We start from the raw sequence: 57,027 nt of genomic DNA on the forward strand, positions 1-57,027 counted from the left end.
AACATCACAAACAAATAAAATAATATTATTTCCCTAAAATCACTCTATCCATTCCACACAGCTTTTTTTACAATTGATTTCAACCCCCCACAAATAATCCGCCGTAACAGCAGCCGTTTTCCATCAATCTCCGCTGGAACACGCTGGTGATGCGTTGACCTGGATTATGCGTCCCTCGCACAAAACCCGTTTTCTATTTGCATTCTCGTTCCGCGCATGAAAAATACGATTCGCATCAAAACCGGTCACCTGCAGCTGGCAGATGGGCCGGAAAACATGCAAAACGGATACACAAAATACTTCTGGACAGACACCGAAACAAAGCAGAAGCAAAAAAACAACGTATCCCGTCACGGTGACTAATTGATGCTGTGGAAAGGGGGCATGTGCATGTGCGAAAGTAAACATTTAATTTGCAACGTTTCGATAGGCAGTTGGCGCAGGGTTTGAGGGATAAAAAGTGAGATAGCCAGGCAATGGCACACACAATCAAAACTAAAACTCAACATGGCAATATGCGTTCCTCAGCTTATGGCAATGGCGTCGTATTTACATCACCTATTAGCAGCGGCAAGCGGCTTGACGCGTCGTGCACTAAACCCCCCTCTTAGTCGGCTTGCTTGTTCTCCCATCTCTTTGTTCTCTGTTTGTGGCTCACATTAGGGCCACCCAAAACATGAACTCCAGTTAAGCTCCCGTGTTAGTGCCGACGACACAAAACCCGAACCCGAAAACGGTACCTATCTAGCAGCTGGCTCCGGAAGTGTTCGGTTGAATTACACTCACTATCATGTATGCTGCCGGGCACCGAGAACACCGATGTAATGGGGGGGGGAGGGGAGGTTTGCTTCAAAGTTTCCAAAATAGTTCCTTTCCCTCCGTCTATCCCTGCTTTTTTTGTGTGCTGTGTCCTTTGTTTCCTGAGGGCTGGCCATGCTGTGGGCGACAGTCACTCTATCTGTGTGAGGAGACTGAAAGCCGAGCTTGTTTCATAGGCGACATGCCGATGAATCTCGAGCATGGTTGCCGGATCAATGTGAATCAACAGTGTTTGTGTGTGTGTGTGTGTGTGTGTGTGTGTGTGTGTGTGTGTGTGTGTGTGCGGCCCCCTTGGATGGTCCAACATTTTCTTTCAACCCGTACAAATTTTGTTGCCGAATGGTGCGAGACGTTCGGTGCCAAATTAAGGTAGAATCGTTCATGAGCGTACAGCACGCACCTAAACTAATCCCCCACAAAACCCCTTTTCCGCAGGAAATTCGCACTAGAAGCCAACGTTCCACGGGAGAACAATTGGTTCCTGCTGGCCGGTCACCGGACATGAGCGTGTGAAAATGATTCCACCGGATGCATTTCACCGACCGGAGCTGCAACCATCGGCCAGTTTCGATGAAGGCAAAAATCAAGCTCAACCCTTGCCGACCCAACATGCTGTTTCCACCTGTTCCGGTAGCCTTTATCACCTTCCTCCCTCTGGCACATAATGACCACGGTGGGTTGCCCTGCTGCAAACAACGTTTAATGATTATAGCCCCATCGTTTAAAGCTGGTCGCACGAAATGAACAGGGGATTGAGTAGTTTATAATGCACATATCGTAAAGTCATGACTTTGTTTTTCCGTGCTACCTATTATCAGAACGTGGGCACTGTAGCGTGGACAATATTTGGTGAAATAGTCTCTCCATCCACCGGGGAAAAAATCGGGTGATGGCTTTCATGCTGGCATGTTAATCCTGCTTCTATAATCCCTAACAAGTTGCTGTTGTACCGGATTTTGGGGGGCATTAAAAAGCACGGCTGTCAGCTTGGGGTAAATTTGATTCAATTGACAAAACGATTTATTTTTCTATGCGTTTTTTTTTTTTCGTTCAACAGTCACGTACTTGGAATCGTTTAAAAACAATACGAGAGTATTATGAACATCGTCACGCAGGAAATTAATCAATCCGAACGTGGTAACTGTTTGAGTTGAGTTTCTTCCAATTACGTTCATTAAATTGCCATTAATTATATATCAATTATTATTTTTGATTATTATAATTGATAAATTGTATTGAATTCACGCCTAGATTTTCAAAGAACAACTGTCGGGCGTGGACCGGGACTGGTTCACGATTCATTCCTAGATTGGGTTTAAATTGGGGTGTAATTTCAGGACCGAGATAAGTTCAAGGACAAATCCAAGAATTGTGTAATGTACGATATCAGTGCCAGGAGCGATAGGTCAGCATAAGTTCCAGAATCAATATGGTTTGTAGAATTTTTTCCAGGATCGGTATGCGTTCAAGATTAGCCCCAGAGTAGCTTTGGGTACAGGTTATCTGTCCCACTGGTAGGAGATTTGAATCAGTTCAACAATCGACAAAGGTCCAAAACCAGTATTAGGGTCGGTATGAGTTCTGTATAAGTTCCAGGAACGGTGTAGGTCCAGGACCAGCTTTAGGTTAGTTATTAAATTAGTATCTCTTACAGAACCGATAAGGGTGCAGGAATAATTTCAATACCGGTATGGATACATGGCCAGTTCCAGGGCCGGTATGGGTATAGGTCCATGAAACAAAGATTCATGAATCTTCAACGACTAATGAATCTTCAACGATTCATGAATCTCAAAACATACCTGAATATCAAACAAATAATATTTTCCTATTATCGTACCACGCAGTCGGATAGCCAGTCCTAACTAGTATTAAGTGAATCTGATTCAGATTCATGAATCTTAATTGATGATTCAATGAAACTGAATCACAGTTGAAAAGATTCATGAATCTAAAAGATTCGTGAATCTCAAAAGATTCAAGAATAACATAGGATTGATGAATCTCTTATGATTCTTGAATCTTAACTGATTCATGAATATTGAAAGTTTTCTGAAAAATGAAAGAATCTTGAAAGAATCATGAATATTAATATTCAGATTCAAAATTCTGCTCGTGATACGAATGAATCTTCATGAAAAATGAATCACAACGCTAGTTCAGGATCAAATCAAGAACCGGTATGGTTTGGAGATGAGTTCTAGGAATGGTAGGAAACCAGGATCAATTCAAGAACTAATATGGGTTCAGGATCAAATGTATGACTGGTATAGGTTTGGGAACAGCTACGCGATCGGTTATTACCCTGGATTTAATGTATATTCCCATTTTTTGCGTTTCCCCTTAAATTCACTAGTAATAACAAAAGCCACCGTTAAGGCCGGGCTACATTGACCGTACTCGCAGGTGTAATTTTGATTTTCACTAGCGCATCTGGCGGCAGCTGGTGGAAGCTTTTTTTCATCTTCAAGGGAATGGTCGTGCCGGATCTCAAAATTAAGTAGTTTTTCCATCGGTTTTTGATGCAAAAACGGCTTAAATACTTGCACAACATATTCATCTATCAATTACAAAGCTTTTCCAGTCCAGTTAAGGTAAAAAACATGGAAAAATAACATATTTTCTGAAGCGGCTCCAAATTGTTTGGAAAAATGCTTCGGTCAGCCGCCGCCAGATGCGCTAGTGAAAATCAAAATTACACCAGAGAGTACGATCAATGTAGCCCGGCCTTAAGGCCGGGCTACATTGATCGTACTCGCACGCGTAATTTTGATTTTCACTAGCGCATCTGGCGGCGGCTGACCGAAGCATTTTTCCAAACAATTTGGAGCCGCTCCAGAAAATACGTTAATTTTCCATGATTTTTACTTAAATCGGAGGAGAAAAGTTTTGTAAAACGTAGATACACATGTCTTGCACGCATTGCATCCATTTTTGCAATGGAAAACGATGGAAAAACAACTTAAATTTAATATCCGGCACGACCATTCCCTCGACGACCAAAAAAAGCTTCCACCAGCCGCCGCCAGATGCGCTAGTGAAAATCGAAATTACACTTGGGAGTACGATCAATGTAGCCCGGCCTTTAATTTTTATATTCACTAGCGCATCTGGTGGCGGCTAGTGGAAGCTTTTTTTGGTCGTCGGGGGAATGGTCGTGCCGGATCTCAAATTTAAGTTGTTTTTTCACCGTTTTTTGATAAGAAAACGGCTGAAATACTTGCACAACATATTCATCTATCAATTACAAAGCTTTTCCAGTCCAGTTAAGGTAAAAAACATGGAAAAATAACAAATTTTCTGGAGCGGCTCCAAATTGTTTGGCAAAATGCTTCGTTCAGCCGCCGCCAGGTGCGCTAGTGAAAATCAAAATTACACTACGGAGTACGATCAATGTAGCCCGGCCTTTAAATGTTAAGGCCGGGCTACATTGATCGTACTCTCTGGTGTAATTTTAATTTTCACTAGCGCACCTGGCGGCGGCTGACCGAAGCATTTTTCCAAACAATTTGGAGCCGCTTTAGAAAATATGTAATTTTTCCATGTTTTTAACCTAATTTGGACAAGAAAAGTTTTGTAAAGGCCGGGCTACATTGATCGTACTCGCAAGCGTAATTTTGATTTTCACTAGCGCATCTGGCGGCGGCTGACCGAAGCATTTTGCCAAACAATTTGGAGCCGCTTCAGAAAATACGTTAATTTTCCATGTTTTTTACTTAAATCGGAGGAGAAAAGTTTTGTAAAACGTAGATACACATGTCTTGCACGCATTGCATCCATTTTTGCAATGGAAAACGATGGAAAAACTACTTAATTTTGAGATCCAGCAGGTCCATTCCCTCGATGACAAAAAAAAGCTTCGACCAGTCGCCGCCAGATGCGCTAGTGAAAATCAAAATTACGCTTGCGAGTACGATCAATGTAGCCCGGCCTTAAAAAGTAGATGCACATGTCCTATAAGCATTGCATCCATTTTCATGGCAAAAAACGATGGAAAAACAACTTAAATTTGAGATCCGGCACGACCATTCCCTCGACGACCATAAAAAGCTTCCACCAGCCGCCGCCAGATGCGCTAGTGAAAATCGAAATTAAGGCCGGGCTACATTGATCGTACTCGCAAGCGTAATTTTGATTTTCACTAGCGCATCTGGCGGCGGCTGACCGAAGCATTTTGCCAAACAATTTGGGGATGCTCCAGAAAATACGTTATTTTTTCATGTTTTTCACTTTAACTGGACTGGGAAAGCTTTGTAATTGATACATAAATATGTTGTGCAAGTATTTCAGCCGTTTTCGCATCGAAAAACGGTGAAAAAACTAATTAATTTTGAGATCCGGCACGACCATTCCCCCGACGACCAAAAAAAGCTTCCACCAGCCGCCACTAGATGCGCTAGTGAAAATCGAAATTAAAGGCCGGGCTACATTGATCGTACTCGCAAGCGTAATTTTGATTTTCACTAGCGCATCTGGCGGCGGCTGGTGGAAGCTTTTTTTTGTCATCGAGGGAATGGACCTGCCGGATCTCAAAATTTAGTAGTTTTTCCATCGTTTTCCATTGCAAAAATGGATGCAATGCGTGCAAGACATGTGGTTCTACGTTTTACAAAACTTTTCTCCTCTGATTTAAGTAAAAAACATGGAAAATTAACGTATTTTCTGGAGCGGCTCCAAATTGTTTGGCAAATGCTTCGGTCAGCCGCCAGATGCGCTAGTGAAAATCAAAATTACGCGTGCGAGTACGATCAATGTAGCCCGGCCTTAAGGCCGGGCTACATTGATCGTACTCCGTAGTGTAATTTCGATATTCACTAGCGCATCTGGCGACGGCTGGTGGAAGCTTTTTTTGGTCTCCAAGGGAATGGTCGTGCCGGATCTCAAATTTAAGTTGTTTTGTCACCGTTTTTTGATGCGAAAATGGCTGAAATACTTGCACAACATATTCATCTATCAATTCCAAAGCTTTTCCATTCCAGCTAAGGTAAAAAACATGGAAAAATAACATATTTTCTGAAGCGGCTCCAAATTGTTTGGAAAAATGCTTCGGTCAGCCGCCGCCAGTTGCGCTAGTAAAAATCAAAATTACACCAAAGAGTACGATCAATGTAGCCCGGCCTTTACACTTGCGAGTACGGCCAATGTAGCCCGGCCTTTAAATGTCAACCTTCACACCAAGCACGCTTGCGCCAGCATTCGGATCCGTAACCATGGTAACTTACCAATAAACCAAACAAACCAGTTCGTCTGCTCCTGGTCATTACGGTAACGTATACCATAACGCAAACATGGTAAGAACCAAAATGCTCTCAAATATTTCATTCCCTTGAATAGCATCTCAAAATCCGTACCCTTTCAGATACTTTCCCGCACAAAGTCCGAGTCGGCCAAGGGTAACCGCAATTCTGCCGGCTCCGGAACCGTGCGCACCGTCACCATCCCTTCGTTCGAGGAGTTCCTGCTGAAGCGAGACTACATCGGTGCGAAAACTGTCCTGCAGGTACGAAAAGCTCGAGGTTAAAATTGACTTCGTCTAGCTAAACCCCGTTCCCTCTCTTGTAGTGCTCCAAAGATTACGATGAAGTGCCGGAGCAGCTGAAGCACATGTGGACGGGATTTTGTGACTTTCACGTCGGCGAGTACAAGCGAGCGCTGCAGCTGTACGAGAAGATCTACGCAGCGGACGGGTCGCTCAAGGACGTTGCGCTCAACATCTGCGTGTGCATGTTCTATCTCGGCATGTACGACGAGGCCCAGAAGCTGGTGGAAGAGCTGCCGCAAAGTCCGCTCAAGATACGGTTACTCTTCCACCTGGCGCACAAGCTAAGCGACGAGGACCGGCTGATGGAGCTGCACGGTTCGCTGCGGGACGTGGTGGAAGACCAGCTCAGCCTAGCCGGGATGCACTACCTGCGCTCGCACTACCAGGAAGCGATCGACATCTACAAGCGCGTCCTGCTCGACAACAAGGATCTGCTCGCGCTGAACGTGTACGTCGCGATCTGCTACTACAAGCTGGACTACTACGACATCTCCCAGGAGGTGCTCGATCTCTACCTGAACCAGTTCCCCGACAGCACGATCGCGATCAACCTGAAGGCGTGCAATCGCTTCCGGCTGTTCAATGGTCGCGCGGCCGAGCAGGAGATAAAGCATCTCGTCGAGAGCGGCACGTTCGGGGCGGACCTGATCCGCCACAATCTGGTCGTGTTTCGCAACGGGGAAGGGGCGCTGCAGGTCCTGCCGCAGCTGATCGACATCGTGCCGGAGGCGCGCCTCAACCTGGCCATCCACCATCTGCGGCGGGGCGAAATCCAGGAAGCGCACCATCTGATGAAGGAGGTGCAGCCGACCGTACCGCAGGAGTACATCCTGAAGGGTGTGGTGCACGCGGCGCTCGGCCAGGAGACGGGCTCGAAGGAGCACCTGAAGAATGCGCAACAGTGTCTGCATCTGGTCGGCGGTTCGGCGTCCGAGTGCGATACGATCCCGGGCCGGCAGAGCATGGCGTCCGCCTTCTTCCTGTACGGCCAGTTCGAGGAGGTGCTCGTCTACCTCAACTCGATCCGCAGCTACTTCGTGAACGACGACACGTTCAACTACAACTACGCCCAGGCGAAGGCGGCCACCGGGTACTACAAGGAGGCGGAGGAGCTGCTGCTGCAGATCCACGACATTACGATCAAAACGGACAGCACGTTCTCGATGGTGCTGGCCAAGTGTCACATCCATGCCGGCCATGCGGACCAGGCGTGGAACATCTTCCTGACGAAGGACTCCACGCCGGACGCGTTCGCGCTGCTGCAGCTGATTGCGAACGATAGCTACCGGGTGGGCGAGTTTTGGATAGCGGCCAAAGCGTTCGACACGCTGGAAAAGCTGGACCCCAATCCGGAGTACTGGGAGGGCAAGCGGGGCGCGTGTGCGGGCGCAGTGCAGGCCATTCTGGCGAAGCGTGGCAGTGGCGCACCGCCGGGCGGCGTGTCGGAGATTATTTCGCTGCTGCGGGACTCCACCAATGCGCAGGCGGAGGGGATGCTGCGCGTTGTTCGACGGTTCGCCAGCAGCATCAAGTAGGAAGGGGCGTTTTTTCGTGTTGATTTTACCTTGATATTGGGAGAGCAGCATGCAAATAAAATAATGTTTTCTTTGGTTTAACACACACCATTGCTGTGGAGTCGATCGATTTATATGCAAATAAAATGGCACACTGAACCGGAAGGTGTATATTGTGTGTGCATTTAACTCCCATTCAACAAACCACCGTGTAGCTGTAGCTCTTCCGACTCGAATATGGATTTTAAACTCATCTTTTATCGCTTCGTTCGGTCGAAAACGCGTAAAGCATTACAGCACGTTTTTAACGACCGCTCGGGGCTCAATGAACTGGCTCAAACCTAGCACAGCCGTTGCAGCAACCATTTTTCACCCGGCAGGGATGCAATCGATGCGACCATCCATTCAAAAAAGCCCGTGTCCGTTTGGCCATGCTCAAATTTTATCACATTTTTCGCGGTCGATTTATTGTCAAGCGTATCTACCATCTCCCAAGCGGGTCTGACCACTATGAGCGAAAGGGATTTGTTGCTTCTTATCGTGGTACTTTGCATTTGACGCAACTACAAAAAAAGAAGGAAAAAATTAGCATTTGTTGCGCAAAATTAATTAAAACTTTTACCTAATTAGGTTCGGTTGTAAGGCAAGAGAATATTTTACGATCCCGCTTTCAGGGAAGTTGTGGGCAAAGAATTTATCTGCGACATTTTATCATTTCTACAAACAGTTTTCGGAAAACTCTCCCCTACTTACCTTTTTTTTATGCACTGCTTTGCTGATTCTAAAGCGATACTGCATTAAATTTATTGCTTTTGTCCAGTTTGTGCCATAATTTGTTTAATTACCTGAACTTGAAAACAATTTACTCGATCGCGTTTGTTAATGTCACGACGAAATGAGACGATACCTTAAATGGTGGTGACATTTACTTCCGGCACCGGTTTGCCAGTTGCTTCACAATTCCGCACAAAACGAAAGGAACACTTTTCTCTATACACACACACACACACACACACACACGCACACACACACACATTGGCAGGAAGGAAGCCAAAGCTCACCGAATTTGTAAAGAACCAGTACCAGAAAGCTCTTTAACCAAACGGACGAACAAAAAAGGCAGGAGAAAAAACACTCCCACGACAAAACCCATCTGCCACCGCTAGACGATGAATGGAGAGTAAACTTTTGCCCCACACAACCATATCGGCCAAAGGAAAGGGGAGGTGGACAGAGCATAAAGGAGCTAAGTAAGATGCAACCGGTACGGTACGGTGCATCGAGCTGTGCATAACAAAGAAAGCAAATAAACGACCACCGAAACGACCTGGTGATCAGTGTGAATTGGGAGGCGAACTTTTCGAAAAGCGAACCGGCACGTGGTCGCTGCATGGCATGATTTTGTGAAGGTTTACGAGGCGGAAGAAAACATGCTCGAGAGGAGCACATCGGTGCAGGCCAACTTGTAGATGTAATTTACGGTGTAATGTTTAGCAAAATTCAATACAAACTGGTGGAAACACTCGGGTAAAGGGTACACCAATTTCTTGCACTGAAGCAATAACTGTTCGAATTGTTTCATATAAATCATGCATTTCACAGGTGTTGTGCAGCAATGCAGCAAACTGGCAAAAGCGTAAGTATTTAAAGTATATAAATAAAAAACACTCAGCACTACATTTGGCCACTGCTCGCTGTCATTGGAATTGCTTGACAAACACAATCGCAGACACATTCCATTAAGCAGATCGCGTAACCTAAACCGTTCTCGTTTTTCTTCTAATAGTCTTCCACAGCCCTTCAGAAGGTTAACAAGAAATTAGGACGGCGCCAAACGGTTATAGACACATTTGCTTGCTTTCTTCCACGCCCCGGTCAGGACAATTAGTCCGTTTGGTTAATTACGGTACAAATTGTGCTTTACGACAATCCCGCAAGGGGCAATAGGGGGATGTGTTTCACAGCAGTGGATGGTCGTTTTTCCTCTTCTCTTTCTCTTTTGCGTTTGCCAAAATCAATAAGGTAAAACGACAAATAAACGTAAGATATGTAGGATTGGTTTTTTTGTTTTGTATTTATTTCAAAGAAGGAAGGTTTTGGTTTTTGCATAAATTAGACCGCACCCGTGCATTCGTAAGACGGGGCTGGTATGCGGCGGTTTTTGCTGATAGTTTACGCCCTTTTACGCGTGAAGTATTTCTATGTCTTTGCCACCGTGCGACCGGCTTGTGTTGTTAAAGAGTACCCTTCGTTTTTTTTTTTTTTTTGAGAATTGCTTCTGAATTTCCTACTACAAAAATGAAAACAACAAATTTGCCTATCACTCACCATTTTCATCCTAAAAGCCCCACTTGCGCCACGCGCCTTTCTACAATGAATTATCTAAGCTGCCGGTTGTAGCCGGCATTATCGTCGTGATGAAGAAATGCCGTACCTAAAAACTGGGACGAGGAGAGGAGTCTTTAAGCACAATCTAAGCACGGTCAGGCACGTGCGTGCGTGTGTGTGTGTGTCTGTGTATGTCTTTCGTGCTGAACCAATGCAATCATCGATAAAAAAGGGGGAGAGGGGAGAAACATAGAACAAACTACTGCGTCACTGTAGAAAAACGCCGCCACTGCACGAACACACACACACACGCACCGACGCTCTTCCCACGTGCTGCAGAATTAGAAAAAGGGATGGTGGTCCGCCCGTATGCACACACACACACACGTACATTGCACACGTACATTGCTCAGCTGTCGTGGTCGAAAAACCACGATTTGGCTGCATTTGACTAGTTGTGTAAACTTTGTAATTTATCACAAGACGGTGTGTTGATGCTTTGCGCCTTATGGTAAAGCTCTCGGTCGCCAAAGTTCCGTGCCTTCATTAGCATCGTGTCTTCTGCGATGTGGGAAGCGTACAGGAAGAAAAAGGCATACGTTAATTAACAAACGGAACATTCCAAAACGTGGAAAAAGGCTCTTACTGTAGTTCCGCTCTCGGTAGCAGGAATGCTTTAGATTGTTCAAATATTCCTCCTCCACCGATGCTTCCAGCCGGCCGACCGACCCCTGGTACTCGGAGTGAAAGTTATCCTTCACGTAGTACGGTATCTTCAGCTGGTTCGTTTTGCGTGCGACGGAGAATTTTCTGCACGAGTTCGAAGAAGCAAGAGGAAAAAAACAGGGGTAAACGGACTGCACATGACAAATTTATCAGTTCGAAAGAGTGCCGCTACTTACTGGCTCGGCGTAAGGCTGTAGATGGGATCCGAAATGAAGAACGACGACATCATCGACAATGCGATAAGCAGTATGATTGGCAGCAGGTTAATAAAGGCGGCAATCCCTGACTGGGGCTGAAAAGAGGGAGCAAAACCAGAACCGCAATGAAAAGCGAGCACTTTCCAACGTGTACTTGTGGACAGCCCGCACCGCCGTACCTCCCTGTACTGCTGCTGTTCCGCCCGGTGAAACCGTCTCTGGCGCGTGTACACGTGCTGGGTGTTAATTTCGGCCCCGAAGAACATGTTGAACAGCTCCTCCGCCGTAAATTCCGTCTCGAACCCACGCGAGTACGCGTAGTCGTGGTGGTAGCGCGCTTTGCGCGCCGTCGCCGGCTGATGGTGCTCCTCCGAGCCGTACAGATCGTACGAGCGTCGCTTCTCCGCGTCGGTCAGGATGGCGACCGCATTGCCGATCGCTTTAAATGCTTCCACCGCGCCGGGCGCATGGTTTTTGTCCGGGTGGAGCTGCAGCGCCAGCTTCTTGTACGCTTTCTTGATGTCCGAATCGGTCGCATCCTTCGCTACGCCCAGCACCTCGTAGTAATCTTTGCACCTGCACCAAAGGGGACACACAAAAAAGGGGAACGATCAGCGTGTGCTCTCTTACATGCTCGCCGGTACCACCTACTTCTTAATCCGCTTCACCGCCTCCAGCTGTTCCGGTGTGTATTCCGCCTCGTTGCCACTTTCCGCCTTCGGTGCTGCTCCCTTGGCCGTGGTCCGCTGCCGCACGCCGTCGTCCGACGTGTTGCCGGAGGTGGCACTTTCCGCGTACGCTCCACATTTGATTTTATTTAGCAGCTCTGCAAGAGTACAAATCGGATCAGCACTGCCCCTCCAACGTGTCTGTCTGTGTTTGAGTGTGTGGGTGGGTGGGTAGGTACGGGTCAGGGTTGAACCATGCACGCAAAACCAAAACCCAATACTCACCTTCGGCCCGTTCCGTCCGATGCAGAGTAATCGATTTGTTTAGTAGTTTTTCCGCTTTCTCGATTTTCCCCTCGGCCAGGTACTTCACCGCTCGCTCCACACAGTCCTCGGCTGCTTCCTTGTTCATGGTTTATTTTTATCCACAATCCGGGTGCTATCCCGAACCACCTTTAATTGGGTGATTGGGAGGGGGTGAAGAGGGAAAGAAAAAAGCGCACACACACACCACCACAGTCTGGTTAGTAAAGAATGGCCCTGTCAGCACACGCACTACGCAGCACGCACGGTTCTAATACGCCAACAAATCGGTGGCCCCGAGCACCGACCAACGGGGACCAACCTCGGGGTTTGCTACTTACCCCGCACAGAAAAGATGCCCTGTTACGACGACACGACGGCTGCAGACGGGGAACGGCGAAGGAGGTGTCTACGCAACGAAGCGGCAATACACACGACGGCGACGGCGGTGGCGGAGAAAAAAGGTGGAAATCAGCTCAAATCTAATCGACACAGTTCACAAACCGTGTCATTATCTTGCCACTGTTGTCTTTTTCTTGTTCTTCTTTTTTGGCAGGCAAATTCGTGGGCCTTCCACCGTGTATCCTAGTTGCTGCTGATAATCCATGGATTGCACTACCTTTCTCGTTTGCTCCTATAGGGTTCGGTCGGCTGTGTTTATGTCGTGGCGTCACTGTCTCGCACTGTTCGTTGTTGTTGAAAACGTCAATCGACGTGTTTAGAGCGGCTGGTTGAGTACTCTCCCATTGCGAATGGACACACGCGCGCAAAGATAAACAGCGCCAAAGGGTGCATTTACATTTCGTCTTAAATCTCAACAATTGTACATTTGCTGTAAATGGAAAGCAAAGCGATTCGCTCGAAATAGTTGCGGAATCAACAAGAAACTTGTGTTTTAATCGAACATAATCTTTTGTTATCTTTCATATGCTTCGTTCAGTGTGAAGTGTTCCTGCTTGAAGAATACAAACGCTCCTTGGTAAAAGCCAGAGAACAGCCGCTATGATCGCCATGGTCACTATCCGCTTATGATTGTCTATTATTATGGAAATTAAAATTTTACAACACTAATTTTCTATCCATCTCACTATAAGCACGAAGGGCAAATGCCATTTTCTATAACGATCCCCTTGTTGCAACACGTACTCCACAGCGCACATATCCCATGCGCCGGCACCCGAAACACAGCAGAAAATGATGTCAATGCTCACCCGACGCGGCAACGAAAGGCTAAAGCACCTTAGGGCACCCCCATATGCACAGCCTACACACGTTTCGATACACGCATTACTTCCGGAGGCATCGCGACAGTTCCGTGCTGTCCCGGTCGGTGCAACACGGGAGTGCCCGCTATCGATCAAACACGGACGGACGGACGGACCGGTTCGGTGCCGGTCGCAATGAATGAAGTTGCTCGAACACCCCCTGGCTGATAGTGACCTGAAGCACCCCTTTTCGATGGCGTGCCTGATTTCGGGGCCAGCTTCTGGCACACTTCCCCTTTTTTTTCGAGGTTTTGTGGCCTGTCTTGCGCCTGACGACTGAGCGTGCAACTTCCCCCCGCCCAGAAAAGGCCATTTGTCATACCCGTGTTGCCGGCATCATCAGACGCAAACACACACAAAACGGCATGCCCAAAACTTTGACTCCACGGGGGCTGGGTGGAACTTTTTTATCACCGATTTCGTTCGTCCGATGCGAGCTAAGCCAGCAGACGGGTGTAGCTAACGCCATCAGTACCGTGATACCACTGATCGGATGTTGGTGGGCCGTATTAGAAGTTGGGCTGAATTATTTATGCAAAATTAGAATCTTCAAATAGAATCTTAAGGTTCAAGCAAACAGCAGGACGGCAAGGATATTACCTTTCGTTGATTCTCTTCCAAGCTTTCTGTGCAACCCCGTTAAAGGCCATTCTCTCGTACAGTTTGTAGTATCCCAGTACACTAACCTTAGCGCGAAAGTGAAACACCTAGCAACGTGTACAAATCCTGCGAGTGCTCCGTGCTCAAAGCTCATAAATCATACAATTTTCTTCAAATTATCAGTTAAGCTACCAAGTGCGGGCAATTCGCGGCTTCAGATAATCTCGTGAAGCCGGTCTACTACCCCGGGAGTGCTTTCCTAGTGTCAACTTCCGTTGCGAGCAAGTGTGTGACATTCGACAGTAGTGCGGTGGTGGAACGTGGCATTGATTTATGGAATGATGAGTAACGATTGACGGAAAACGATGTAAACGTCTGTTCCGTGTTACAACTGCGGTCAAATTGGTGTATCCGGCACCCCTGGGAACGCGACTAACAAAACGCAAAAAATCACTATGGTGTCGGTCGTTGTTCCCGCTTCCTGTTCTAACCGTGCCCGGTGTATCGATTGCGTGTAAATCGGCATCGTAAGCTTTTGCGCACAAAAAGAGAAACCCACAAGCCAGCAAGCACTGCCACAGCATGGGTGACTTCGGATCAGGTGAGTAGCGCTTTGGCCACCTTTTTATGACGTCTGCACGCGGTGTGCTTTTACAGCTTTCATCGACTAAACGGAGGTGGGGTGAAGCGTGAGCCATCGTGTCGTATTGCCTTTTTTTAGCCTTTCCTGGATTACACACGCCAGGCAAGATTTTTTGTTTGGTTTTGTCTGTCTACTATTAAAAACGGTCTGCTACCTTTTTCTGTGTGCATGTTAAGTAGCACAAACTGTGCAGCCATTTTTGCCAGCCGAAGAATGATTGATGTTTGCTATGAAGAGCAGGTGTTAAAGTTTCCGGTTTATGCCGCGGCTCGGCACGACTCTGTGTCGCCTTGGCCAAACCCGGCTGTGAGTGAGCTCCAGCAGCAGCACGGCGATACTTCCGACAATCGCGCCCAGCAACAGCACCATCACCGAGGACACCTGATCTAGGTTAACCTCCGGCATTTTAACCTCATTTTCGGCACACCTTGGCTTGTCGGCGTAGCAACGGCTCCGCTCGTACTGCATCACACCGTTTCCGGCGATTCGGTGCACCGTGACGCGAAACAGCTCCCGCAACGGATTATCCTTCGCCAGGGCCAGATGGGTGGATTTTTTGCTGATCAGTACCACTTCCTGTAGTGCGCACCGCTGCTCGTCCGTGAAATGGGCTAGAGAGGGAGAAAAGTCGGTTCACGAGATAATCGACACGTTTTAAAGCTTCTACTCACTCTGCATCATTTGATAAGCATGGTGTGCATCGCACAAAAACGCAACCCTTCCGCGAAGAATGAGTTCAAGTCCTTCCGCCATGTCGTAGTACAGAGTGTCCGCCTGTGTGAGTTGCTTTTGTACCAGCGCTAGCAAATGCTCATCATCCGTGGCCTACTAGATCAGAGAAGGAAAGAGGAGCAGAACACACTTCAATGAGTTGAAATGTGTGGCGCCATCTAGTAGCAAGCGATGCTCCCGAGTACGCTACATTTAAATATTCCACGTTTTTTGGCACGTTTTCCAGCGCTACGGCAAATCCATTTTCTACTAGCTGGTGAAGCGTGTGGATGGTTTTCGGTGGTACGACCAGCAGAAAGCTTACAATGTACGTCAGATAAAATTGATAAACCAGCATGCTAAAGAGTATCATGGCGAAGACCGTGATTCTGCTTGCGTACGAGTGGAACGTTTCGATGAAGCCTGCAAGACATTCGCTCAAATGTGTTTTAAAAAAACGAAGCATTTCTTCTATGCCACTTTCTTAACAAACCTTGTTGGCACAGTATTCCCAACACTAACACCAAAATACCATTTTCTCTATCCTGACCCTCCAGCCGATCGAGGTGTAGTATGCAGCACATTAGTAGTAGAAACGCAAGAAATAGCGCAGTGATTCCCAGCCACGAGAGAACAGTAAAGGGGCGCAAAAACAAATTTCTCGTCCAGTCCACATTAGGATGCAGGAAAAGAAGAATTGTCCTGTGCAAATAAGAGATAGGGAGACATTTTAATATAGCTTGAATGTTAATTCAACCCTTCACAGTGAAACATACTGGGTATCGTGAACAGCAGCAGTATAGTGGAGTTTGGAGATGTCTTGCTGTTTAATTTCGACAGGGTTGATAATTAAGTCAAACGGTTGTTGGTTCCCTTCGTTAACAGGATTCTCAGTGATGCTGTAGGAAAGGTTAGTTTAGGTTTAATACTCGCATTCACTTTTTTCCGCTATAAGTTGAATACCTTAAGTTGTGCATCGTAGACAATACATTCCACAGGCGCAATCCATAAGCTCGACCACTCTGCAGCTCACCAGTCACCGTGCTAGCACCTATTGCTGTTGCCTAAAAAGCGGAGTTAGTACATTCTAACTAATTCTAGCACTTGTCCAAACACTTACCTTCGCTATTCCAGTCAGTTGCATTCCGAGCAAATTTTGTCGCCTCTCGTACACGCTCCGCTTATCCCACATCGTCAAACCGGCTGACGTACTCCAGGCTCCGATCTGAAGAAAGCTTAACTCCCACCGAGTACCCACACGATGTCCACACACGTCAAGAATTGCAAAGTTTGTGTCATTATTGCTAGTCCTCATAGGCAGCGTGAGAAGCACCATAGAGGACGCGGTAATATTGAGCTTCTCCAAAAACATCCTACTCTGCTGCAGTGTCCCCAAACCGCCCAACAACCACCTAAATCGTGCACCATTAAAGAAGCCCCTTACGGATAGCGCCTTCAGTACACCTGCCAGCCCGTCACAGTTTAAATCGGCCATCAAACCAACGCCAACATGCAGCGACTGAAGTGAGGCCTCGAATTTCGACCCGCTGAAGCTGGCCACATTCAGGAAGGACATACTTGCTGGGTGATTTTTCATCGCACTGTGCAGCTGGTGGATGAGCACTGAAATTGCACAAAACACGAAGAGAAAGTTTTCGATTGTATCGCCAGTCGCAACTTTCCGTTCCGTTCCTCACGAACCATCCTGCTGGTGGAAGCAGTGGAAAACGTACACCACCTTCAGCTGTTGCCATTTCATTAAATCGAACAACACAAGTTCTTTTTGTGCCGCGCTTGTAAGCGCAAGGCAAGTGAAGGAAAGGAGCAAGCACCTCATGTCTCAAAGCTTCTTTAACAACTGATCGTATTGCACAGAGTGAGCACAGAGTAGTGCTATCTAAAAGTGCAATCAACAGCAAACTATTCTCCATGCAAGTATGGCACACAATTATCCTGTCCACCCAAGGATAATTAGACTAATCGAGACAAAAGCGAATGGTTGAAGGTTGCGTACGCTCTCTTGCAAATTGTGTTCGTATTCTCCGTTTCTACCTTTGTGCAAAATAATTCGTGTTTGTTTTCTGGTGCTTTCAACGGCCTCTTTCGTCATTGTCATTGACAACAATCATCATTGTTCACGTTTCGATTGATGTACAGTACAATAGAATGATGACTTTTTGTCTGGTAACTGGTCGCTGGTGAAACTTCCGGACACAGTGTGGTATATTACATTTCGGCCTTCTCCACCCTCTGAACCATTTTCCAGGGAACGAAGAACCCAGTAGCGATCAGGCTCGCCTTTGTCCGACAGGGTAGGCATGCCTTCCACTGTGACACGTCTCACGGAAACGCAGACGTGCTGGGTACGGGGTAACAGTAGCAATTGTGTAGAGCACCAACAAAACGCAATTCTATCCTTCCCCTTCGTGCTATTTCTAGAAACGTTTACCGAGAGACAAATTTACGAGCTGCATAATGTCATGCGCAACCCGCACCGCGTCTCCCACCTTGATCAAGGGATGCCCGCTGAAGGACCTGTTCAAGTTGCAGCTACAGATCATGCGAGAAACCGGCATATGTACCGGGGAGCAGAATTTTACCGATAGGGTTTGTCTGAATGGATTGAATCTTGTTACGTGGAGACGGGGTTTGGAAGTAGAAAGTTAAAATGAAATTAAATAGTATTACTTTGTATGTCACCTTTACTGGTTTAATTTCTTGGTTTCCGGTCTCGTGGTACAGTCGTCAAATCGTACGACTTAACAACATGCCCTTCATGGGTTCAAGTCCCAAATGGACCGTCCCGCCATACGTAGGACTGACTATCCTCCTATGGGTGGTATTCCATAAGTCACTGAAAGCTATGCCCACAAGTGGTACAGGCAGGCCTTTACCAACAACAGGCGAAAGAACTCCGTTGGAGCCAATGCCTTTCCAAACTATTCGAACAAACAACTTCACCGACAACGGTTGTTGAGCCAAAGAAGAAAAAGAATTTATTGGTATCTTTTAGCGAGAGATAGGTACACGTAGATCATGATTATATTTGAACTCATGAGCACCATGTTTTCAAACAACTTGTGCCGGGAATTTCGTCGAATGTCGGGTTCTTTGATAGAGATCAATTCCAGGACATGTATGAGATTAGGATCAGTTCCACAAGCGGTGTGGGATCAGCTCTAGGGCTAATATGATTTCGTAATCAGTTCCCTTCAGGATTAATTCTCAGAGGTGTATGGGTGCGGTATCAGTTAGAATACCGGTATGAGATCAGGATAAATTCCATCTGTATGGATTTATTATCTTTTCGATTCTGTTCATCCGTTCCACAACCAATTCTCAGACCTGTATGGGGTTGATATTAGTTCCTGGAGCGGTATGGGTTGTGTAAAAGTTTCAGAGTATGAAATGGGTTTAGGATCAGTTCTAGGATCTGTATGAGTTCTGAATCAGTTTTTGATGACATACCCTTTGGAATTAAGAGTCACCAGGGAATTGGCTTAAAAAAACCTTGAGTGACATACACGCACGCTGGAGTTACTTCTTCTTCTTCTTCTTCTTTGGCTCAACAACCGATGTCGGTCAAGGCCTGCCTGTACCCACTTGTGGGCTTGGTTTTCAGTGACTAATTGATTCCCCCCATAGCAGGATAGTCAGTCCTACGTATGGCGGCGCGGTCTATTTGGGGATTGAACCCATGACGGGCATGTTGTTAAGTCGTACGAGTTGACGACTGTACTATGAGACCGGCTCGCTGGAGTTACTACATAGTATATATTCAAAATTTATTTGCGTAGCTCCGTAACCAGGCAAAATATCCAAAATGAAAAATATGCAAAAAGGCTAATAAATTCACCATATGAGCAGCGTTCTTTTGTAGCCATATGTAAAGTAATTATTACATAACGCTGATAATATCTAAACATTTTCGTTGGAATTAAGTTGATTTAGTATGGTCAGTTAAGTGTTTTAATAGCATATTAGCTCGTTATTACGTAATTTTATTAAATACCCTACTCATCTATAATACCAAGGACACTGCGTGCTATGTACCTCTCACAGTCTTGTAAGATATAAATTGACTTTCATTATCTACATTATCCACTTTAAGTTGGCCTAGAAAAAAGGGCCTAAGTTATAATACTCGTATTATGGTACCATCGTCAAGGATAACCATAGTCCCTGGAAGATAATTATCGCATTATTATGCCTATCGTCGTTTGAACCAAATCAAACAAGCGTTTCATATCCTAAAAATAACCATTTTCTATATTTTCTGTACCAGTAATTGAATTCCTCTTAAGTGAGGTTTATACCCCTTTAATGTGAGTTATTATTGCAATTTGTTAGGTCTTACGCTCACCATACCAAATCACAAGTGTTACCTCTCCTCTGACATGATAATTGTATCAGCAAAGAATTCATCACAGCGAATATTTAAAGTGCTTCAGTCCGAACGTGTGTCTCAGTGACGCTTCAACATGAAGGTGGTTGTTTGTGCCCTGTTCCTGCTAGGACTTTTAACTCCAACTCGATGTTCCTCACGAACTCAACTGATCAAAGAGTTTCTGGAGCAGCGTTCCATTACCAGCTTGCTGTTACTCCACTGTGTCCAGGAGCTGGTTGATCAGGATGTGATCCGCATCGCCTCAGCCCTTCGCCAGTCATTCCATGGCAGCGTGTACTACCTCGACGTGACCGGCGCCCACTTTCGACGGCACTTTCAATGGCACATGTTTTACGAGCGCTACAAAACGGCCATCACTCTCAACCTGGAGTGCTCCGGAATGGAGTCGGTGTTGAGTCACCTGTCCGATAATGCCTACTTCAATGATACCTTTCATTGGCTTATGTTTGGTGGACGCAACTTTGAGCAGGTGACCTGTTTGCTGTCGGCTCAGAACATTAACTACGATGCCTCCATCATGCTTGTGTTCGATCGTGGCGATCGTGCAGATGTTCCCAGGATTTTCGAAGTGTATGATGTACGGGGGACCGTTAAGCGCCGTGGGGGCCGGGTTAGTTTCGATCTGTTGGGAACAGTTTCTTCGTTGAACCAGCTGCCCAAAAGACGGGCTCGCAGCCAGGACCTGGAGGGCATTGAGCTGTGGACAGCGCTGACGGTACTATGGAGTCCTCTTCGATGGAATTGGGTTGGAGGATCTAACTGCTGTTTGTTCCTTTTTTGTAGACCATTTCCAAACACCAGCCACGACCATTAATCGAGTATCTCAACACTGTAAAGAGACAGACATCGTACACCGCAACCATACACAGCTATCAGCTGGTGAAGTTGCTTGAGATGAAGCTGAATTTCAAGTAGCTCACTTCACTTCCTAGAGTTGGAAGAATACATTGTCCTAATAGAATTATCTGTTCATGGTCCATCTCTCTCAAACAGGCTCATAGTGATATTAACCGAAGATTGGCGGTTTGATCTGATCGGCAAAAACTCGTCACGAGGTGTAGTGGGCCAGATACAAACCAAACAGGTCGATTTTGCGACCACTCCCTTCGCAATCACGCCGGAGCGTATCGCGATCTTCGAATACACCATCGAAATAGCGCACGGAACGTACGAGTCTTACGGGGCACTACACTGTGCACTGTTATCTCCATCTCTCACTCTCTCTGTCTTTCCCGCAGCTTCTACACCGTGTTCCGGCATCCGAAAAGTTTGAACAATAGCAACATCTTCATGCTTCCGTTCACAAATATTGTTTGGCTTGCTATTAGCCTGATCTTTGGCGCGGTAGCACTACTGATCGCGCTGCTGATCGTCTGCATTCACCGGACAGGTCGCAGTAGATCAACTCTCGACTGGCTGGTGGAACAGTCGCTGCTCGGTACGCTGGGGATGGTGTGCCAGCAGGGCATCCACCATCGCATCATTAGGTGGAGCTCGAACCGAGTGCTGGTACTGGTCGCGATGTGCTCCTCGATGATCCTGTTCCAGTTTTACTGCTCCTTCATCGTGGGCTATCAGCTGATCACACCGCCAAAGACGATCAACACGCTGGAGAAGCTGGTGGACAGCGAGATACAGATGACGGTCGAGAATCTGAGCTACCAGCATGACTTTTTTCGCGTAACGCCTTGAGGGAGCGGGAGTGTGAAGGGTTGTTATTGTTTATACGACTGTTTGCCTACCTTTTTTTGCAGCGTACCAACAATCCGACCGCCTTGAAGCTGTACGAAACGAAGATTCTGCCCAACAGGTATGGAGGATTCGTGAACCTTTCGTTCGGTATGCAGCTGGTCCGGCAGGGCGGGTATGCGTTTCACTGTGAAACTTCGTACGGCAATGCACTCATCATAGGTGCGTGTCCGGACCTTAGGAGATCCGTCCACCTACAGAGCTTGACTTACCTTATACGGCCCAAAACGCCTTTACAGAAACGTTCACCGAGCGGGAAATCTGTGAGCTGCAGCAGGTCCAGCTCTATCCCCAGCGTCCCGTCCATCTGCCCTTGATCAAGGGCAGCCCGTTGCGGGAACTGTTCAAGGTGAACCTGCAGCTGATCAAGGAAAGCGGCCTGCTGGCGTACCATCACGCTCGATACTACACGCCCCGGCCCAAGTGCAACAAACAGAGCAGTACGCACACCGAGCAGATCCATCTGGCGGATGTGAGGTTCGCGTTTGTACTGCTGGCCGCTGGTATGGCCGCCAGCGCAGCATTACTCGGGTCGGAGCTTGTATTCTTGCACCTACGTACCTGGTGGCACGAGCAGCAGATACGAGCCATTCCGGCGGGGTTCCGTTGGCTTAATTAAACAGGCACAATGACGATGTGCGAAGAGGGTCGACTTCCAGGTACCCCTTCGATATGGGATGTTTGGCTCAACATGCAACTATCCACCCATCTCAAAACGGAAAGAAACTGGCATACATTCCAGCACCATATTTAACAAACTCCTGCGGGTAATCACAACACTATGAACTCGTCAGCACATGTGTTATCCTTAGAAACTACCGCACCACACTTTATCAAAACCACTTAATCGTTGACTACCCCGAACAAGCCCGTTGGAACACGTTGCATGTTAAACGCAAATACACGTGAACTAGTCTTCAAAGCTGCCGCTTATTTCGCACTTTTCCCCGGAGAAAAAAAGGTAAAACTTTCTCAAAATTTATTTCCTACAACACTTGCTGTACTTAGCCCGGCTGCAACGACGGATCGGTGGTAACTGCCACATTCTACCTTTACTGTTTGATGGTAATCGTGCCGAGGGATTGGTTTCGTTTATCGTCACACGGTGTAAAGGCTGGAACGTTTGGAAAACGTTACATCCGTTGCCACGCGGGAAATGTTGCACGAAGGACGACGTACCTTGGAGGAGCTTCACTAACTTGACGCGTCGAGGCTTGGTTGTGTGCATCTGGGCGGTCGCCGCTCGGGCCCCTTCCCAGGAAGGTTCATGCATTTCCACCGTTGCTACTGTACTAGAAATGTGTGATCAGATCCGGATCCGCTCGGATGGCCCGGGTCTATAAAATGAGCGAGTGAAACATGGATCAGTTTTTGAAAGATCCGGTTCACCGCTTTGCTGAGGGAATTTGAGGCAAATAATCGAATGACCAAGTGAGCAAGAATCATTTTTCCCTCTTTCTAATTGCCCAATCAACTTGAATCAACATCAGCCCAACACCATCGACACGTTCCTCAGGACGGCCCCTGCCAAGCCGAGAACGTTTGATGCTACTACTCGGAGCTACTCCAAACCCAGGACAACAGGACCTACAGGTTCTTTACACGGTATCGGGTATCTTGGTTCGGTATCTTTTGGATACCGGTATGAGATCAGGATAAATTCCAGCATCTGTATGGATTTAGGATCTTTTCGATTCTGTTCATCCGTTCCAAAACCAATTCTCAGACCTGTATGAGGTTCATATTAGGTCCTGGAGCGGTATGGTTTGTTTAAAAGTTTCAGAGTATGAAATGAGTTTGAGATCAGTTCCAGGACCTGTTCTAAATCAGTTTCTGTTGATATACTCTTTAGAATTAAAAGCCTCGAAGAAATTGCCTTTAAAAAACCTTGAGTGACACGCACGCTGGAATTATTATGCATCATGATGCGTAGCTCTGTAACCGGGTCAAATAAACGAATTCTATGAAAAGCATGCAAAAAGTATTACAAATTCAACATATTAGCAGTGTTCTGTTATATCCATGTGTAAAGTAAATATTACATAAGGTTAGTTATGCATTAGCATTTTCGTTGGAATTAAGTTCATTTTAACTATTTTAATAGCATATAAGCTCATTTCTACGTAATTCAATTAAATACCCTACTCATCTATAATACCAAGGACACCGCGTGCTATTTACCTCGCACAGTCTTGTAAGATATAAATTGACCTTCATTATCTACATTATCCACTTTAAGTTGACATATAAAAAAGGGCCTCAGTTACAATACGCGAATTGTGGTACCATCGTCAAGGATAACCATAGTCCCTGGAAGATAATTATCGCATTATTATGCCCATCGTCGTTTGAACCAAATTAAACAAGCGTTTCATATCCTAAAAATAACCTTTTGATACAATGTTGCTATCAGTAATTGAATTCCTCTTAAGTGGGGATTATTCCTCTTTAATGTGAATTATTATTGCAATTTGTTAGTTCTTGCGCTCACCATACCAAAGCACATGTGTTACCTCTCCTCTGACATGATAATTGTATCAGCAAAGGATTCATCACAGCGAATATTTAAAGTGCTTCAGTCCGAACGTGTGTCTCAGTGACGCTTCAACATGAAGGTGGTTGTGTGTGCCCTGTTCCTGCTAGGACTTTTAACTCCAACTCGATGTTCGTCCCGAACTCAACTGATCGAAGAGTTTCTGGAGAAGCGTTCCATTACCAGCCTGATGTTACTCCACTGTGTCCAGGAGCCGGTTGATCAGGATGTGATCCGCATCGCATCAGCCCTTCGCCAGTCATTCCATGGCAGCGTGTACTACCTCGACGTGACCGGCGCCCACTTTCGACGGCATTTCCAATGGCACATGTTTTATGAGCGCTACAAAACGGCCATCACTCTCAACCTGGAGTGCTCCGGAATGGAGTCGGTGTTGAGTCACCTGTCCGATAATGCCTACTTCAATGATACCTTTCATTGGCTTATGTTTGGTGGACGCAACTTTGAGCAGGTGACCTGTTTGCTGTCGGCTCAGAACATTAACTACGATGCCTCCATCATGCTAGTGTTCGATCGTGGCGATCGTGCAGATGTTCCCAGGATTTTCGAAGTGTATGATGTACGGGGGACCGTTAAGCGCCGTGGGGGTCGAGTTAGTTTCGAGCTGTTGGGAACAGTTTCTTCGTTGAACCAGCTGCCCAAAAGTCGGGCTCGCAGCCACGACCTGGAGGGCATTGAGCTGTGGACAGCGCTAGCGGTGAGATGGAGTGTTCTTGGTTGGAAATTGTTTGGAGGATCTAAATGCTGCTTCCTCCTCTTTGTAGACCATTGACAAACTACAGTCGCAATCATTCATCGAGTACCTCAACCCTGTAAAGAGACAGACATCGTACACCGCAACCATACACAGCTATCAGCTGGTGAAGTTGCTTGAGATGAAGCTGAATTTCAAGTAGCTCACCTCACTTCCTGAAAGGCATACATTTGTCCTAATAGAAATATTTGTTCATGGTCCATCTCTCTCCAACAGGCTCATAGTGATATTAACCGAAGATTGGCGATTTGATCTGATCGGCAAAAACTCATCACGAGGTGTAGTGGGCCAGCTACAATCCAAACAGGTCGATTTTGTGACCACTCCCTTTGGACTCACGACGGAGCGTATTGCAATCTTCGAAACAACCATCGAAATAGCGCACGGAACGTACGAGTCTTATGGGGACACTACACTGCACACTGTTATCTCCATCTCTCACTCTCTCTTTCTGTCTTTCCCGCAGCTTCTACACCGTGTTCCGGCATCCGAAAAGTTTGAACAATAGCAACATCTTCATGCTTCCGTTCACGAATATTGTTTGGCTTGCTATTAGCCTGATCTTTGGCGCGGTAGCACTACTGATCGCGCTGCTGATCGTCTGCATTCACCGGACAGGTCGCAGTAGATCAACTCTCGACTGGCTGGTGGAACAGTCGCTGCTCGGTACGCTGGGGATGGTGTGCCAGCAGGGCATCCACCATCGCATCATTTGGTGGAGCTCGAACCAAGTGCTGGTACTGGTCGCGATGTGCTCCTCGATGATCCTGTTCCAGTTTTACTGCTCCTTCATCGTGGGCTATCAGCTGATCACACCGCCAAAGACGATCAACACGCTGCAGAAGCTGGTGGACAGCGAGATAAAGATGACGGTCGAGAATCTGAGCTACCACCGTGACTTTTTTCTCGTAACGCTGAGGGGAGCGAGAGTGTGAAGGGTTGTTTTCTTATACGACTGTTTGCCTGCCTTTTTTGCAGCGTACCAACAATCCGGCCGCTTTGAAGCTGTACGAAACGAAGGTTCTGCCCAACAGGTATGGAGGATTCGTGAACCTGTCGTTCGGTATGCAGCTGGTCCGGCAGGGCGGGTATGCGTTTCACTGTGAAACTTCGTACGGCAATGCACTCATCATAGGTGCGTGTCCGGACCTTAGGGGATCCGTCCACCTACAGAGCTTGACTAACCTTATACGGCCCAAAACGCCTTTACAGAAACGTTCACCGAACGGGAAATCTGTGATCTGCAGCAGGTCCAGCTCTATCCCCAGCGTCCCGTCCATCTGCCCCTGATCAAGGGCAGCCCGTTGCGGGAGCTGTTCAAGATTAACCTGCAGCTGATCAAGGAAAGCGGCCTGCTGGCGTACCATCACGCGCGATACTATACGCCCCGGCCCAAGTGCAACAAACAGAGCAGTACGCACACCGAGCAGATCCATCTGGCGGATGTGAGGTTCGCGTTTGTACTGCTGGCCGCTGGTATGGCCGCCAGCGCAGCATTACTCGCATCGGAGCTTTTGTTCTTGCGCCTTCGTACCTGGTGGCACGAGCGGCAGATACGAGCCATTCCGGCGGGGTTCCGTTGGCTTAATTAAACAGGCACAATGACGATGGGCGTAGAGGGGCGGCTTCCAGGTGCCCCTTCGATATGGGATGTTTGGCTCAACATGCAACTATCCACCCATCTCAAAACGGAAAGAAACTGGCATACATTCCAGCACCATATTTAACAAACTCCTGCGGGTAATCACAACACTATGAACTCGTCAGCACATGTGTTATCCTTAGAAACTACCGCACACAGCACTACTTCTTTATCAAAACCACTTAATCGTTGACTACCCCGAACAAGCCCGTTGGGCTACAAACAACACGTTGCATGTTAAACGCAAATACACGAGAACTAGTCTTCAACGCTGCCGTTTATTTCGCTACTTCCTCCGAGAAAAAGAAGGTGAAACTTTCTCAAAATTGATTTCCAACCAACACTTGCTCTACTCAGCCCGGCTGCAGCGACGGATCGGTGGTAACTGCCACATTCTACCTTTACTGTTTGATGGTAATCGTGCCGAGGCATCGGTTCGTTTATCAGCCACACGGTGTAAAGGTGCCGTTTGAAAACCGTTGCATCCGTTGCCACGCGGGAAATTTTGCACGAAGGACGACGTACCTTGGTGGAGCCTCATTAGCTTTGACGCGTCGAGGCTTGGTTGTGTGCATCTGGGCGGTCGCCGCTCGGGCCCCCCCAGAAAGGTTCATGCATTTCCACCGTTACTGCCCGTTCACACCGTGACATCACGCACCCTCGCTCTCTTTCTCCTCTTCGATAGGCGCAATAGAATATTGCACATTATGTTTGATAGACAGGCGAACGCAAACGAGGGGATTCCCGTAACCCATAACGTCCCCAAGTGGGCCTGGTTCACCACACCCAAGCCCACCCAAGTGTGGTTCCAAGCATAGAAACTCGCACGAGACCACGTGGCCAATGTACGCAGCCATTACCACCCCAATGATGGTGGTAATGGTGGTGTGTGCATGCATTATGGGCCTGCCACACTTCACACACACTGAGTGTGGCTGAGTCGCGTTTTGCACCCAACGTATGAGCTCCATCTCCCTGTAATGGCCCCATAAAGGAGGAGTGCGTATGTGCGGGTGTGTGTGTGTGCTGTGCGGCACACCTTTTGCACCAACATCTCCATCATTCCCATCTGTGGGGCTCCACACGGGTTAGAAGAGAAGGTCCTGCCTTCTTCAACTTCACCAAGAAAAATGGGGGCTTTGGCCGTTGGGGGTGGGGGTGTGCGGCTTTGAGATACCCCCGGGCTCGGCAAGACACATACACACACACGGTCGGTCGTCTTTGGTGTGATTTCGATCTGTTGGAGGGCTTCAGTAAGTTGCACCCATTCGATCCCGACGGACCTCCGGTGCAAACATTGGAGAGTGAAGGATCGTCGTCTCGCGAACAGGGGAATAGTTGTTTTTATCGACGTTGTTTTTGGGTGGCTCCACGGACAGGCACACCAGCCCACCCCTCCCAGCATGAATCCGGATGCGTGTGATCCGCTCGCCCATACGAGCATGTATCAGCGGGCGGAAGAAGGTGTTTGCCACTGCGCTAAAATCGAAAAGTTCTAAATGTAGTGTTTTCCCTTCGCTGGCAAACGCTCTAATACGTTTTGTGTTTGTGGTCTGTTTTTCATCCTTTTTCAGACAGTGACGACAGCGACGGTGAGGGAGGACTTGGAAATGTGAGCCGTGTAATCGTTCGACCTCCAGGTAAGTGGTGCAATGCTGTAGTAGTAGTAGTGGTAGCAGCAGCACTCACTCGAAGGAAACGCTTTGCACTCAGGCTGCAGTGAATTACTAATTACTATAACACCTTCATCTCTTTGCACCATCATTTTTCGGATTGGAATTAGCTGACCGTACTTCGGAGAAAAGAAAGTGCCACCGAAATTAACCATCTAGAAAATGTATTTTTCCATTAAGATTTTATTACGAATTACTGTGAAAATAGGGGGGCCTCAATTATATACGGTTGACGAACTGCTAATAATTGTGTGTTATAATTAAGCCATCGATTGCCGGTACTATTTACTGGACACGCATGGTTACGGTTAATTTGCTTCGGAAACGCATCTCGCCATCCCAGGCAACGACAAATCAAAAGCTTGCTTGCTCTGTCAGGTTTAGTGGTCTGTTGGACACAGCAAGAAAGGATGACTGTGCTCCCAGGGATGAAATACCGGGGTTTCCGAGAATGTAGAGTAAAAGTGTTTGTGTTGTAAGATGAAGAGAAATGCAGAATATGTCTAGATAATTGTTGTATTCTTTTTTTTTTTTGCTGTTTGCATTAATATTATCGATAATCGTATGTTATTGTAATTTGCAACATCGAACGTTGACCTATTTATTTTTCCAAATACTTATGAATGTACGGTTCAATCAATCCAATCAATCAATTGGCGACAGACGGAGCCTGTGCGCCACATATACGTGCAATCGCATCACCTACCCATCGCAACTCTTTCGTTTGCTGCCCATTTCAAGCTGATTTGGGAGATCGAATCATGTTGGAAAATATGCAGCGCCAAATCGATCTAACGATCGTTTTTCGTTTTGCTGATTTCATTTTTTTTCATGTTTTATTTTTCAATGTTATGTGTTTTTATCAAAGTTCTGGTTCATCAAAGTTTGTGTTCAATGTTTATCAAAGTTCTGCTTTGCTCTCCTCCTTCTCCCTCTCCTCCATCGCGCATTGTACGCATATGGTAGTTGCATCATTTTGTTTAAAATTATAATATAGTGTTTTAAGAAAATTTTATTACTAATCCAATATGCTTCTTAAGCACGTTCGCCGCGGATGCGGCGTGCCAGCTGAATGTCCTTCGGCATAATGGTGACACGCTTGGCGTGGATCGCGCACAAGTTGGTGTCCTCGAACAGACCGACCAAGTAAGCTTCGCTGGCCTCCTGCGGGTGGTGTGTGTTGTTGTTGGTTGGGAAAAATGAGTATTAAAGAAAGGTATTACACTACGGAGGGAAGAGTTCCCCCCCCCCCCCCCCCGGCTGGCAAAAGAAACGTTTCCTACCTGAAGGGCGCCGATGGCGGCCGACTGGAAGCGCAGATCGGTCTTGAAATCTTGCGCAATCTCACGCACCAGCCGCTGGAACGGCAGCTTGCGGATCAGCAGCTCCGTCGACTTCTGGTACCGACGGATTTCACGCAGCGCGACCGTACCGGGACGGTAGCGATGCGGCTTCTTCACGCCACCGGTGGACGGGGCGCTCTTACGGGCGGCCTTGGTGGCCAGCTGCTTGCGCGGAGCCTTTCCTCCGGTCGACTTACGGGCGGTCTGCTTGGTACGTGCCATCTACACCGTATTATTTACCGGGGGGATTCGATGAAAAGGAAAAAAGAAAAGTTTCATTAGAACAAAACACCAAAATGCAGTAGTAGAAACGGTGTGGTGGTGGATACAACCTAATCGCTCTCCTTTTCTCTCTCAAACACGCGCTGAAATTCTCTCTCCCTCTCTCGCTTGGCATGAAAAAGAAGGTGGAAAACCGGTTTCTGCTTCTTCGAAAGTCAGCCAGCCGCTGCTTGTGAAACGGGGCGACATGCGCACTGACGCTCCCCGCCAAAAAGCTCGAGAAAATCAATAACCCAAGCCAACCAAACACATACTTTTCCTCCTTAAACCACAAGCGGTGGAATTAATTCCAGCCCTATTCTTGCACGGTGAAGAAAACCCCTAAATCCAAGATGTCGGCTGCCCTTTATCCCAGCAGGCCATAACATTCAATCAAAACAAAAACATAATTCCAATAAAACGCGGTGGTGTGCAGAAATTAACAATAGAAAATGGGAAAATGTCCTAAATGATATTAACACGCAAAAGTGCAAAAATCGATGTTTTCAATTCGCTTTTAATCTGATAAACTAAACAAAACAAACATAAAAATTTAATAATGTTGTTTCAAAAAAAATATCAAAACAATGCGAAAAGATAGCAAATTTATTAAACAATCATTCTTTGACAATCAAATTCTGCACGTTGCGTGTGTTGTTTAAATTTCATTTCATCAAACTTCACACGCACACACACACACTCGAACATTCTCTCAAAACAACGATTGCGCACAATACCTTGAACCGTTTTTTTCCGTCAAGCAAATGCAGTTAAAATGACGCAAAATTCAATCACACGAAACACAACATAATTTTGTGCTTCAAATTGTGAGAAAAAACTCAACTCCACTTGGTGGGTTGGGGGGGAGTTCGACAAAGCAGTCCACAGTTGAAACGCATCAGCACCAGCGCCTCCTCAACCCCCTCCCCCTACACAAACTACTTCCAGCTTAGTATCGCTGCTCACACAACAAAATGGCGTCGCTGGCGGTGGAACATCGCGCGCGCGATCGAGGCACATTCAAAAATTGCTGCCCAACATCATGTTCATTCATCGCCCCACCGTGTCAATGTTCAAGCGCGCGAGCCTTCACAACACATTGCGAAGCATATTACCAGCACACACACACACACACCTCGCTAGTGTCCCTTCTGCAGTCACATACACACACACACACACACACACCAATGAAAGGGTGAACAATTGCCAATAGAGTTTTCACTTTTCGCTTCACTCGGGGACACACGAAGCGCGTTCTTTTCTTCCCGGGAATAACGCGCCTTTGGTTGACCCTTGTGGAGCGCTAGCGCTACCGCTCGGAGGGGGCAAGCGGACGGGCCCACCACTACCCATCGAGAGTGAGTGGGATGGGGGGAACACTGCTTACCTCTCTCTTGCTCTAGCTGCTTTGTTTAACGCACAACAATCGTAGTTCACACGGGCAAAAGTAGCTTCCGCTCGTCAAGAAGATCCAAGAAGTAATGACGTCTCTGTGTGTGGTGTGGCTTTTCCCGACCTGCAAGTGCGCACACCAACACACCAACGTGCGGGGTGGGTAGATGGTGCTGTTTCGCTTGCGCGCACGCGGCACTGCCGGCGAGTGGGAGCGCTATCGTGCTCGCTCGCACTCTCCCGCGCTAAAACACGCATGCGTTTAGTAGGTGCTGCTGTGTTCTCAGCCCGTGTGTCTTTGCTTAGTTTTCGGCGTGTTTTTGAAATTCAAAAAAAAAAACAGGAAAATGTTAAAATTTCTATTTCAAACGATGTAAAATATAATGCAACTTCCCTCCTTTTGCCCTCTTTTTCTCTCTTCGCCCCCAAACCAGGACACAGTGGCAAAGCGAAACGGGGCCACCTGTGCTTCGATGCGGCGTTCGAAACGGGCAACCTCGGGCGGGTCGACCTAGTAGGCGAGTTCGAGTACGATCTGTTCCTTCGGCCGGACACGTGCAATCCGCGGTACCGCTTCTGGTTCAACTTCACCGTGGACAACGTGAAGCAGGACCAGCGCGTCATCTTCAACATCGTCAACATGAACAAGAGCCGCAACCTGTTCAAGGACGGCATGACGCCGCTGGTAAAGTCGACCAGCCGGCCCAAGTGGCAGCGGCTGCCCCGGTGTGAGGTATTCTACTACAAGTCGCCCGTGCACCAGAACCACTACGTGCTGAGCTTCGCGTTCGGGTTCGACAAGGAGGACGAGGTGTACCAGTTCGCGCTTACCTTTCCCTACTCCTACTCCAAGATGCAGGCGTACCTGAACGCGGTCGAGCTGAAGTTTCCGGAAGCGTTCGAGCGGTCCTCGCTCGGCATGAGCATCGTAAGTGTGGTTTGGGACTTTGTTTGGGGAACATTTCTACTTAAACAGGGCGTTCGTGTGTTGTTTCTAGCAAAATCGCAAACTCGAGCTGATCACGTTCGACGACGTGAAGAAACCGGACAAGATGGACCCGAAGAACGTGATCCACATGGTCGTCATACTGGCGCGCATACATCCGGGCGAGTCGCCCGCCTCGTACGTGGTGCAGGGGCTGATCGAGTTTCTGGCCGCCGCCAACCAGCCCATCTCGAAGGCGCTGCGCGAGCACGTGGTGTTCAAGATCGTGCCGATGCTCAACCCGGACGGCGTGTTCCTCGGCAACAACCGGTGCAACGTGATCGGGCACGATCTGAACCGCTCGTGGAACCGGCTGTCCCAGTACACGCACCCAACCCTATCGGCTGTGATGAAGATGTTGAAGGAGTACGACAATTCCAGTGTAAGTCCGATGGGGGGGGGGGGGGGGGGGGGAGGTTAGGACGAGGGGGTCGGGCAGACCAGTGGGTTTAATATTGTCGCGTTTCCCCTTTCGGGCAGTGCTATCAGGTGGACTTTGTGATCGATCTGCACGCCCACTCCAGCCTGACCGGGACGTTCATCTACGGCAGCACGTACGACAACGTGTACCGGTACGAGCGGCATCTCGTCTTCCCGAAGCTGTTTGCGACCAAGTGCGAGGACTTCTGCCAGGAGCACATGATGTTCAACGCGGACGACCGGAAGTCGGGCACGGCGCGGCGCTACTTTGTCGAGGCGCTCAGCGACAACGTCAACACGTACACGCTGGAGGTGTCGATGTGCGGCTACTTCCTGAACGGGACCAACATTCTCACCCAGTACACGGAGGATGGGTGTAGGTGTCGCGAGCAACACACTTTTTTCTTTTACTGACGCGCTGATAATCCATTCCGTCTTTTCTGCTTTCAGACATGCGAATCGGAAGAAACCTCGCCCGCACGTTTCTGGAGTATTACCGGTTTACCAACATTCTGCCCATCCCGCCCGTCGACGAGCTGCGGCCGCGCAAGGGCCGTCCACGGACGCACCGCCCGCGGGCACGGTCGAAAACGCGCAGCGAGGTGCGGGTGCGCCCCAAGACGACCCGCGCGTACGCACCGATCAGCTACACGGACCTGTCCATCTGCTACGACAGTGCCACCTCGGAGGATGGGTCGCCGGTGCGGTACATGTACGGCCATCCGGGGCACGGCGGCGGTGGTGGTGGACTGCGGATGCGGCCCCACATCCACCAGGACCAGTTTTCGCTGTCCAACATACAGGCGGCCCGGTTCAGCAATCTCGACTTTTCCAGCGACTTTCGGCTGAAGGTGGGCAGCAGGGGCAAGGGCCAGGCGGGGTCGACCGCGGCAGAATCGAAGATGCCACCGATCGAGATGCTGAGCGTGCCGCCGAAACCGCACCTCACGATCATCGACTTTAACCAGCTGACGCGCGGCGGCCTGGAGGAGGCCACGGCCGGCAAGACGCTCGAGCGGGAGAAGGAAAAGATCCGCCGGCACACGGTCAAATCGTCCTCGCGCAAGGCCTAGACCTCGGTGCTAAAACGTGTAGCAATTTTCTATTTCCAACTTCTCCACGGTAGACTTAATAAAGCTAGTGAACGATTCGGTACCGCAGAGTAGCACCAGCAGCGAAGGTTTGCCATCGGCTAGGGGTCGCTGGAGCAATCGTTCGATTTCCGCCGCTGCTAGCCGCCGGTCGTGGATGGGTTCGTTGTAGCGCAGGCGGGCGGCGAGACAATTGCATCGCTCCACCCCGGCCGCAGCACACGCGCAGGTACGCCGGGACAGGTAGATGGCGTACGCGAAGTTCCAGTAGCCGGCCAGTGAGCGCAGTTCGTCCCGGAGCAGCACACCGGCAAGGTTGCGAAAGCATGCGCAAAGCGTCAGCCGGGTCTCGTCCCCTTCGTCGTCGAGAATCGATCGCAGTGTGCTGTACACCGGCGCTATGGCAACGCCCTGCACGAAAGCGACCACATGGCGGTACCGATTGCGCGTCCACAGGAAATCTCCATACACACCCTTCCACTCGGTGCGCGATCCGGCCGACAGCGTTACGAGGTGGTTCGTCATTTGACCGCCCGGTTCCAGCTTTATCAGCACATCGAATGTGCCGTGCTCCTGGTCGAACGCAATCGGTGTGTAGGGCCGGCTGAGGTACAGGTCGTCTTCACTTTTGTCGTGCTTTTCAAGCGTTTTTTGTTTTGCATGCTCCTCTCCTCCGGGCTGGACGGGATTCGCTTCCCACCAACGTAGCAAGGGGTTATCTTCCGCACTCCTGTCCGGTTTCCGGTCGGGCTGGTGGAGGGCGGATCGAAGCGCTCGCAGCATTAGATGACATCCGGGAGGTACGATCAGCTGCTCGCGCTCGTCACCGATGGCCGGAACGTAGCAAAAGCGAAACCGGAACACATTGTCCGCTGCCGGGGTAACGCACTCGCACCGGAATTGTTTGTACGTTCGATCGAACACGTTGACCACATCGGGTGGGAGCGTGTGTTTGGATGGTTTCACGTCCAGCACACAGTTGGTACAGCCGGAGCCACAGCAGGTCGGATCTTCTTGGCTCATTTCGCACTGTCGGTCCGAAAGGATTGCAAAAAACTTTGTTCCATTTGACAGAAGACGGCTCTGTTTACACGAAAACACACACACTTCAACAATGTGTGTGCTGACGCAACTCGACCACTCTACCAACACCCAAGGAGCTGGAAACGAACAACCTTTCCATTAAATAGAAACAATGATTGACCGGAGTTTTATTAATTAATAACATAGTTTAAGTATGTACGCAGTTGTACGTATCACAAGTATTGCTTCCCGCTGCCCACTACACGCCCACCTTCCCCAGCGCCGAGTCCGTCTTCGGATCGGCGGTCACGTTCTGCACCGCCACGATCGTCTCGTTTATCGTCGTCTGCAGCGAGCGCATGTTCCGTATCTGCAGCAACCGCAGTATCTGGGCGGCCTTTTCCACCTCCCGTTCGGTGGGCGCGGGCGTCGGCGGTTTGCCAGCCGGCGTTCCATTACTGCCGACGGCGGCGGCCCCAACCCCAACGTACGGTTGCCCGGTGATGAGCGGCTCCTTCAGCGCTTCCCGGTTCAGACAGTCGTGAATGACGCGGCCGGCCGCCCGCAGCGACACCAGATGGTCCGGATGGTAGGCTATGCCGAGCCGGTCGGCCAGTTTGCGCGCACCCTCCTCGAACTGGGCGTTGGTGAAGTCGAGACTGTCGAACGGGTTGGTCGACTTCACCTCCGGCGCGGTCGCTTTCTTCTGCTCGGCCTCCGCCTTGCGCGCCCCGCTCAGCGGCCGGTACGTGTCCACGTTGTCCGAGTACTCGAGCCGGACGGCGTGCAGCAGCAGCCAGGTCAGCTGCTCCTGGCGCGTGGCCAGCTCGTACGGCAGACCGACATCGGTCTTGTACTTGTCGTACGCCGCGTCCCACACGTCAACCGAGCCGAGCTGCTTCAGCTGCTCCCGGTTTTCGATCGTGTAGTGGCGTATCTTCTGGTCCTCCAGCCATGAGATCAGCGAGCGAAATTCCTTCGGATCTGCAAAGAAGCAATGGAAGGAAGTTTTCCGGAGGAACGGAGCGGTTAACGGGCATATCGATGTGTGTGTGTGTGGGGTTGTGGAGGCCAAGCAACGCGTTTCACCTACCATCGATATTGACGGGCTGGGTGCCGGTGTACTGCAGGGCAGCTAGATACCGTTCAAACATTTTCATTCGCCACGAACAATTGCGAAACAAATAAAACACCGTTGAAGGGAGTTGCTGAGTGTGTCTTTCTTCGCCGCGGGCCTTGTTTTGTATTGTCTGCGATACGTCAAATGGGTGAATGACAGTTGGGGGTTGCGTTTAGAAGAGGGAGTTCAAGGGCGCACCTTCTTGCCAAGATGAATAGAGAAGAACAATGCCACAGTTGAAAAAGCAAAACAAGAGAAAATTGATCAAAATCAAATCGAATAATCGTTTTTTGATGTGCCAATTCGATAATTGTTTCTAAAAAACGAGTTGGCTTATGATGAGGACAATTTATCATCCTAAAAAGAAACAATAGCGAAGCGGCACTTGACAGAACGTGACTTGTGGCTCGGTGACAACACGAAGGAAAACAAACTCCTGCAGAGCAACATCTTCTAAAACCGGCCGACGACCATCTCGCAGAAGAACTAAAAATGACCGATTCCGTTGTTTCCAACCGACACAAGGACTGTTTACCCTGTCGCCTAGTTAGCGGGTTCGGTGTAATCGGCATGGGCGTCTACATAGCAGTGCAGGCACAGAAAAGAACGAAACCTCTTGGCCGCTTCACAATGCTGGGCATTGCCGCCGGTACGTATACTGAACGCTAACGCGTACGCTTTCCAGCAACGATTATAATAAACGAACTTTTCTTTCCTTTCAGTCGCCGGCAGTATAGGCATTGCACGCCTAGCCGATGTGTACCCTTTTGGCGAAAGAGTGCAAAAATAGCTTTTTCAGTTTAAGTTGAGTTGAGTTTAGTATTAAAATAAAGGATCCTCCTTCCACCCCGAGCCCCGTTGTGTCACAATAAAAAAAAAATAGAGGAAATTGCCTACCACTTACTTCATCCCCACCTTCCCCAGCTTCGTGTCGGTGCGCGGATCGGCCGTCACATTCTGCACCGCCACGATCGTTTCGTTGATCGTTGTCTGCAGCGTGCGAATGTTTTGAATCTGCAGCAGGCGCATTATCCTTGCGCACTGCTCCAGCTCCTCGTCGGCTTCTAGGCCCATCCCGCTGCCCTGCTCGATCGGGAACGGCTGCCCGGTGATGGGACGCTCCTTCAGCGCTTCCCTGTTGTACGCACCGCTGATAACTTTGGCGGCCGCACGCAGCGACACGAGATGATCCGGATGGTAGGCGATTCCCAGCCGCTCGGCCAGCTTCCACGAGCCCTCCTCAAAGTCCGCGCTGGTAAAGTCAAAGCTGTCGAACGGGTTCGCCGACTGTACCTCCGGGACGGTCGTTTTCTGCGACTCTTGCTGCAGCTTGCGCGCACCGGTCAGCGCGCGGTACTGGTCCGCGTTGTCCGTGTACTCGAGCCGGATCGCGTACAGCAGCAGCCACGTTACCTGCTCCTGCTTCGACTTCAGGTGCTCCGGCACCTTGATGTCTTTCTTGTACTTTTCGTACGCCCGGTTCCACTCGTCCGGTGCGTTTACCTTCCGCAGCGGTTCCCGCTCTTCGATCGGCAGGAAGCGAATCTTCTGATCCTCCAGCCACATCATGAAGCAGCGGAAATCCTTCGGATCTGTGGGCATGTGATGGTTGTGAGAAGGGGAATGAATGTGAAAATGTCCAGGGCGAGGACTGTGGACCATCTTACCATCGATATTTAGCTGTCCTACGCGAGGATACTGAAGGGCTGTGAGATAACGTTCGAACATATCACTGGGGAGCAATTGATGTTTATCCTTTTTTCTTTTTCCTGATGGTATGGTGGAGATTGGCGTCCTTGCTTGTTTTGACAGTTCACCTTTTGTAAACAACTTTTTGTGAGCCAAGGTTTGTATATGCAAAGATTTCTGCGCAAGATAACTACATTTTCAAATTCAAATTTCATTCACAATTCTAAATGCAAAGCGCGGCATCATTTCAGTGAAATGATTTACTGAACATGATTCAAAATTAAAAGTAAAATATATGCTCTTTTGAAAGATAAGTTATGTCTAAATACGCGTCACTAACTAAATGACCGTTTATTTTGTATTTGACCGTTGCAAAAATGGTTCATTTCTAGGAACTAGCCCTAATCCTGCTTCGTTTTACTGTTTTATGGACTACGTTTCTTCTCGATGTTTTCTGCAGATTATCACAAACACTCTTAGGCAAAAAAAATATGAATGAATTCACTGGTCTTCCCCTCGGATCGAGTGGATGCATCATCCACGGCCCCTATCGCTCTCAAGTATATGGAGCAATTCTCTCTGTCCTCTGGCTAAACACCACCTCCTAACAATAAAAACTAAAAATCATCCTCACGCGGTGCAGCACCGTTGGCCAAACGGTTCCTTTCGTTTTGCAAGGGCAGCGCGCCAACGTGCACAGTTTCCGCAATACTGATAACGATGATGTGCAAACATCACGGGTAATAAACCCAATTTTCGGGCCTTATTAACATCACGCCATTGCCCCGTATTTCCCACTTAATCTGCAAAGCAAATTCCGGTTATCATCAAGCAACGAATTTCGTGAATTCACACTTTCTTCCTTCCGGCCCTAGGCTCGCAGTGTCTCGGAGTAATGCAAGGGAGGCAGTAGAGCACACACAGTCTCCAATCTGAGGCTCAATTCTGAAGTGCTGTTTAGTTGTGAACAACCATCGCCATAAAATCGATCGTTATCTCTCCAGACGCACATATTAAGCTAGCCGAGTTTGCCTTTCTCCTACAGTTGCAAAGATAACACGCTTGCAAGGCGCGCTTTAAAAACGTGTCACAGCGCGCGAATTCCTCTCAGTCAAACATTGAACACTTGCCGAGACATTGTGTACACAAAACAAACAAAAAACACATCATGGCAGACCGATTAACGGTTTCGGCTGCACTACTCTGGATCAGCTGTGCGCTTCTTGCCAGCGTCCATGGGCACGGTATGGCGCTGGACCCGATCGCACGAGGATCGCGGTGGCGCTGCAACCCATCCGCCCTGCCCAACTACACCGACAACGAGCTGTTCTGCGGTGGCTTCCAGGTGCAGTGGGGCACGCACAACGGCAAGTGCGGCGTGTGCGGGGACAACTACGGGGATGCACGGCCCCGTCTGCACGAGCTGGGCGGACCGTTCGGCCCGGGTGACATCGTGCGGCAGTACGTGCGGGGAAGCGTGATTGAGGCGCGCATTCGGCTGACGGCAAACCACCGTGGCTACTTTTACTTCGATCTGTGCAATTTGGATGTTGGTGGGGCAGAGGATGAGGCGTGCTTCAGCCAGTACCCGCTGTCGTTGGCTGATGGCAGCAGGAACTGGGTTCTGCCCTCCACGGCGGTGGGCGAGTATCGGATCAATCTGAAGCTGCCCGATTCGCTCACCTGCAGCCATTGCATCTTCCGCTGGACGTATGTCGCGGGTAAGTGTGCTTTTCCAGCAGCCATGTGCACGGAGACACAGAAATAATCGCGGTGTGTTTGTGTTGTGCTTATCACTTGCAGGTAACAACTGGGGCTACTGTGAGGATGGAAGTGGCCGGCTTGGCTGCGGACCGCAGGAAACGTTCAAGACGTGCTCGGACGTGCGGATAGTCGCTTCGAACGATATCAATCCCAGCTTTGCATACTGCACGAAAGCGGTTTAAAACGGGATCTAACGCGAGCTTAAACTCTGTATAGCAATTGTAAACAAGTATAAACGAATAAAGGAACGTAGCTGATAGTTTCACTGTGATATTATCGATTGCTCTTTTAGCTGAATTTTGAGGAAAAGGAAGTGATTTTAGCTCACGAAACTCACTCTTTATATATTCTAGGCATTTAAATACATACTTTCCAGTTCTTCCCATTGCGCGGGGAAACTTACAAATGTACGACATGTAGTGGCAACTAGTGTGTGTGTTTGTGTTGTTGTATGTTTTAGCATTAGGTAAAGGACAGGGGACAGATTGTACATTGTACGCTACAAAAATAAGAGTTGCTTCTTTTCACGAGACTAAAGAAAAGGCTTATAAAAGGATGGAATTCAAAAACACTAAATAGAAGAGGAAAAAATTGAATAGAAAGATAGCAAATTATCGATAGTGGAAACAAAAACGGTTTAAAGACGAAACGTACCTCGCAAGACACATAGAAACGTAACGTAATAGATGAAAATGAGATAAGAAGCACTCGACTCTCGGATTTTTCTCTACTTACAGTATGTTATTCTTCACCAGCTAAACAGCTCTTACCGCTCTCTATATCTCTCTTTCTCTCTCTCTCTCGCTAATGACTACATTATCGCCTGCTTTGCTATGACCAGATACACACATTCCATCATCCTAGGAGGCGCGGGGGACTCAATCTCGGCGCCTGTCCGTTTCTAGACTTGGTATTCCAATGCAACGGTTACGGTTGGCGGTTTTTCTTCAGCCCCTCGAGAAACTGGGACAGATCGTACTCCTCGTGGTACTGGCTGTCGTCCCACAGCTCCGGCAGGTTCTCTAGCACGGTCTTGATGGCCGCACCGCCGTTGCTACCGTTCGCTTCGAGCTGGGCCGCGGCATTGCTGGCGGCGGCCGCCGACCGTAACGAGCCGCGCCGATCGGAGACGGCTGTGGTAGCACCACCACCACCAGCACGCTGTTGCTTACCGCTGTCATCCGCCAGCGTGAACAGATCGAGCAGCTGGTCCGTGCCCATCGTGTCCATCGAGGCGTTCTCGTCGCTCACCACCGTGTTGGCGGTCAGCAGTTTGAACTTTTGCAGGCCCATGATTTTCTCCTCAAGCGATTTGCGCGTTATCAGCCGGTACACGTTCACGACCTTCTTCTGGCCGATGCGGTGCGCCCGGTCCATCGCCTGCAGGTCCTTCATCGGGTTCCAGTCGTGCTCGACGAAGATGACCGTATCGGCCCCGGTTAGATTTAACCCCAGCCCGCCGACCTTTGGACCAAGAGAGAGAGAGAGAGAGATTGATTGGTTAGTGGGGCTCGAGAGCTCGGTGCTTGTAACGCTGTCGCGGTTTGTGCGGCGCTTACCTGTGTCGTTAGGAGCAGCACATCGATGCTAGGATCGCCGTTGAACTTGGTGACGATGTGGTGCCGCGTGCTGGGCGGTACACTGCCATCCAGCCGCAGATACGATACGGCCGGCAGATGCTTCTTCAGGAGATCGTTTTCGACGATGTCGAGCATCGCCTTCAGCTGGCAAAAGATCAGCGCACGGTGCTGGTTCACCGACACATCCTCGTTGGTGCCGATGCCGCAGTCGAGCAGTAGTTGCCTGTTGGTTGAGAGAGAGGGAGGGAGGGAGGGAGAGAGAGAGAGAGAGAGATAGAGAAGAGAGAGAGAGAGAGAGAGAGAGAGAGAGAGAGAGAGAGAGAGAAACGAAGATTCAGGGTGAGCAAAAAGGTACAAAAAGGAGGACTACTTCTAGTGGTGGGAGCACGGAATCAATCCTACCCGATTCGGATTTCGTGTTCGGAAACAATTCCGGAGTCGATTCCGATTCCGGAGCTGATTACCGAGCCGATTCTGATTCCGGAGCTGATATCGATTTTTGAGCCGATTCCGGAATCGGAATTGGTTTCGGAATCAGAATCGGCTGGGAAGCAAAATCGACCTGGAAATCGCAATTGGCTCTGGTAACGGAATCAGAATTGACTCAAGAATTGAAATTAGCTCCTGAATGAGAATCAGTTCTTGAATTGAAATAAGAAGTTTCAGAAGCGTAATCAGCCCGGGAATCTCCATGAGAATGGATCGTTTACAAGTAAATTTGGATTCTTTGCGACTATGAATACGTACGTATTCGTATTGGACCCAAACGTCTATTCTTATAAGGATGCCGAAACCGATTTCGATATCGAAGCCAGTTCTGATTCCGGACCCGATTCCTATTCTGGAGCTGATACTGGTTACGGGGCCGGTTCCGATTCCGAATTCGATTCCGATTCCGAACTCGATTCCACAGTCGATTCCGATTACGGAACCTGAATTGGTTCCAGATCCCGAGCCGATTTAGGTTCCGATTCCGAAGCCGATTCCGCAGCTTATTTCGAACCTAGTATCCGGAATCGATTCCAGCAAAGTTTGGAGCAAGCCGGAGCGACGAAAACTTCATTATTCCCATTACTACTTACTTCAAAACCGGAAGCTTTGCTGAATGCTCTATGTCGTCCATGGACGATCCGTTGCGCGTAAATTCGCCCACAATCATCTGATACTCCGGATGGGACGGCGACAGTACCAGCTTTGGATGGTTGCACACATTTTGCAGATATCTGTAACGATAGAGAACCCAGTACCGAGTGAGTATCACCAATGGCGGGAAAATAAAAAAAAATAGATTCCTTCCTTCCCACACCCACCTGAGTGCCTGGAACACGTGCGTCTTCTTGTTGGCCGGCCCGGCCATCTGCCCGTCGATGTTCTCCAGGCACTCCCGTATGTCGGACGAGTGCAGATGCATCCGGCTAAAGTCCTCGTACAGCCGCTCCTGCAGCGGGCTCAGCTCGCACAGCAGGTCCTGCGTGATCTTGGGCGGCAGATCGGTCAGCACGTCCTCCTTGACGCGGCGCAACAGGAACGGCAGCACCTGCCGGTGCAGCGCTTCCATCGCGAGCGCTCCCGCCTCCTGCTCCTTGGGGGAGCTTTTCGGATCCCGGCTGGCCAGGATCGGGCGGCTGAACCGCGTACTGAACTGCTTCTCCGTGCCGAGAAAGCCGGGCATCAGGAAGTCGAACAGCGACCACAGCTCGAGCACGTTGTTCTGGATCGGCGTGCCGGAGAGAATGAGCCGATGGTTGGCCACCAGCTGCTTGATCGCTTTCGAGCTTTTCGTCCGCCCGTTCTTGATGATGTGACCCTCGTCCAGTATGCAGTAGTTCCAGTTGACCGAGCTGAAGAACTCGATATCCTTGCGCACGATGTCGTACGACGCGACGATCAGGTTGTAGGTGCCGAGCTTCTGGCGCAGCTGCTCCCGGTTGCCCGGCAGCCCGACATAGTGCAGCGGCCGGAGGAACCGGCTCGGCAGGAACTTCTCCACCTCGTACACCCAGTGGCCGGTGAGGGTCGGCGGGCAGATGACGATGCTCGGCAGCTGGGCGCAGCCGCGATCGAGGCTGCGCTGGTGATGGTCGGCCGCCAGTATGCAGATCGCTTGCAGCGTCTTCCCGAGCCCCATATCGTCGCACAGGATGCCGTGCAGCTTGTAGCGGTTGAGGAACCAGAGCCAGTTCACGCCCGACTGCTGATAGCTGCGCAGCTCCGCATTGATCTTGACCGGCAGCTCAACGTCCGGTATCGTTTTGGGCGAGAACAGATACTCCAGGAAGCGGCGGTCCTTCATCTTGCGCTGGCGCAGATCGTCGGACAGGTGGCGCCCGCTGGCCCCGCCGTCCCCGGACGTCCCGAGGCCGTCCAGCGGCATCAGCTGGATGAGCGTCGCGAAGCAGTGCGTCGACACGAGCCGCACCGACTGGTCCGGGTCGCTCATGCGCCCGAGCAGCGGCACCACCAGCAGCACCACGTACGGCACTATCTCGAACTGCAGCCGGTTGACGATGCAGGTGATCGCTTCCGCGGCGCCCTGCCGCTTGATCACGCTCTCGATGCAGGACAGCAGCGGCACCACCTCGTTGATGACCATCGTCATCACGCTGGCCGCGTCGACCGCGGCCAGCGTCGCCAGGCACCGGCCCACCATGTGCCGGACGCCCTTGAGCGGGTGGCGCAGCAGCAGGCACAGCTTGGGCAGCAGCTCGAACAGCTCCCGGTGCAGGGCGGCGTGCAGGTACGGTGCGGCCACCTCCAGCAGCTGCAGCGCGGTCATGAAATCGTTCGTCTCGTCCTGCGCGATCACGTCCTGCGCGAGCCGCTCGACGTACGGCTCGTCGACGCGCGACTGCAGCTTGTCCAGCAGCAGCTGCCACAGGATGGGCAGCTTTGCGGGCAGCTGCGCCCCGAACTGCGCACAGATCGTGGTGATGGCGGCCGTCGCACCGAGCCGCTGCGTCCGTGCGTGCTTCCGCTGCATTTCCTCGCTTTCCGACGGTCCGCCCAGCAGCTCGTCCAGCGCTGCATTCGTCGTGGCCGTGGCGGCGCTGCTAGAGGACGCCGCCGCCGCCGACGAGGACGACGAGGCGGAAAGGTCCAGCGCGGCTGCAACGGTACTGCTAGCGGCGGGTCTGCCCGGTCCGCGCGAGGAGCTTCCGCCACCACTCGTGCCACTGTTGGACGACGTACCACCACCACCACCACCGCCGCTCTCCTTGCAGCGCTGATGCTGCTTCGCCAGCGTCAGTATGCCGTGGTACGGGTTCGAGTCGTCCGTGTTGGCCGGATCGAAGTGCTGCAGCTCCTGGTCCGGGCAGAGGACGCGCGGCGTAAACTCGGCGTCGCTTTTCAGCAGCGTGCACAGGTTCGTCACGATCTTGCTGTTCGGGCAGGGCGTGCGGACGGTGACCTGGTCGAGCAGATCGCTCAGATACTTCGCGGACAGGCGCTGCAGCAGCTCGCACTCCTCGCGCTTGATCGACTCCATCAGCGGCTTCACCACGGGATTCAACCGGTCGGGCAGGCAGCGCAGGCTGACGACCGCCCCGGACACGGACGACTGCGTGCTGACGTGCAGCGTCGTCTGCTCGAGCGCGGTGGCCGAATGCGACCCGAGCAGGCTGCGCCGGCGCTCCTCCAGCAGCTCCGCGACCTTCGCCTTCAGATTGTACCGGGTGCGCATCTCGTCGGCCGACCAGCCGCCCACGGCGGTCGCTATCTGGTAGATCTGGTCCAGCGTCAGCACCTTCAGCTGCTCGTACTCGGCCAGCTGCACCCGGTGCTGCTTGAGCGTGGCCAGATAGTCGCGGCACTCCTGCAGTAGGCGCGTGAACAGTATGCCCACCTCGTCGTAGTACACGTACTCGGTCAGGCAGGCGCGCAGGCGCTCCTGCAGCACCGACGGCCCCGGCTGGATGGTGCCGTCGAACGAGCACCAGTACGCAATGACCAGGCTGCTGATCAGGCGCTGCAGCGCCGACCGGGACTGCAGGTAGCCAACCAGCACCTTGGTGTAGCAATCGATCGGGCTCTCCGTCTCGGGGGTGTAGGTGACGCCCGGTGCCGGCAGCACCAGGTACCGCGACAGCAGCCCAATCATGCGCGCTGCCTTGCAGCGCGCCCGCACCACGTTCTTCTCCCGCACGTCGAGCGGCACGGTTTCGGCGCCGCCGAGGAACAGCTTCTGGTGCAGCGCTCCGGAGGAGGACGAGAGATGGCCAGCACCGCACGCTGCCGTCCCACCACCCGTGTCGAACGAATCGAACTGACGCGGTCGGCGCTCGCGGTTCGGCCCGCCGCCCGGCTGGTTCGGCTTGGCGTAGATCAGCGAGCCCGGATCGAACGCCAGCCGGACCGGCTGCATCGCGAGACACAGCCAGCTGGACACGTACGGGCAGGAGGCGTGCAGCAGGGCGGACAGCTCCGCGTTCACCACCAGATTGTTCCACACGTCCTCCGCGAGCGCCTGGATGTCCTCCACGTGCTCGACCAGCACGCGCTGGAAGATGTGCCGGAGCGCTTCCTGCAGCAGCGGCGGCGGCCAATCCTTCACGCCGAAGTTCAGCCCGAGCCGGGACTCTTCCGTGTCCGGCACGGTCAGTACGGCGACTCCGCTGTCGGTCGGTTCCGATTTGCCGTTCGAGGGCGGGGTCGGGGTCGCCGGGGTCGCCGGACTACCACCATTCGTGCCCCGTCCCTCCTCCTCCTGTTTCTCCTCCTGCTCCTCGGTGCAGATGGCGGTGGTAAGCGTTTTCAGCGTCTGCAGCGTCGAGCGCCGGACAGAGGAGCTGCAGTGGCTGAGGAAGGGCCACAGCCGGGGCACCAGCATGGACATCGGCTCCATCTGGATCCAGCTCGAGGCGGACGGCAGGCTCAGGATGGAGGCGAGCAGCCCCATGAAGCTGTTGCAGGCGGACGCCAGCTCGTCCTGATCGAGCAGCAGATCCCACAGCAGCTTCACGATGTGCGACACCTGCGCCCGGCTCAGCAGCTTCGGCAGCCAGGTCGCGATCGGGATGAGGGTGGAGGCGGCGACCGCCCCGACATCGTCCACCGCGTCGAACAGCCCCGTCAGCACGTCGTTGATGATCACCGGCAGAAACGTTTGGATCAGGTCCTCGCGCACCACCAGCATATACTTGATGCCGAGCAGGCCGCCGTGCCGCACCTCCCACTCCTTCTGCTTCACGAACGTCAGCAGGATGGCGACGGTTTGGTGGACCTTGGCCAGGGGCAGCTGGCGCAGCACCGTCCCCAGCACCTGGGCGCACGTTTCGCGCACCGGCGCCACCACCTGGTCCGACACGAAGTCGCCGAAGCGGTCGAGGGCGAGCACGCACAGCAGCCGGAGCGTGGCGTCCTCCAGCCACAGCTGATGCTGCCGCTCCATCTCCGCCCGCGTCATGTACACGCTCTTGCCGCCGCCGTCCGCGTGCGACTTCAGCAGCTCGCGCAGTGCCGTCGCCGAGCCGTGGCGCGTCTCCCACCGCGGGCTGAACAGGTCGAGGAACAGCTTCGAGCAGAACGAGTCGAGCGGCCAGTCGACGGCATCGACCCAGGCGCCGGTCAGATCGGGCACGGCCTCGCCGGTCCACGTGCCGGCCGCCGGCACGCTGTTTGCCGCGCCCCCGGGCGTACCGGGCTCGACGCCCTTTTCCGTCTTGATGCGCTTGCGGTCCGGTTCGAGCGGCTCGTTCGCCCCGATCGTCGCCGTGCCCGGCGCGGTCGCACCGTTCGAACCGTTCCCCGCAGCAGTTCCACCACCCACCGTCGTTGTGCCCCCGCCCCCAGCTCCTATTACCGCAGCGATCGGGTTCTGGAACGCTTGCTGCTGCTGGCGGGCCTTCCGGCGGGCGCGATTCTTCTCCCGGCAGCTCAGCCCCTCGACCGAATCGGCCCGGCTCAGCTTCAGTATCTCCTGCACCGGCACCAGCCGCTCCCCGGTCGCACCGGTCTGGTGGTGATCTCGGTTGCTTCCTCCACCACCACCACCCCCATTGTTACGCACATCGTCCAGCGTGACCAGCTCCTCCAGGTTGAGGCCGCTGCTCAGGCCCAGCTTTTCATTTAGCAGCGCTCGCTGCCGGGCCAACTTTTCCCGCAGATCGACCACCTCGCCCTCGTCCAGCGGATCAAACTCGGACCCTTCCGAGCCCATCAGCCGGGCGCCCTTGAACAGGACCGCATTCAGGTCGAAACTATCGAACGACAACCGGTGGTGCTGGTGACCGTTCCGGCTGCCGCTCGCGTGCGCGCTGCTGGACGAGTCGCACGATTTGTCCTCTTCCTCGTCGTCGGCCGCCGCCGCCGCCGCCGCCGCCTCCTCTTTGGTTTCCATCTTCAGCAGGTTGGGCAGCGGTTTCGGCTCCCACTGTGGCACATTTTCCAGTATCGCCTGCACGGCCTGGGACGCGGCGATGCGCGTGTCCCAGCTGTTGCTGTGCAGGTAGGTGAGCAGCCGGCTGAGCAGGTTGTGCAGCTCGTGCGGGTGGAGCTTCTGCACCTCGCCGATCTGCTTGGCCGCCGCCTTGCGCGTCACCGCGGCCGAGCCCGACTCGAGCAGTATAAACAGCCGATCTAATCTGCAAATCAAATGAGTGGGGGAGGAAAGCAAGTTAGTGGCTATCGATTCTAATAAGAGCGTTTGGAGAGAGAGAGAGAGAGAAACGCGATCAAACTTACCTCGAAGTCATTTTTTAAATATATGTTTTCTAGCGTTTGTTAGCTGGCGAGGAGTCGTCTCATCAATTGTTCTCCTTCACTGCAAACGTACTAATCAAATACAGAGTGTAACCTGCAAAAAAAAAGAAAGAATAAACATAAAATTATCGGTTTTTTATGTGACGTTTTCCCATTGAAATAAAATCGATTTGAACGAAGAAAGAAAAAACGGAAAACTTTATCTCTTAACCACTGTACTTTGGCTTTGAGCTTCTGCAAAAACAACCTCGAACCTTGGAGGGTGTACGGTCGTTCCAATGGCGCGGGTTCCACCGGGAAAAAGCGTCCAAACAACTCCAAGTGCAGATGCACACTGGCGAGCAGAAAATCTATCCCCAACCACCACCACCAGCACACACACACACACACACGCTCATCGTTGTATGGCACATCTCACACGTATGGGAGTGAAATAACAAAACAATAAAAAAATGCCCCATAATTTAACCATTTCCAGTGGCGACGAGAACACACACAGAACTCCAAACCTTGCTGTGCGTGAGTGTATGTGTGCTGAAAAGCGCAAGTGCAGTCTGGCTGGCGTCTGGCGTTCTCGCTACTGCTGCTGCTGCTACTACTGTCCCGGAATGTTCTTCCCTGCCAACGAGAACGAGGCACGCCAGACCAGCCTCGGATTGGAGCTCGGATTCTAACACGGATCTTTGCCAAGGGAGTTCCAACGCGCACGAATGTGTGTGTGTGAGAAAGTGAGTGAGAGAGAGAGAGAGAGAGAGAGAGAGAGAGAGAGAGAGAGAGAGAGAGAGAGAGAGAGAGAGAGAACAGATGACTACATACCGAAACGAAAGCGCAATCCTCGGGATCTTCAAGATGCCGTCGCGCTTAATAGTGTGTTCTAACCCTGCTCCGGGTTCAGAACACTTCAGAGCTTACTATGCTTACACGAGGAGACGAAACTGGGGAGGGAGGGGGAGGGGGGAGAATAAAACATTTATTCTGCGCAGAACGCGAACGTGCCCCACCTCCTCTGGCCCTGCACAGGAAGAAGCGGCGCTGGCTGCCGACCATGCATGGTTACCATGGTGCACTACGACCAACAAGCCACGACGACAGCAATAGTGACAAACATATATCACACACTATCGCGAGGCACCGATCCATTGACCTCGGGCGAGCTGGTGTGTGCGTGTGTGTGGGGACAAGAGCATAACGTATATGGGAGGATCGAAATGATGGATCTGTTGTGTGGTAAGGCACGTTTGTGTTTTTTTATTGCTTTTTAACCTATTTTCCAGGCAAACAAAACAAGTGCAATAAAACGCTGAGAAAACTTCCTTCCACCAGCCACGAGATGGTGTTTTGCTGCCGAAACCAATGGAACGTGCTTATAAATCAATTAACTCCCCCCCCCCAATCCAGAGAGAAGGGGATGGGGGTGTGTGGTCTGAGATTATCTCGGACACGTCATCATCATCGTTTCTTCCTCCGCTCGCTTCAACAATTTGATCAATTTACCCCGTTTCCCAGTCCGATACCCTTCTTCTGCAGTTTTTCGCTTTCGTGCAGTCATCGCAAAGGCGAGCGAGCGAGAGAGAGAGAGATAATTTAATAAAAATCGATTCAATTAGCGTTGATTTGGTGAAGGAGAGACAAGTTCAGCACTCCCCGGGTTGACGGAAGAGAAAGACGGAGGAAAGATGTGACACACCGCAAAACTTCCACATTAATCTCTTATTCAAAATGCAAAATAATCTTGGCACCGGAGGTCACAACACTGATCTTCGGCCCGCGGTTTGGAGGCGGGGTAGTACGGGCTATCATCTCGGAAAAACCCGCTCGTTGCAAAACAATATAAAATAACAGTATCATAGACAATATAGAATCCACACCGATTTTGTTCATTATTTAAATTTTTTGCCATTGTTATACAGACAGAGAGAGAGAGAGAGAGGGAAAGAGAGGCAACTAATCACTTCCGGCCACATGTGCGTTGGCTCGTGACGCGCCCATCCCCTCTGCGACGACAACAACCGGAAGTGCTCCACATCTGAGGTCCACCGGGGCGGGAGGGAGCGGCACCACCACAGAGCGGTGTCGGTGATACCATTACAGCAGTGGTCTCCAACGTGTGGTCCGTGGTGGTAGCAGCAGTGGTCCGCGAAAAAATTGATTTAAAAAAAAAACTTGTAATGTATGCCCTCAATAGATGTGGGCCCCGCGACAAATGTATTTTGAAAGCCAAGTGGTCCACGATCCTTAAACAGCTGGTTGGAGAGCACTGCATTAGAGAGATGCAACAAAGAGAGATGCCCTCACCGTTTCTTGCCACAGTGTGCGCGGACAAGGAGGATATATCATGCTCGAAAGGGGTGTTTTGGGGAAGCGGATTGAAACCATTCCGTATCACATATGCTATCATTGCCAGAACGGCCATTCTCGGTGCTACTGTGATGCATGGATGGATGATGGCTTCCTTTTTCTGGCCCGCAAAAGCTCCATAACGATCGAAATACATAGAAACCGGGTAGAAATGAGAAGGATTCTGCGGCAGCACTGAACATTTATCTCATTATATGCATTTGTGGAGGCAACACATTGGAAGTGACACCGGTGTCCGGGGATGATGACTGGCCCCCAATTAAAGGGTGAAGAATTGCAATCGTTCTCAGTGGAGGCTGGGTAAAGATCCCATAAAAAATCCGGAGTCGACTCCGATCTGAATCCGAACATTTCGAAACCGATTCCGCCCATTATCATTATCATAATCCGGAGTCGTTTGGAATCGTCATGGAGCCGTACGGAATTAACGGGAGTCGGAGTCATCCGGAGTTGTCCTAAGTCACCAGGAGTCGGAGTCATCCGTAGTTGTTCTGAGTCGGAGTCATCCGGAGTTGTCCTGAGTCGGAGTCACTCGGAGTTGTCCAGAGTCGGAGTTATCTGGAGTCGCTAGGAGCCGGAGTCATCTGTAGTTAGCCAGAGTAGGAGTCATCCGGAGTTGTTGTCGTGGGTTCCACATCACTAGTCGAGACACTGTTAAGAGCACATCCACGACTCCGATGCGACTCCGCCTCAGATAGAATCGAAACCACTATTTCCGTTCGGAGTTGGCGGGAGTTGGTTTTAGCCGTTCAGAGTCGTGTTTTGAGGAGTCAGCTGTAGTCGGCCGGAATCATTGAGAGTCGTCCGAAGTCAGCCGGAGTCGTTCGGAGTTGGTTGGAATTTTAGAAATGCGAGAACTAAGCGAAAGAGGAAAAAACACCAGGAAATGAAATGTCTGACCACAAATACAATGTACCGGCCGTCTCCAGCTGATTCCGGGCGATTCCGACACCGGTTGACCCCCAATCAAGGATATTTCAAACAGCTCCCAACGATTCCGAACGGCTCCCCGGGTAATCCGGGAACGGACCTACCTTCCGCAGTCGGATTGGAGTTGACTCCGGATTTTTGCCAACTTTCACCCATCACTAGTTACCATCAATCTCCTTGTGCCCAGTTTTATTATCTCATGAACGTTTTATAGTACGATTATTTTGATTATTTTAGCAATCTCATGCTGTCTACACTCCCAACAATCGCAGTACTACGTTGCAGATAGAGCTTCCATACAGCCACGAGCGAATTATAAGGCTTAGGCCCCCGAGACAAATCGGACGAGCAAAGAGACCGGCTGAATAAATAAATCGTTACCATTGATTAGACTCTCCCTGCTGCGGGTTCACGAGGGCGGGGAAGGAGATGGAGGCAATTGTTTCAATCCGGTACGGGTAGAGAATGATCATACTTCACATGCTTCCCAATCTGATCCAGACAGATCGTAGGTACGCACAGCATCAGCATCAGCGTAGAATGTAATCTATTGCTGGCCATACAAAAACGGCACAGCTTCGTTGGTGTTGATCGTTCTGTTACGCAAAAAACGGCGATAGAATCATCCGGCAGCAACGACAGCCGGCACACAAACGGCGTTCGCAACCAATATGATGATGATGATGGTGGGCAATTCGCGTGCATCAACACCAGATCTCGTTTGTAAAAGGCCAGTGGCTCGGACAGTACAGATGATCAGACAGTGAGAGAGGCAAACAGAGAAAGAGAGAGAGAGAGAGAGAGTATGTTTCTAACCCCATTCTGCAATAGATCCACCATCCCAGCACAATAGTGTGTTTGTTTGTTTATTGTTGTTGTGTCGCAACTGGTCAATGCGCTCCTGCTGCTGATGATGTATCCGGTGGCGTAATAAAGCTTTGGAGCAGGGACAGGGAAGCAGTGAGGGTGAAACAACATAGGGAAGGAATTTCCGTCGACAATCTGCACCCATCCATCGCGCAACACACCAGAGAAAATCGTTGCGAAAGACACCAAAACGGGGTTCGATTTGGTGCTGGAATGCGTTAATAGGAGTTGTTTTGAGTTAATAAAAAAAAGCATGCATTTAGAACAATTTCATACATGCGATGTGTGTGTGTGCAATTAATAAATCCAGAACGCGAATCATTAATGCGATTTTAATAGTTTTTTCCACTCCAGTTGTCGTAAATGCGTTCTAAAAATATTTACCAATTACCTTCTAGCGAACCGTTTAAAATGTTGTTAGGGTGCCATGGAAATGGTTTTTAAAACAACTTCTTCTACAACTGGAAAAGGGTGGTGGCGCTTAACTGTTTTTGCAGCAAAAGGAGCACAATTGAAAATAGGTTGGTTCTAAACAGCGCGGCACACGCGAAATCGGCACCGAGCTCTAACCCTCCCCCCATGACAGACGGCCGCGTTCTTAGCCGCCTTTGATTGCGCACACCAACACAGCGACACGCATACACAGAGACAGACATGCACGGAGAGCACATGTTGCGATTGTAGCAGCAAGCGAAACGACTGCCAACGAGCGGTGTGGAAGCTGGGGGTTGGAGTGCATGTTGGGGTCAGGTTTTTACAATCGAGGGAGGCTTTGCCACAGCAGACCGTTTGCCGCTGGTGAGTGAGTGTTGGTGAGGCCGAAGCCACCGAGCAGCAGCACCACCGACCTTCCCCTTATTGACCCAATCGGGACCGTTGTGCTCTCTCACTCACTCTCTCTCTCTCGAAGCGAAAACAATAGAACATTTGCAAACGAAACAAGCAAAAATATACATGCTATGGTGGAACACTAACACTTCAGCAACAGTAATCCGATGCCCTACACACACACAATACACATTCAAAAAAGGGGGTCGTCGTTGGGCAGGCAAAAAATAGCGCTGCGCGCGTTTAATCGATAGTTTTGCCTCCAGTTGCCCCACACAATTACATCCTTCCTTCAAACCCTCCATTCTACCGTTCGAACAGAATTACCCTTTTCTTTGAAATCGTCCCTTTCATCCGCATTACTACGGCATAGTAATTGAAACCATCGCCCGGGCCTTGGTCGGTCGGTTATTCCCGGTGTGTGGCAGTGTATTGCGCGCGCGACCCTTCTTCGCTCTCCCCTTGGAACATCTCTCGCTCACTGGTTCTAATTATAGCTAGCCGTCATCTTGCCGGCGGCCTATCGGGCACCACAACCCACAAGAGACAATGCTCGATGGGCGGAGGGGGACGGGGGAAGTACGAGCATTGGAAGTACAAAACAAACAAATGATTTTCGGGCGATTTTGAGGAGCAGGCGATGGACAAACCGATACGGTGGAAAGAAGGACATCGCAGCTACAAACACACACACAAACACACAAACACACATGAAACAATGCCCGAAAGGCAAGCAATTTTCCTTTCCCTCGCCGCAGCAGTAGGCTACGAATCCCCCATGGCGGTGGCGCGGTTTTAGAACCCTTTTTGATTGTACACGCGTACACAACTATACGTGTACTCTCTATGTACATGTGTGTGTGTGCGCGTGTTTCCGTTCTAGCTGTCTCGCTCATACATTATTTTCACACTTCATCATCGAACGGGTGTGGGCACACAATCAAAAACGGTTTACTGCACGAGTATGAAGTGCTGGGCGAGGGGGAGGGGAAGAGAGGCTGCCACATACGCACCCAACAAAAGAAAGGAACACTGGGGAAAAACAGGCTTACCTTTCGCTTTCTGGCGCAGCATTCTACGTCCACCCCAAAAAGCCACAGAGCGGAGGGGGGTTTTAATGAGGAAAGCAAGTCTTTTTCTCTCTCTTTTGCACCTCTTCTTCTTTCACAAATTTTCCCACCGTACAAACACTCCGCTCACACACCCATACAGGCACTATGCGTTCTAATTCTAACCGAAGCGCGCTGTGGTGGTGGTGGTGCTGCTGCGGCTGCACTTTTCACGGTACGTGCCGATTTTCCACCACACACCAATACACCGCATCGTGCGGCACTGCGGCACCAACAACAACAACAACAGCACCGCAGCCAGCTATTCCAAAACCACACACAAACGCGCGCGCACACACACACACACACAGGTTTGTTTTCCCTGCTCAATGCGCACTTGATCCGATTTTCACGCACACTAATCACGCACTCGCTGAACACGGTTGTCCCAGGTGCAAGCTCACACACACGCACACGCACACAGGTAAGCGTAAGATGAGAAAAAACACACAACGTAGCGCGTGTGTCTTCTTGGTGGCAGTTTCGCTTGCCCTCGCACCACCGAAAGGGAATGATTTTCTCGCGATGGTGTCGCACGGTGATGAAAATTAGCTGTCGCACACATTGGCCGTGTGTATGGTTGTGGTTAGAATTATTTGCTGGGTGCAACACGGCGGCAGTGTCGTCAGCTGCCTCCTCCCATTGGCTCCATTATCGGTTCTCGAGTGCCGAAAAAAGGGGGCAAATTCACTAGTACCGCTCCCCTTCTACACCTAGCCCGCGACACCGTTGGTGGTGGTGGTGGTTCCACCTAACACGGTTACCAGCTGCTACTTCGCCGCTCTCTTTCCTTCGTTCACACACATGCGCTCACTGCAGATGGTGATCGTTGGTGCGCACACTCTTTCTCTTTCACTCCGGCACGCACACAGCGCGAGAACAAGTCCTCACCTCCGCTCAGCCGTCATCGTCCGGTGGACGGCAGAGATAGTGGCGGGATGAGAGCGATACTGCTGACCGCGGATCCGGTGGCCACGGTGGCAGCGACGACGACGACGGCGACAAGGGCACCACGACGGCAGCACCCCGGGCGGACGGGGCAGTAGCGGCGGACGGCTGCTGCAGCTGCTTGACCGGAACAACACCAACACCACACCACCAGCGAGGGAACACTTTCACGACCGATTCACGAGCCCGGGGGCCAATTGAATTTTCAGAGAATTTGTGCATTGTTCGGAGATCAAATTTATACTGTTCGCCATTCCACAACGTCAACTGACTTTTCTTGCGTTTCGCTTGATGGTGTGCGTGCGATCCCGCGTACGGCTGTCGGGTCGGTACCGGTTGTGCCATCGCGCTGCCGTCTGACAGTGGGAAAACAAATGGCGGTGCGATTTGAAAGGTGTGTTGTGTCGTTGAAAAAGAGAACAATGTGATGTGTTTCGAATTGGAGAACGGTCGATTTTTAAGTTGTACGAGAAGGTTGTGAAACGCTAGATGTTTCTTTTTTTTCTATTGTTTTTGATGCTAAAATTTGGATATGTTTACATCGCTCAATTGCTATGCCATCACCTCTTGTACATGTGTGTCCAAGCAAGCCAACTTTGACATATCTGTCGCGGAGCATTCAATTTGGACAAGTGCGGAATTTGTGAGAACGCAATTATACAAACAAAAAAGGTTAAAGTCCAGATGGGCACTCGTCCGGGTTAGTACCGAACTTGACCCACAGGGGGCGCTGTGGTGCAACATTTCATCTGAGATTGCTCGATTATTTTTCATGCAGCTGAGCGGCTGTCAGATCGTTGCTGCCACAAATTGTAAATAAGTGTTTGTTTCACACATCTTCATACTCCTGCTCCTCTTGGTAAGAAATACAACTTTCCTAAACTAGTCGTGATAAATGTTGTTTAATGGTTTGTGGTTTCGCAGACACACATGGCTACTGCATCGCGTCACCCACCACCGTCGTGGGGAATGGATAATTTTCACGCAAACTGGCGGTATGGTGTATAATGGAACGGGCAAAGATTACGCTACCTGCATCCTGGGCCAATGGCCAATAACGATATTGATGATGTTCGGCGCCGGTACGCATGCGTAACGAGTTCTGTTCCACGCGCCGGTAGAGTGTCCACGAGAGATTTCGTCGATCAGGCCTGCCCGAAGTTAACTTATTTTGTCTGCAACTTTACACCCAGTACATCATCAACCAGTACGAGAATCGATGCCGATTTCGCATCGGATCGATCGCATCGACATCGCACGACGCAGAGCGATGACAACCCGCAACCCGAAAACTGGAACCTGCAGGCCGTCGTAGGCAGTGCTGGTACTGGTTTTCGCACTTGGACTGTCCGTTTGTTGGCGTTCACAACGACCTGAATCATCGTGCTCAATCAACTGTGGCCTGAAGAAGCCAATGACGTCAATGCGGCCCCAAGTCCGTTTACCGCCCCCTTCCCCTCCCCGGTGCCGGAGGAAAAAATCGCAAAGTGCGGGAAAAGGTTACTACGGCCGTACTATCGGATGAAACCGTGCCGAACACCGCGAAGCGCAAGAAGAAGCGAAAAGTGCCAAGACGCCTCAAAGCGTAACGCTGCCGGTGCAAGCATAACACGGCCAAGGTGGAGGTGCAAGCTTTATACATCGCAACACCGGTCAAGGAGGAATTGAAGACGGATAATTCGACTAACTCTGGAACGGCTTTTCGCGCACCAGCTATTGCTACCGAGAACGACCGGCACCAGATAAGGTAGCAGGCAGGACAGTGAACAAAACGTCCAGAGAACCGGAAGTGCTGTAACGTTCGAGTGTGAGAAACAAGATGCATAAAACCTGTACCTTGAACCCATTGATGCGGCGTGCTTTTCTTGCGTTTGATTTGTGATTGTACAATACAATTTGTACTACAATGTTTCAATTCGTTTTAAATATTAAAAACAAGCTGTGTGCTCTCTCTGAATGTCTCATTAATAACGGGTCAATGTTTCATTTTTATCTTGATCCTTGTTTTTGTTTCACAAGTTTCATTCATCGGAAGTGCGTTATTATGACGTTAACGGTAATCTGTAATAGCTGCTGAATGGTGCTAATGATGGCGCCTTTTCACGGACAGATAACCAGCAGTGGGCAGAATACGAGCCAGCAACGATCATCGAGACGATGCGCTTACTTTGCGTGGTTCGTGGGTTGGACAGTGAGTGTCGCGTCTTGAGGCACCGTTGTTGGCGGTGGCAGCACACTGCGGCAGCTGAAGGATGTCTTCAGCAGGACACACACTTTGCAGATGCAGCTCGTCGCGCTTTACTAATATTCATCTCGTTGCGCAAATGGTGTTAGGTGAAACGCTGTGCGATGCTGTGATGCTGCGTCGTTTATCGATTATGATAATGATAATGTTTCCTTGCGCTACGTTGTTCAACGGATGTTGTTTTTTTTGTATCGTTTAGTCATTGTCGTTAGTTATGTCCCTGTAAATGTCGTAGCGGGGCCGTCCAAGACCGTTTTGCGGGAGGTTAGTTTTAGGGGT

The 57,027-nt window shown here is 50.4% G+C and overlaps 12 protein-coding genes and 1 long non-coding RNA gene across 19 annotated transcripts; 7 read left to right on the forward strand and 6 right to left on the reverse strand.

Annotated features, from left to right (window-relative positions):
• The first annotated feature begins 5,950 nt into the window (after positions 1 to 5,950).
• Positions 5,951 to 8,040, forward strand: LOC120897382 (intraflagellar transport protein 56). Its single transcript, XM_040302229.1, has 3 exons — positions 5,951 to 6,110; positions 6,179 to 6,319; positions 6,382 to 8,040. The coding sequence occupies exons 1-3, from the start codon at positions 6,108 to 6,110 to the stop codon at positions 7,894 to 7,896; spliced, it is 1,659 nt and encodes a 552-aa protein (XP_040158163.1). The 5' UTR covers positions 5,951 to 6,107; the 3' UTR covers positions 7,897 to 8,040.
• Positions 8,041 to 9,925: 1,885 nt separating this feature from the next.
• Positions 9,926 to 12,770, reverse strand: LOC120895248 (dnaJ homolog subfamily B member 12). Of its 2 annotated transcripts, XM_040298413.1 has the most exons (7): positions 12,439 to 12,770; positions 12,080 to 12,247; positions 11,778 to 11,952; positions 11,306 to 11,702; positions 11,106 to 11,221; positions 10,850 to 11,013; positions 10,655 to 10,764 (listed from the first exon to the last, which is right to left on the reverse strand). In XM_040298413.1, the coding sequence occupies exons 2-7, from the start codon at positions 12,204 to 12,206 to the stop codon at positions 10,655 to 10,657; spliced, it is 1,089 nt and encodes a 362-aa protein (XP_040154347.1). In that variant the 5' UTR covers positions 12,207 to 12,247; positions 12,439 to 12,770. The 2 variants fall into 2 exon arrangements, with proteins under 2 accessions (XP_040154346.1, XP_040154347.1); XM_040298412.1 differs by lacking the exon at positions 12,439 to 12,770 and having other exon boundaries at positions 9,926 to 10,764; positions 12,080 to 12,206.
• Positions 12,771 to 12,962: 192 nt separating this feature from the next.
• Positions 12,963 to 18,069, reverse strand: LOC120895247. The gene is made up of 8 exons (XM_040298411.1): positions 17,018 to 18,069; positions 16,437 to 16,939; positions 16,280 to 16,380; positions 16,093 to 16,215; positions 15,810 to 16,018; positions 15,528 to 15,739; positions 15,277 to 15,430; positions 12,963 to 15,216 (listed from the first exon to the last, which is right to left on the reverse strand). Exons 1-8 carry the CDS (start codon positions 17,151 to 17,153, stop codon positions 14,849 to 14,851), a joined length of 1,806 nt encoding a protein of 601 aa, XP_040154345.1. The 5' UTR covers positions 17,154 to 18,069; the 3' UTR covers positions 12,963 to 14,848.
• A 1,728-nt stretch (positions 18,070 to 19,797) lies between these two features.
• Positions 19,798 to 22,092, forward strand: LOC120896650 (ionotropic receptor 75a-like). The gene is made up of 6 exons (XM_040300926.1): positions 19,798 to 20,439; positions 20,508 to 20,635; positions 20,718 to 20,891; positions 20,963 to 21,404; positions 21,479 to 21,635; positions 21,713 to 22,092. Exons 1-6 carry the CDS (start codon positions 19,798 to 19,800, stop codon positions 22,090 to 22,092), a joined length of 1,923 nt encoding a protein of 640 aa, XP_040156860.1.
• A 2,841-nt stretch (positions 22,093 to 24,933) lies between these two features.
• Positions 24,934 to 26,722, forward strand: LOC120896689 (ionotropic receptor 75a-like). Its single transcript, XM_040301016.1, has 3 exons — positions 24,934 to 25,710; positions 25,760 to 25,916; positions 25,970 to 26,722. Exons 1-3 carry the CDS (start codon positions 25,183 to 25,185, stop codon positions 26,371 to 26,373), a joined length of 1,089 nt encoding a protein of 362 aa, XP_040156950.1. The 5' UTR covers positions 24,934 to 25,182; the 3' UTR covers positions 26,374 to 26,722.
• A 934-nt stretch (positions 26,723 to 27,656) lies between these two features.
• On the forward strand, positions 27,657 to 33,652 carry LOC120895246 (cytosolic carboxypeptidase 6). 3 transcript variants are annotated; one of them, XM_040298409.1, is made up of 6 exons: positions 27,657 to 27,887; positions 27,998 to 28,063; positions 31,527 to 32,020; positions 32,091 to 32,459; positions 32,558 to 32,873; positions 32,948 to 33,652. In XM_040298409.1, the coding sequence occupies exons 1-6, from the start codon at positions 27,827 to 27,829 to the stop codon at positions 33,568 to 33,570; spliced, it is 1,929 nt and encodes a 642-aa protein (XP_040154343.1). In that variant the 5' UTR covers positions 27,657 to 27,826; the 3' UTR covers positions 33,571 to 33,652. The 3 variants fall into 3 exon arrangements, with proteins under 3 accessions (XP_040154343.1, XP_040154344.1, XP_040154342.1); XM_040298410.1 differs by lacking the exons at positions 27,657 to 27,887; positions 27,998 to 28,063 and adding an exon at positions 31,170 to 31,251; XM_040298408.1 differs by lacking the exons at positions 27,657 to 27,887; positions 27,998 to 28,063 and having other exon boundaries at positions 31,278 to 32,020.
• Positions 28,619 to 31,200, reverse strand: LOC120895251 (histone H3.3A). Its single transcript, XM_040298417.1, has 3 exons — positions 31,088 to 31,200; positions 29,380 to 29,661; positions 28,619 to 29,260 (listed from the first exon to the last, which is right to left on the reverse strand). Exons 2-3 carry the CDS (start codon positions 29,659 to 29,661, stop codon positions 29,132 to 29,134), a joined length of 411 nt encoding a protein of 136 aa, XP_040154351.1. The 5' UTR covers positions 31,088 to 31,200; the 3' UTR covers positions 28,619 to 29,131.
• On the reverse strand, positions 33,545 to 34,650 carry LOC120895249 (NADH-cytochrome b5 reductase-like). Its single transcript, XM_040298415.1, has one exon. It carries the CDS (start codon positions 34,609 to 34,611, stop codon positions 33,580 to 33,582), a length of 1,032 nt encoding a protein of 343 aa, XP_040154349.1. The 5' UTR covers positions 34,612 to 34,650; the 3' UTR covers positions 33,545 to 33,579.
• A 114-nt stretch (positions 34,651 to 34,764) lies between these two features.
• Positions 34,765 to 38,292, reverse strand: LOC120895253. Its single transcript, XM_040298419.1, has 3 exons — positions 37,399 to 38,292; positions 36,647 to 37,323; positions 34,765 to 35,587 (listed from the first exon to the last, which is right to left on the reverse strand). The coding sequence occupies exons 1-3, from the start codon at positions 37,457 to 37,459 to the stop codon at positions 34,871 to 34,873; spliced, it is 1,455 nt and encodes a 484-aa protein (XP_040154353.1). The 5' UTR covers positions 37,460 to 38,292; the 3' UTR covers positions 34,765 to 34,870.
• LOC120895252 lies at positions 35,979 to 36,583 on the forward strand. The gene is made up of 2 exons (XM_040298418.1): positions 35,979 to 36,380; positions 36,454 to 36,583. The coding sequence occupies exons 1-2, from the start codon at positions 36,224 to 36,226 to the stop codon at positions 36,519 to 36,521; spliced, it is 225 nt and encodes a 74-aa protein (XP_040154352.1). The 5' UTR covers positions 35,979 to 36,223; the 3' UTR covers positions 36,522 to 36,583.
• A 172-nt stretch (positions 38,293 to 38,464) lies between the features above and the next one.
• On the forward strand, positions 38,465 to 39,455 carry LOC120895250. The gene is made up of 2 exons (XM_040298416.1): positions 38,465 to 39,141; positions 39,224 to 39,455. The coding sequence occupies exons 1-2, from the start codon at positions 38,589 to 38,591 to the stop codon at positions 39,364 to 39,366; spliced, it is 696 nt and encodes a 231-aa protein (XP_040154350.1). The 5' UTR covers positions 38,465 to 38,588; the 3' UTR covers positions 39,367 to 39,455.
• Positions 39,456 to 39,498: 43 nt separating this feature from the next.
• Positions 39,499 to 54,722, reverse strand: LOC120895245 (TATA-binding protein-associated factor 172). Of its 4 annotated transcripts, none has more exons than XM_040298403.1 (6): positions 53,499 to 54,722; positions 47,446 to 47,557; positions 42,075 to 47,345; positions 41,847 to 41,987; positions 40,744 to 40,987; positions 39,499 to 40,648 (listed from the first exon to the last, which is right to left on the reverse strand). In XM_040298403.1, exons 2-6 carry the CDS (start codon positions 47,454 to 47,456, stop codon positions 40,112 to 40,114), a joined length of 6,204 nt encoding a protein of 2,067 aa, XP_040154337.1. In that variant the 5' UTR covers positions 47,457 to 47,557; positions 53,499 to 54,722; the 3' UTR covers positions 39,499 to 40,111. The 4 variants fall into 4 exon arrangements, with proteins under 4 accessions (XP_040154337.1, XP_040154341.1, XP_040154340.1 ...); XM_040298407.1 differs by lacking the exon at positions 53,499 to 54,722 and adding an exon at positions 48,280 to 48,361; XM_040298406.1 differs by lacking the exon at positions 53,499 to 54,722 and adding an exon at positions 47,718 to 48,119.
• Positions 54,723 to 54,813: 91 nt separating this feature from the next.
• LOC120895254 lies at positions 54,814 to 55,539 on the forward strand. Its single transcript, XR_005738302.1, has 3 exons — positions 54,814 to 55,203; positions 55,282 to 55,362; positions 55,428 to 55,539. It is a non-coding gene; the product is annotated as an uncharacterized LOC120895254 (long non-coding RNA).
• The last annotated feature ends 1,488 nt before the right edge of the window (positions 55,540 to 57,027 follow it).

The sequence above is a fragment of the Anopheles arabiensis genome, chromosome 2 (genome assembly GCF_016920715.1).
Source record: "Anopheles arabiensis isolate DONGOLA chromosome 2, AaraD3, whole genome shotgun sequence".
NCBI lineage: Eukaryota > Metazoa > Arthropoda > Insecta > Diptera > Culicidae > Anopheles > Anopheles arabiensis.

Bases quoted from the DNA above. Each gene is read 5' to 3' on its own strand.
- LOC120895252 (XM_040298418.1), top strand. From the start codon at position 36,224: ATGACCGATTCCGTTGTTTCCAACCGACACAAGGACTGTTTACCCTGT. The intron at 36,381-36,453 runs GTACGTATACTG...CTTTCCTTTCAG, and splicing joins AATGCTGGGCATTGCCGCCG to TCGCCGGCAGTATAGGCATT.
- LOC120896689 (XM_040301016.1), top strand. From the start codon at position 25,183: ATGGGGACACTACACTGCACACTGTTATCTCCATCTCTCACTCTCTCT. The intron at 25,711-25,759 runs GTGTGAAGGGTT...CCTTTTTTGCAG, and splicing joins TAACGCTGAGGGGAGCGAGA to CGTACCAACAATCCGGCCGC. The intron at 25,917-25,969 runs GTGCGTGTCCGG...TTGACTAACCTT, and splicing joins CGGCAATGCACTCATCATAG to ATACGGCCCAAAACGCCTTT.
- LOC120895246 (XM_040298408.1), top strand. From the start codon at position 31,349: ATGCGTTTAGTAGGTGCTGCTGTGTTCTCAGCCCGTGTGTCTTTGCTT. The intron at 32,021-32,090 runs GTAAGTGTGGTT...TGTTGTTTCTAG, and splicing joins CCTCGCTCGGCATGAGCATC to CAAAATCGCAAACTCGAGCT. The intron at 32,460-32,557 runs GTAAGTCCGATG...CCTTTCGGGCAG, and splicing joins AGGAGTACGACAATTCCAGT to TGCTATCAGGTGGACTTTGT.
- LOC120895249 (XM_040298415.1), bottom strand. From the start codon at position 34,611: ATGAGCCAAGAAGATCCGACCTGCTGTGGCTCCGGCTGTACCAACTGT.
- LOC120895253 (XM_040298419.1), bottom strand. From the start codon at position 37,459: ATGTTCGAACGTTATCTCACAGCCCTTCAGTATCCTCGCGTAGGACAG. The intron at 37,324-37,398 runs GTAAGATGGTCC...ACATGCCCACAG, and splicing joins AGGACAGCTAAATATCGATG to ATCCGAAGGATTTCCGCTGC. The intron at 35,588-36,646 runs GTGGGGATGAAG...GCAGATCCGAAG, and splicing joins CCGACACGAAGCTGGGGAAG to GAATTTCGCTCGCTGATCTC.
- LOC120895250 (XM_040298416.1), top strand. From the start codon at position 38,589: ATGGCAGACCGATTAACGGTTTCGGCTGCACTACTCTGGATCAGCTGT. The intron at 39,142-39,223 runs GTAAGTGTGCTT...TATCACTTGCAG, and splicing joins CCGCTGGACGTATGTCGCGG to GTAACAACTGGGGCTACTGT.
- LOC120895247 (XM_040298411.1), bottom strand. From the start codon at position 17,153: ATGAGGTGCTTGCTCCTTTCCTTCACTTGCCTTGCGCTTACAAGCGCG. The intron at 16,216-16,279 runs GTATTCAACTTA...CCTTTCCTACAG, and splicing joins TCTACGATGCACAACTTAAG to CATCACTGAGAATCCTGTTA. The intron at 15,431-15,527 runs GTAGCGTACTCG...CTGATCTAGTAG, and splicing joins AAAACGTGGAATATTTAAAT to GCCACGGATGATGAGCATTT.
- LOC120895248 (XM_040298412.1), bottom strand. From the start codon at position 12,206: ATGAACAAGGAAGCAGCCGAGGACTGTGTGGAGCGAGCGGTGAAGTAC. The intron at 11,703-11,777 runs GTAGGTGGTACC...CCTTTGGTGCAG, and splicing joins GCGGTGAAGCGGATTAAGAA to GTGCAAAGATTACTACGAGG. The intron at 11,014-11,105 runs GTAAGTAGCGGC...GAACTCGTGCAG, and splicing joins TACAGCCTTACGCCGAGCCA to AAAATTCTCCGTCGCACGCA.
- LOC120896650 (XM_040300926.1), top strand. From the start codon at position 19,798: ATGAAGGTGGTTGTTTGTGCCCTGTTCCTGCTAGGACTTTTAACTCCA. The intron at 20,892-20,962 runs GTACGAGTCTTA...TCTTTCCCGCAG, and splicing joins ATCGAAATAGCGCACGGAAC to CTTCTACACCGTGTTCCGGC. The intron at 21,405-21,478 runs GTAACGCCTTGA...CTTTTTTTGCAG, and splicing joins ACCAGCATGACTTTTTTCGC to CGTACCAACAATCCGACCGC.
- LOC120897382 (XM_040302229.1), top strand. The intron at 6,320-6,381 runs GTACGAAAAGCT...CCTCTCTTGTAG, and splicing joins GTGCGAAAACTGTCCTGCAG to TGCTCCAAAGATTACGATGA.
- LOC120895245 (XM_040298403.1), bottom strand. The intron at 40,988-41,846 runs GTAAGTAGTAAT...CTCAACCAACAG, and splicing joins GCAAAGCTTCCGGTTTTGAA to GCAACTACTGCTCGACTGCG. The intron at 40,649-40,743 runs GTAAGCGCCGCA...CTTGGTCCAAAG, and splicing joins TGCTGCTCCTAACGACACAG to GTCGGCGGGCTGGGGTTAAA.
- LOC120895251 (XM_040298417.1), bottom strand. From the start codon at position 29,661: ATGGCACGTACCAAGCAGACCGCCCGTAAGTCGACCGGAGGAAAGGCT. The intron at 29,261-29,379 runs GTAGGAAACGTT...CACCACCCGCAG, and splicing joins CCGCCATCGGCGCCCTTCAG to GAGGCCAGCGAAGCTTACTT.